The following is a 72,089-nucleotide window of genomic DNA, read 5'->3' on the forward strand; positions in this document are numbered from 1 at the left end:
GGTTTTTCTTCTGGCGACCCCGCACAATTCTTTCTGCATGCTTTTTCTCCGCATGCTTCTTGGGGACAGTCTTCACTTCAAACTTTCCCAGAGCCCCAAGATTACCTGCGTTTAAACAATCATGCAATCAAATCACAAGGGTGAACTTCTTTACAAAACAAGGAGGCTATAAATTATACCTTTGCCTTGCGGCAGTGTCGCATTCAGCGCCCTGCGTTCAGGAACGCGAAAGTTGCCAACAATCTCCAGGTTAAAACCTTCACGTTCCACGCACGGAAGTAACTCAACCTGACCCTCGAAAGTCGGATCAAACATCCTCCACATGGGAGCGTCCTCTGATAGTACACATACAAAATCAGTAAAAAAACAAGGAAGCAAGGAAACCACACAAAAATAAAAATGCTTACCACCACTTTTTTCCCGCACAACGGGCCTTGCCTTCCTATCAGGCCTGAACAACATCATCCGCAACACCCACAACTGCGAGTTGTCCAGTTTCTTGAGCTCAATGGGTTTCAGCCTTGGGAACCAACTCACTGTACCAGCATTGGGAAGAGCAAGATCCTCCACAGGAATGGTCTCATTCACATTTCGAAAAGTCATCTTTGCGGCTACCGTGGCAGCCTTAACATAGAAGAACTTCCTCTTCCACTTTGTGAGACCCTTGGTAAGGGTCATCATCTTAGTGCTCCCATACCGTTGGTTGAAACAAAAGAACCCGGTGTTCACCGTCAACTGGTAGAACCGCCGGAAATTTTCAACAGTAATCTCCAAACCAAGAGCACGAAAAGTGTACTCAATATTCCTGATTCGAAACATTCCGAACGGACTCAGTTGAGAGATATGAATCTGATAGTACTCCAACACTTCAGCAACAAACACCGTCAATAGCAGTCGGAGGTTGTCATCATAAAAGAAGTCAGCCCACAGGGTGAGGCATCCCGCCGGAGCGTCGGCACCAGTGTCACCTTCTTGGGGGTATGTAGCCCTAAACTCTTTGGGCATTTGGATACTGGTCATCAGGGTCTCAAACTGACCCTTCGACCACTTTAGTACCGGTAGACCACCACCGGATGCACCACCATCATCTTCATCTTCTTCCGCCGGCGACGAATGTTCAGAGTTTTCACCCTCCACATTATGTGGATTCGATGTTTCAGCCATTGAAATGAAAAAAAATGGAGAAGAAAACGAGTACAAGAACTCAGCAACTCACCGGAATTTCAGAAAAGTTATCGGAGAAGACGAAGACAACACTTTTTTCTCTCGCCGGAAAATTTTGAAATTTTGAACAAGTGAGGGGAAACCACAAACGGTTTCCCCTTATATACTCATCGCAATTAATGCGGAGGGGTAACTGATTCATCATGATCAAAAAGAACGAGTTATGCGGCGACACGTGTCCAGCGACAGTCCCGCTGACGGTTACCACGCGCGCGTGGCCGCCCACGCGCCTGACAAAGGAGACGTTTACACTCCTGCTACAGTGCATTAATGACCTTAGGCAGTGCAAACGTCCTTTCCTATCAGCACATGCAGAAAATCCTACCAACTTTCACCAACTCACACGTGCGTTCAGCCACGTATGCAACAAAAAAGCGACAACATTATCCAAATATAAGCGGCATGCGGTTTCTCTGGTATAACCGCGCCATAACCTATACCGCATGTCGTTTTTTACATACCCCTCAAAAAAGGCAAAAAAAATATATATCTCTACATTATGTAAAGGGGTATAAATAATATCCTCATATTCCCACGAGCACACGTGGAATATGCGGAGATGGCACACACGAGCTCGCACAGGTGTGTCAGATGCTCAGAACCAGTGTCGCTATTTGGACTACGAAAACCGCTTCCCAGGACGAAGCAAACCGCACTTCTTCAGGCATCTTCAAGCTTCAAATCCCTCGTGTCCAGTTCACAACCACAGAGGGCACACAAACAACTTCTCCTTATGGAAAAGGATAAGTATGATGCGCGACCGCACATCAGCAACCCTGACTCCTGATCCTTCAAGAGCCGCATACGAGCAAAACACACTTTTAATGCAAGTATTTTGTCACAAAACCGCAGACACTCATGAGTCACTGCGGTCATATATCCAGCTACGCAAATGGTAGCTACGGAAGAGCCACGACTAAGTCATCACACAGATGAACGAAACTACTTCAAGGAAAACTGATTCCAATTGAAGCGTGAAGGAAAGTGGCTACAGAACGAGTGCGAACGAGATATCCAATCATCTCGAGAGCTCTCGTTGAGCAACAAGCGAACGAATAGTGGTAACAAGTCTGTTTATGACTTTGTTTGCCCGCTTGTGAGCTGGATAGAATAAACAATGGTGGGCATAACCATGCCTATGACCATGTTTATTTGACCATTATTCAGATTCAAATTGTTCGACCAAACACGACCAACAATGACGCAAGTACCCCACGTTGTTCGACCAAACATGGGCAACAATGCAAAGGAACGAGGTAACCGCAAAGGACGTACGGTTACTTGAGAGCTAATTGGAAGAACATGAACACCCCACAAAGTAGGGATCATCATTACATATCCACTTGCTGAACATAGAGCTTGAGCAAAGCCACTCAGAGCATTGCATCAGCTACCGCAAAGGTTACAACTAGAGTTGCGGTTGCGGATATCTTCCGTCACCGATACAAAGGTTGGTTCGAAGCCTACTCTCTTCTTCATTCACCACCTCAAAGGTTGGTTCGAAGTTTGTGGACATCTTCAGCCACGATCTCAGAGGTTGGTTCGACACACCAACAGGTGGCACCCAACCCTGATGACATCAGAAACAGGTAGCCCATGCTACCAGATCAAAACCCTAGGCTGAGAATTTCGTATCAGACGAAACTTGCTCACCGGTACGGAAAAGGCGTCACACGAATATACCGGATCCTCGGCTTGATTTTCTAGAAGCATGAGCCATCCACATGGCCCAGAATCTTCTACAACATACGCACTACCTTCTAGACACCATAGTCCAGTACTCCTCTCACATGCAACTTGCATACGGAAACAGCACTAGACTGGGGGGGCTTGAAGGGGTATGGTCCCAGATCTCACGTCAGCATGACTGCGAGTGACCATTACCCTTATCAAAACCCCCACTAGCTAAAGACCTATCTGTGTCCGTGCGGACACGCGCGAACACAGAAGTCGAATCCAATTTGCCCAGTGATGAAAGAGGACTTACCTGGAGTATGAGAACGGTACCGCATCTAGTGTATGAAAACGGTGTACGCATAGCGATGCGGCCTAGCACCGCATCCTGTGAACACTTCTATCAATACAAGGGATCTGGATAACAGCAACAGTCACCACAAGTGGCGATGCGGCCTGGCACCGCATCCCACAGTCTTTGCCAGAAAGACAACGCGGGAACAGCGGCAGTTACCGCAGGTAGCGATGCGGCGCGGCACCGCATCCTGCCCACAAGGCAAGTGGGATTGACAGTACAGAGCAAGTGGCACCAATGACAGTCGCCTGTCAGGCCATACGTAAGCGACAGACTGACACTGCAGTAGGACGTGGCTTCACCTCCACAACCGACAAGCCTGACACACCTGCATAAGGGCTGCACGTCGTCAGTTCGTCCATTCAACTCCTCCTTCACTCCTCGGCTATAAATACCAACCCCAAACTAGGTTTGAGGTATCTCTTCACAACTCTCTCACTACTACTACTATCACACTTTGCTTCCTCAAGCAAATTACTGATTCTCACGCCGGAGAGTGGTAACAAGGAGCACCCCCACCCTATCCTTCTTGTTACGAGTCACGTTTTGTTTCCTTGTGCAGGAGATCAACCGACGAACAATCCGGCCAATGATCCTCGAGAGGAAGGGATTAACCCTTCTTGACGAGACCAATGTGTTAATCCTGCCCAGTTAACCATTATTTCATCAACTGTCCTTAATGTATAAAAAGCCAAAAGGCTGATATGTCAAGAGAGGGAGAACGACCATATTTAATTCGTACTTGTTACGCATGTAAAGTCCAATTTTAAGTATTGATTCTAATTTTTCTACTAATATAACAATATAATAAATGAAATATTCTTTTAGATAAAGATTAAGGATTCACACTACACTATATCCAATATTTTATATTTATCAATATTCACAATAATATAAAAATGATTGTTACTCTGTTATACTTTACACCAATTATTATAAAATACTTTTTTTATTTAGATTTAAACAATTAAAATTCTACCCTCTTATTATTTAAAGACACTAGGTTTTTTCACGATCACCGCGTTGCGGTGATCTTATTTTGTTATTTAGTATGTGTTTACATGTGTTTTGAAATCACTACGAGTTCGTTGCGCACGAAACCGCTGACAAGAATAAAAAAAGATATAGAAAAATACTAAAAGATAACCGATAGAAAATCAACAAAAAAAAACTTTATAGTGATGATTTTTTTCGTATGAAACCCGTGGTCAGAGATAAGCAAATGGTACTGGGTATCGGTACTGAATTTCCCGAACCGAAAGATCTTAAGTACAAATTCGGTACCGGCTTTTGGCGCCTACCGGTTTTTACCTTCATATACCGGTACCATAACCGGTATTTTCGGTATCGATATCGGTTGGCACCGAGCTCATCCCTACCCCTTAAACTGAAAAAAAAATCATTAAAAGTTGAAGAAAATCAACAAAAAAAGTTGCACAATACCGTTGGTTTTCGTACGGTACCCATGATCAGAGGTGAGCAAATGGTACCGGGTAGAAGTACCAAATTTCCTGAACTAAAAGATTTTCAAAATCATTTCGGTACTAACTTTTGGGGTTTTCTGTACAAGGTTGTTGCCGGTTTTTACCTTCATGTACCGATAACGAACCAGACCATACATGTATTTTTGATATAAGGACCGGTTGACACAAAGCTTATTCAACTTGTAAGAAAATAATATTAAAAAACTATATTATTATACACATATTAATAATTGAAGTCTTTGAACAGTAATTGAAGTCTTTGAACAGTAACCAAGGGCAGTTTTGGGATTTCATACCAAACTCCACCACAGGGATTTAATACCAAACTCCACTGCTGCCCATCCCCTTTTCTTTGGCTATATGAACACAAATTAGGGTTTACAGAGAGGAATAAGAGAGAGAGAGAGAGTAGCGATGGACAGAGAGAGAGGAGCGGCTTTGATGGAAAAACCAGCCACGTCTCCGACCGGCAACCCATGGAGCCGTCGTCTCCAACTGGCCACCCTCTTGGCGGTGATGATGGTATGGTGGTTTTCATGCGGCAAACGGTAGAAGGCGGTGGTGGTTAAGGGTTCCGCTTCCCATTTTCCATTTTCCATTTTCCATTTTCTTTCGTAGTAAGAGAGAGAGAGAGAGAGCAACGATGGACAGAGAGAGAGGAACGACGGTGATGGAAAAACCGGCCACGTCTCCGACCGGCCACCCATGGTGGTGGTTGAAGGTGACCGTCACGACTGTTTTTTCCAGGATTCGCTCGACATTCTGGTGGATTCCCAAGCCTAAAATAACAGTGTGAGTCACAGAACCCGAAATATGGCCAGCCATAGGCGTGGAGGGAGAAGATGGAGGAGTTGCCAACGGGAGATTGGGAATTACGAAAATGCCTCTGCTGACCGTCTGTCGCGTTCTTTATAAGGTTCGATTTTTCGTTTAGGTATTAGAATTTGTGCTTGATTTGTGAATTAGTTTAGTATATATACTCATCTAACGAGTATGTGATGCTGCTCTAACTACTGTGACCGTTGCTTTGTTTTGTCAATTAGATGTATGTTTGCTTTTTGTTAGTGTCGCGTTGTGTTTGGATGATAAGTACCAAACAATTTAGGGATTTAATAACAAACATAATCCACCGCTTCCATCCCTTTTCTTTGGCTGTATAAACACAGAAACTAGGTTTTAGAGAAAGGAATAAGAGAGAGAGACAGATTAGCGGTGTAGAGAGAGCAGAGCCGTCGTCTCCTGCTGGCCACCCTCTTGGCGGTGATGATGGTCGGTGGTGGTTAAGGGTTCCGCTTCCCATTTTTTATAATGGGGTTTATTGATGTTGGTGTGTAAGAAAGTGAGGAACAATAATTGGGTCTGCAGGTAATGGACCGTTAGATGTTTCTCGCTCTTTGTTAATATAATTGATGGAATTTAGGTTTTCCTTTCTATTTACTCAATAAATATGATTTTCAATGTCAGTGACTGATTATAGCATTCTTCTTATACTTACATTGGTATACAACAAATTTTAGATCTTCAAGCATAAAGTTAACTCCATTTACTTCTAATATTATATGCTAGAGAATTATAGAAAGTACATATTTGTGACAGCATTTTAAGAAATCATGGTGGGTGGTTTGAAATTGTAAATGCATGTTGTCTGTTTATGAGAATGTGGTTACTTTTTCGAGTGTCTTTCAGGTGTTTGTGATTATGCTTGAATGACATTTATTGGCAAATTGAAATTTATCTTTCTACATCTTTCTGTCTACACATATTTGTAGTATGGTTACATATAGTAATATATTTGCATCACCATGGTTATCAGTAGAAGTTAATTAAATCTTTATTCTTTGAACCGTATTTTCAGGCGTATTGGACTATTGCGTAAGCCATGAACGGGATCGAATATATAGGCACTTCTATGTTACAGAGGTATGAATGTTTTTGGCTTAACTGGTCTTTGACCAGTAATGGTTGCAACTTGAATGCCCCCTTTTAGTATTTTACCTCTAAATTCATTAATTTTTTTTATTCGTTTCAGGGCTATTGAATTGTTGCATAAATTAACAACTACACCAAATAATTATGGAGTTGCAAAATGAAATTGATGGGAAAGAGTGCCTCATGTCAGCCTTTGGGATACTCATTAAGGTTAACTTAAATAATTCTTTAGTGTTTAAGTTTGAAGGTAAAATAATTTAAATGAGGCAGAATTTATGTGTTAGAACTTAACCATTTTTTATCAAAAGTATTGATTTTGGACGGTACAGGTTTGATGTTGCAGGTTTCATATTGTTGGACATGCAGGTATGATATGTTTTGTCTTTCTAGGATCACCAATATATTAATTACCTAAAGATCTGTTGAAAACATGAAGATCTATTCAACAATGGTTAGCACACAGATGCCATCATTTATCATTATGCTTGAGAAGTATTTTTAAAATCTTTTATTTATAAAAGATGTTATATGATAATTGTAGTTCTGGGACGTATGTGAAAGCTTATGGTAACAATTGTTGCAGAGGTGGACCACAAGTATAGTTATACCTTAAGCCCATCGCCACTTTGTGACCACCAACAACGACCGCCACCAGGGCCTATAGTTAAATTGGGTTTTCTTGAGCGATTTCGTTAGTCGCTGTGTACTTTACGGATCTGTGTTAGCCGGATGTTGATCTGATTGAAGAAGACGCAATGGTTGTCATGGAAAAGCCGACCCTCGAGCTGTTGAGCGATAAGTGATATCCGCTTTAGTTTTTGTTTAGTTTGGATAAGTTTTTAATTATTTATAAATATGAGCTGAATATGACATGGACAAGCTCTAATTGCTAGGTAATACGACTCTCTCTTTACTTATGCATAATGTGACAGTCGCAACTAACCGACACCTGTATGGTCGTATTACAACATTGTTTTTTGGTTATTTTACTTTTCTTACTATAGTGTGTGATGGTAGCGTAACAAAAGAACGGATGCCGATCAGATTCCTATCGCATACCCGCCGCAACGCGCGGGTGGAAACCTACTAGTTACTATAATATTATAAAGAAAGTTACTGTTCAATTCGTTGGATAATTAATAATTAATTAATTAATAATAATAATAATAATAATATATGGATAATATATGGATAATGTGCCTTTAACTAGGTGTTCAGATAAAACCGTAACTAAATAAAAACCGTAAACCGAACCATAACCGTAACCAAATAAACCGATCTAAATAAAGAATTCAGTTTTTGGTTTGGTTTCTAACCGAAACTGAATTGTGAATATGGTTTTTGGATCCACATTTTTTTATTTGATTTATTCGGATAATCGAATAAACCGTTACTTTAATTAATTATTAAATAAAAATAATAATGTTTAATAAATTATATGCAATTTATTAGCCAAAAATACTAAATCTAATATCTAAGTATATGTATCCCCATGGTTTGAAGATTATTTATATTTGGGTTATTGGATTTTAATAATCCTAAGTTTCACCAGTTGGCCGATAATAATCCAAACTTTAAAAATTCTCTCCAACAATCCCAACTTATAAAACTTTGGCCGCCATTGATCATTTTCAAACATATAAGAATTTGGTCTCCTCAATAGATTCGATTACACCTAGAGACTCCTTATTTGATTTAAGTGCATCTATGTTAGAAAAGGATCAATGACGGCCAAACTTTTACAAGTTGGGATTATTGAAGGGAATTTTAAAGTTGAGATTATTATCGGCCAACTAGTGAAACTTAGGATTATTAAAACCCAATAACACTTTATATTTTGTGTCATTAGACTTGTTGACTATTTATAGTTTCTATGATCTATGTTTTGAAGTTTTAACTTTGTGGTTGTGTGTAGACTATTTTATGGATAAGTTTGTTTTATTTTGCTATGTCTTTTATTTATATATTGTTAGGTTTAAATTAGTTGCTGATTTGATGTTCGGAAGTTAGACACAAACATAGATATAAATTAGTAAAAAAAAGTACTTAAGTACAATTTCGTTAAATTTTGTTTATTTGGTTTCTAACCGAAACCAAACCGAATTGTATTTGGTTTGGTTCGGTTTGCATATTCCTAATTTGGTTTGATTTGGTTTTTAGTTTGGGGCATAAAATTTTGAAAACTGGATAAACCAAATAAACGATAAACTGAACTGATGAACACCCCTGCCTTTAACAAGTAGATTAGCTTCACTCTAGCTCATCCCAACCATTAGGGATGACAATGGGTCGGGTTTGGGACGAGTTTAAGTAATCCCAACTCCAAACCGGATCAGATAAGTTTGTCCCAAACCCGTTGGGTTTCTATCGGGTAAATACCCGTCAGGTATCGAGTTTACTTATGGGTTTCGAGTAAGCCAGTTAATTTGAAAAAGAAATTACCTGATGTGTATACCCGACCAAAACTCATTGGGTATCATTATGAAGATATATTAGATAACTAGAATTTATATAAATAATTTATGAAAACGTTTATGAAAAAATATACCAAAATGCATAGATGACAAAAATAGCAGGGGCGGATATAGCATATAGTAAGGGGTGGCGTCCGCTACGGCTTGGCGTTACGGCGGTAGTGTAAAATTAGTGTAAATTTTGGAAAAAAATTGACGTTTTTTCGATTTCGTTACCGCTTATTTCTAAAACGTTACGGCTTGGCGCGAATCCTAGATCAAGCACTGAAAAATAGTCTATGCCAATAATTGATATATCATATGAAAACATACTTAAAAAAAGAAACTATACCGGGCATACAATCGGATAAACAAGTACAGTTTATCGGGTAATTGAATCAGGTAAACGGGTATATCACCTTATCCCAAACCCGCGAAAAATATAATAACAAATCCCAAACCCAGTCCCATACCCGATTACCTGACCCAAACTCATCCCAAATATGCCAGGTTTCACGTTTACCTGTCGAGTTCATATTCGATTTCCATCCCTACCAATCAACCAACCATTCATCCACCATCAGTGGTTATACACATTAAATTCTCAGTTAACACTCCAACTACTTTAATACCCATTTTCACGTCAGAGTCCGGTTATAAACAACAGACCCAAAGCATTTTGTTATTTTTATTTTAGCTTTAAATTTATTATTATCATTTTAAAAAACTCGATTGAGCATTTTATTGACTTGTTTATGTGTATATGGTAAAAAGATTCCAATCTCAATGTGTTTTGGCAAACGGGGGATGTAGTGACAAAAGGGCTGGTGAGATGGCAGGCAGAATCCCCTTCTTCTTGGTCACGAGCAACTACTTTAATTAATTCTTAAAGTTTATATGACTAATAAATATAAACAAAAATCGTTTCACGCTTTTATACATGTGTATGAGTGTTTGTGATAATCAATTAAAAATATTCAACAACGGTTTGATAGTTTTGATTCAATTTTTTATTTTGTTAAAGCCTAATTTTAAAAAATGTTAATAATGGTTAATGAGTATAACTAATATCCAATATCCCTAAAAGTTATGACCTTAAATCATGTGCATGGCGTTACAAGATATACGCACAGAGGGTCATATTCAGATTTAACAAAACAACACTCAGCTGTCATCAGAGCATGCACGCAAGCTCTTATCGGCGCACGCAACACAGTGACAGCTAATACAAGTATAAATAGTACAGATGATAGGTGTTGCAGGCAATCAGTGTGCGCCAGGCTTTGCCCAGACAACTCCCACAATGATCAATTGTGCAGGAGACAAGAAGTACAAAAGAACAGTGACGTGTAACCAATTAGGTTGTGGCTCCATGATCTCCACTCACAGCTGATGACAGACTTGACAACAAGGACAACCGTTATGCCACATGGCTCCAATCACCGTGCGCCAACGTCCCAATCCTCTGCAAACACTAACGGTCATGTTAGAGGAGACAAACTGGAAATTCCTTGATGACAACGTCTGGCCCAAGGCCCATCAGCCCATCTTCTTCTCCCTACTCTTCAGCTATAAATACCAAGTTACCAACCTTCAACCACAGGTTTAAAGCTTGGCTCTCTCGCTCTCTCACTCTTAACACACACTCATTTTTTGTTCTTAAACGATACTTATTCTCACACCGGAGGGTGGTTACAAGGAGAACCCCTAACCTCTCCTTATAACGCGTCATTGTTTTGCAAATTATACTTCAACCATTAATCGAGGAAAGATAAAGGATTGACCTATTGTGACAAGACCATTCCCATAAGGATAAACCCGACAGTTTAGACTTGGTGTTTCTTCAATCCCTAAAACAAAACAAAAAAGAAATATTTTTAAATGGCCGATTTGGTTATAAACTCAAAATAGTATACATTTTAAACCGGCTTTTACATAAATCTTGCAAGAATCAGGCATTTTAATTGCTCTTAAATATCATATCTATTACATCTAGATCCACTTTTATCATTCTGCTTCAGCATTACGTTCAAAAAATTCGTTTCAACTTTCACCCTGCGATTTCCGACTTGATTCAAACCAAAGACCTTCATGAAAGCAAATATAATTTCATTCATTTTGCTCTTATTCTTTGAAGCTGTACTGAGTTTAGTCTAAAGCTTGTTTGTACATGTCCACCACAAACTTCTAATGATGGGCCAACCGCCAACTTCAATATCAAGAGCGACAAGAAACACTGCCTTTTGAAATATTGTGATTCATTTTTTATTTTCTACTATGTTCAGTTTTGTATGCTTCTGTTACACATCTTTACCTATACAATCAGTAATTTGTAACATTCATTCACCATACTAAAGTAAGTTCTTTTTCATGTTTCTTTTTTCGCGTTGCTCGAGTTTGAAATTTGAGCTCATGTTTGCATCGACTTTGGCATGTTAGGACTTTAGGCCCTCGATATCGGTCTTCATGCTATATTGCTACAGAAGAGCACATAAAACCGGTCAAACATTGTAACTTATGGTAAAATTGTTGTAGTAAATCAGAATCAAATTCATCACGGTTTCAGTGTCTCTGGTGTTTTTGTTAGTCGTTCATCATGGATCATAACGTTTTATACACCCTATACAAACGTTGTGCCGCAGAGTACTTCCCCCTTACCATTATTGAAGTTTAGATATATAAAAAGCAGATACACGACCAAAAGTTGATTTACGTATCTTTGTTCTAACAAAACTATACATGTATAACACGTTCGAACATACAGGTACAAATGCTACTCAAGTTATTATCTCTTACAAGATCTGTAGGGGTCTTGTAAACATTACCAGCAAAGGTGAAAATAATTATTTGTTTTCTAAATATAATCATACAAGTAGAATTCGAATACGAGAACCAAAAAAGCCGCGTCACGTTTGTTGGGTATCATACATGTGATGAAAGTATGAAACTGAGTTCTTGACCATAAAATAAATAGTTACCAACAAATGTGGAGAAAATGTGCAAAAATAATTATCCAGTATACAATAAAAGAGGTGAATTTATTATAAATGAGAGCTAGAGCTTGGTCTAAAACCTACTGGAAGAGCGTAGCCATAGGCCAAGGTATCATCACCACCAAAGAATTGATCATGTCTGCAACTCAACAGACACCACCACAGAGACAGGATAGTCCACCAAGACCGCTGCTCTTCTAGTCGGCTCGGGACTGACCCGCACGAGAAGAAAGGATGATGCCAACGATTAGACCATAGAGAGCCAGAGCTTCCGCAAAAATGAGAATCAGGATCATCCCAACAAATAGTTTTGGTTGTTGTGCATTGGCCCTGTAACACAAATCAGAATCATCAACATTTCATAGCTAACTTGATAACAATGAAATACTCATAAGCAGATTTCAAGAGATTAAATTAATTTACCTGACACCAGCATCACCAACGATTCCAATGGCCATGCCAGCCGAAAGACCAGCAAGGCCACAAGCAAGACCGGAAGAAAGATGAGCGTATCCATCAAAGAGATAATAAGATTTGGCCTTGGGGTTAATCCCGGTACTGATAATAACTGCTATGATCAACCCGTAGATACCTAACACTCCAGCCATAACCACGGGCACAATCGACTTCATCACCAATTCCGGCCTCATCACTCCCATTGACGCCACTCCAACACCACTCTTGGCCGTCCCATATGCCGCCCCCATGCCTACATAAATAATAGGCTTGCAATTGTAAACACACCAAACGACCCAACACAAACAATTAAACAAACAAGGTCTCTTATTTTTATTTGTTCGTTAAAAAAGCAAGTGTGTTCGTGTTAGTGTTCGTTTATGTTCGTTTGTTAATAGTATAAACGAACTGTTCATGAACGTAAACAAACTAACATAAATGAACAAACATAACCGAGCAATAACCAATTAAAAACAAAACAAACATAAACGAGCGTAAACCAACGTACGTAAGCAGACGTTCACAAACACGACATGTGTAATATGTTTGTTCATTTAACTATACACACAAAAATAAATTGTGCTCTAAATGAACATTCAGCCGAACGTGCACAAACAGTTCACTAAACGATTAACTAAACGATCTGATCGTTTACAAGCCTAAAAAATAATGACTAACGAGTAGAATTCAACAAATCACAGTCTCATAGATCGTGTTTCTCTGTTAGGTTTTCCAAATCCAAATCTATCCTAAAACAGAACAATCAAATAACTTTCAAACCTACGCTACAAGATCGATGTAAGAAAAAAGATCTTTCCAAATCGATCTCGATTTTAGATCGATGAATTGACGAATTGAATGCATCGAAATGATTGGATGAACTTACAGGAGAAAACTAGAGCAGCTGCGGCACCGAGAAAGCCAAAGAACGGAGCCGTCTCATCGCCGGAGAATGTTGAAGACATGATGATTGCAGATCTGACGAAAAGTTGATCGGATCTGATGAGGGTTATGCTTTCTGGATGTATGTATCTAAACTCATCAACAGAGAAGAAGAAGAGATGGTGGTATTTATAGGGGACGTGGATATCTGATGGAAAAATACCCCTGGACTATTCTTTATTTAAACTTTAGTCCCTCAACTTGTAGACTTTGTTCGAAAATCATCATTTATGAACCTAAGCACATCCACAACTCACACGGACCTCCCCTTCACATGTCACATGAGATTTCAAACATCCTTCAAAAAACTTATATTTTTCCCACAACACCAAACATCCAAAAACATCCCTCTCACAATCCACTTTTTATATGCATATAATATCGTTTGCATAATACACGTATATCTACCATGATGGCAATGAGATGTACATTGATAATCTCAATCTCATAATCATCATCATCATCATACTCACTAAATCCCACCAATAGCAAAGCTAAGGTAAGGTCTGAGAAGGGTAAGATGTAGACAGTCTTACCTCTACCCCGTTGGAATAGATAGACTGCTTCCAGTGAGACCTCCAGCTCGATAGTAGTTTTGCATCAAGCCTTGTACATAAGACACATAACACTCAGCAATTGAGATAACTGCCGATTAGTGCATGTACCCCTTTGTCTTTCGGCTATCAACGCCACCACATGGTGTATGATTAACCACCCCCCTCTTTTAACGTTATTTTCACAAAATTAGTAAAATAACGTTAAAATTAGTGCACTTTCACTTTTTCCCCCCGAGCACCCATACATATATACATTATATGCGCATACAACCGTGTCCCACAATTAGCTCAATACTTGTTGGGTACCAGCGTACCTGTGAGTATCCGGTATACCAGTTAGTTTGTTAAATTATAGCCGTTAGGATTTCCAAAAAAAATACCATTCTAAATTTTTGTTTTTAACTACATAAAAATTAAATGATAAATTACATATATTTCATTATTATTATACAATGTTAAAGTACGTAAAATATATAAATTTCAGGATGATATAAATCAAAAAATAAGTCCAACTATATAGCATACAAAATATAAATAATTCATCAAATATTATGTTAAAAGAATAAGTTTATTTTCCACTTAATGAGACTATTCAAATGAAACATTACCAAAAAAAATTCAATTAACTTTTTTATTCAATGTAGTGATGATTCAAATAAATAGTATATCAAGGGATAGCCCAATTGATTATTAAACAACGGTCCGTTATATAAAGCTATCAAGGAATGGCCTAATTGCTTATTAGACGACGCTTCTTTATATAAATCTATCAAGGTATGGCCCAATTGACTATTATCTTACTGATTCACATCAATTTCTCTCTTAAAAAAACTAATAGAAAAATTAGCAAAGCTGTTATATGTTAAAAAATTTAAAATAAACAAAATAATGTACTAATGTATAACTATTTTTCGATATGTTTAAACTATTTGTTTCTTAATGTCTTGGTTTAAAAAAGCGGAAAGCACACAAAAGCGACGAGGTCTAAAACCAAGACGCAAACACAAAAGCAGTGAGCTTTTCATACGGAAGGCACAAACTGATTATATAATTTATTTAATATATCACATAGGTTTTTAGAATCCTCTACCTATGATTTACCTATAATTAAGCTTTATGTACGTCTTAAAATGAAAAAAGAAAACATAAATGTACAACATAATAAAGCCTAACATAATAAAGCTTGTTGAACAACACTCGGCTGCACAAAAACAAGCCATGTACAAAAGGCGCACACCTCAGGTGAATTTTTACCCTAAAAAGTGTCTCACCTACGCCTTTTGTACACTGTTCGTCAGAAGGTCACATGAGGCGCAAAGGTTTGAGCCTTAGGTCGCGCTCCAATTAGACAACCTGTTATGATATGACAGTGCAATGATCCCTAGTTATCCCAACACCCAAACACACCCTCAAACATGATATTATGGTATAGCTTAATTTAAATTAAGTGAATATAAAAATTTGAGGCATGTAAGCTTAGGCTCCAATTGAGAACCTTAAACCCATGCTCCCAAACACACTCAAACGATTAAACCAAAGGATACGGTCATACATAAACCAAACTGAAGGCCGAGTTCCATACGACTTCCATGTTTCATGTTTCTCCTCCTGCCAAAACTCATTAAACCAGCAAGTAAGCACATGAAAACATAACCTCAAACACCGGTACCACATTTCTAGCAATTTCATCATGAACGCAAACAAACCTCCGCAGCAACTTTCTGATATTTCTATGTACCACTTCCTTGGACAGTCAAGAACAGCTTCTTGGTACTCAAACACCGATACATTTATGCAGAAGCGAACGGAAAGGAAGAAACAAATAGACAGAAACAAGGGTGACCCAAAAAGGTTTCAAGTCTCGTGCTTTTAGCAAACTCGCAAACTTGAAAAAATGAACCACTAAAAAAAAAGAAAAGAAAGAAACGAAATGGGAATTTGTTTCGAAAGAAAACTGTCTTGTATAATCTTTGTTGCCACAAGGTCTAACCTAACCTGTACAGATTTCAAGAAAGGACAGAAATGGGTTTTCACTTCCTAACTAAATTACAATTCTCAATTGTAAAAAAAAAAAAAAAAAAAAAAAAAAAAAAAAAAAAAAACAAAACCCATACCAAAAGTCAAGGAAGACTTCCATAATTGATGGTCTCTTGTGGTCATCTTCTTCATCTATTTTTTTATTTTTATTTTTTTTGTTTTAAATTTTTTTAAGCAATTGAATCCAGGTCTTCAGGAACATCCAGATTTCGCATCTGTCTTCATAGCCAAGTGCCTGTCGATTAACATGTCCACGAAGGCTCGTATCTGCACAAAGATATTAGTCCTTTTAAGTAACTGTACATAAAAAAATGTACGCTAGGAAACCGAATATATGACAATATTATAATGTATCTAAACTCGAGTAAGTTAAACGAAAAACATACAAACGCACACCTTGTTTTTGCGCTTATAATCAAGAAATTCATATACGGCCATCGCTTTCTCTGCGTCAGTAGTCTGCTCCATAACCTGAAATCACCAATTTTGTGGGCATTTTTTCAATACCGTTTTCGGTTTAACAGTAAATTCCCAATTGTTCTCGTATTTTATATTCCAATTTACAAAAAAAAAAAAAAAAAAAAAAAAAGATAAAAGAGAGATACAACTGACCTTGGTGGCTGTTTTCTTCATTATCGACTTATAACTTTCTTTATCAACTTTTCTCGCTTTATAAAGAGGCATAAGAAGTGACGCCACATAATCAACAACAGCTTGTTTAATTTTGTCTACACCTCGAGGCTGGTTACCGATCAACTCCCGGTTCACCGTAACTTGCGAAGCAGAGCTCTCGTTTGCCAACGCGTCATGCCTGCGATTTGACGGCTTTAGATTCATATTCGAATACTCTTCGTCCATCGCATGCATACTCCTATGATAGAATTCGGAATCAGCCGCTGCAGCTTGAGACTGCCATCGTTCAATAGCACTATGGTCTTTTATCCCTTCACTACCGGCACTATCAACCCATGCTTTTGTAAATATGCTCTTGTCAACACCCGTACTTTCACCCGAATGCTCTTTGTAACTCACTGGGCCTGCGTTTTCATTCGAGTTGCTTCGTTGTGAATGGTTATCGACGGATATTTTGGAACTCTCGATGTTGACTCCGGCAGCGGAAAAGTCTACTGACCAGTCTCTTACTCTGCAGTTTCTAGAATCTATTTCAGATAAGCAATCTTGCCGCCCTGTAACGCCGCCAGCCCACTTCTTCCGGAACTCGGATTCGTCCATTTGTGCGTATTGCTCCCGTCTGGCAAATTTGTGAAAAGACGGTATCTTTGGAAGCTGCAACGGTGTGCTGCATTTGGCACCAGATGATGCGTACGCCTGTATATTTATAAACAAATTGCCAATTTCAGCTAGGCCTGTAAATGAACCGAACGAACACGAACAAAGGCATGTTCGTGTTCGTTCATTTAACTTTAACCGAACACCAACACCAACACATAATCGGACACATTTTTTTGTTCATGTTCGTTTATTAAGAAGATGGGCATGTTCGTGTTCGTTTATGTTCGTTCCTTTAAAACCTAAACGAACAGTTCACGAACGTAAACGAACATAATTTAACAAACAATAAACACCACAAATGAACATAATTGAAGAAACATAAAAGACATAAAGTATGTTTTTTATATAAATTAGTAATTAATTACGATAAATTACATTGAAAAAACTTACTTTTATTTCCAGAAAGCCCAATTACCAATTAGTTATATATATAGGCAAAAGATCAAAGAGAAAGTATAATGTACTTCAAGGCTTAACCTACATTAACATACATGACAAAAAATATAACGTGCGTTATTATCATAGAACGTGCGTGATTATAGTCTCATGCGTGATTATGTGGTCCCATGCGTGATTATGTGGTCCCATGCGTGATTATACCCCTGATCCAACGGTTACCATTGTCTCCTACGTGATGTATGATAAGGCTTTTTGTATGTTAACCTTACTCAAAGATCAAATACAAATAATCTTAACATACTAAACATACAAATTGAAGGAAAACCCAAAAAGACAAGGTGGCATTTTTGTAATTACCACCAACTATCAAAGTTACAACCAAAAATACCTAAAAAAACACAATTTTTTTTTTAACATTTTTATTAAAAAATCGCTACATTTCGTTAGCAAAAAAAAATATATATATATATATATTTTTTTTGGCTGCTACTAAAAGTAGCGATTTTTTAATAAAAAATGTTAAAAAAATAAAATAAAATAATTTGTGTGTTTTTTTTTATTTTTTTAGTTTTTTTTTAGGTTTTTTGGGGCGTTTAGTTTTTAGCATTTTAGCTTGGGTGGTGGGGGGGGGGGGGGGGGTTAGGTTTTTTTAGGTTTTTGGGGGGTGGGGGGGGGGGGTTAGGTTTTTTTTGGGGGTGGGGGGAGTGGTTAGGTTTTTTTAGGTATATTTGTAGAGTAACTTTGATAGTTATTGATAATTACAAAAATGCCACCTTGTCTTTTTGAGTTTTCCTTCAATTTGTATGTTTAGTATGTTAAGATTATTTGTACAAGAACTTTACCCTATATATATAAGTAGTTAGAAAGTTCCTTACTTCCTTTTATGTGTAATATTTATGTATTTAAATTAAAACGAACATAAACGAATGAACATAAACAAAGGTAAATCAACAAACATAAATGAACGAATGTCGTTCACGAACATAAACGAACAAAACGTGTGTTCATGTTCGTTCGTTTATTAAATAATCGAACTTCCCGCCGAACAAGTTCACGAACAGTGAACGTTCGGTTCGTTTACAGGCCTAATTTCAGCATTTAGTCTTCGATTATTTTAAGAGAAAAATGAAATTACAAAGAATAACATACCTCAGCAGCTGCAATAGCAGCAGCACGCGCGGCTTCTGCAGCATCAATAGCAGCTTGTTCCTCTTCAGAAAGCGGTATGTCTTTAAAATCTTCCTCCCTATAGTTTTGTTTTCCCGCTGAACCCTGAGAGCTAGACGGTTTATGTTCAGGCTTCGTTACAGATTTTCGATTGTGTGTATTTACAGATACGCCCTTCACGGCTCGGTTATCCGATGAAGCATGATGCGCACGGAGTGGCGGTTTCCCGGAAGCTAAATGAGATTTACTTTTGGAAGCATCTGCAGCACTCGATTGCCGTAATAATTTCGACCCGCCGTTAGCAGCCTTCTCCTTTCTAAATATCTCAACCCATACGCTAACAAGCTGGCTTGCTATAGCGCGTATATCTCGACTAGTATGCACACAAACCTTCTCTTTCACAGTTTTCCCAATACCTACATTCATATTTAACAGCATAATTTGATCATGTATACACCAATTTATATAATCTTAATGAGGACTGTCAGTGGACATTCCTCTTTTACCCCCCCAACTTTTTCAAATTTCATGTTTACCTCCTTGCTTTGTTACCAACTTTCAAAAAGTCCCTAGGCTACTACTACATTTTACAAATTAACCCCTCCAGTTTCTATTGTTCCAACTTTACCCCTATACCATACATAGTTGTCATTTGTCAATAGCGGCTGTAGCGACCGCTATAGCGCGCTATGTAGCGAGGCGACCAAGTGTCGCTATCTGGGACATAGCGACCAATAGCGTGAATAGCGACAGTTAGGTTTTTTTTTTTTTTTTTTTTGATGTAAGCGACCAATAGCGTGAATAGCGACAGTTAGGCTTTTTTTTTTTTGATGTAAATAGAAATTAGATATAGCTATAAAATAGCTGGATTTATAGGTTTTTGTTAAATATACATGTAAAATAGCATATATACCAATGTATTTTGATATAATATACATATAATAATTTTCAAAATTCTTTTTCTAGTGTATCGCCATTTATAAAATAGTGGTCTCTATTTGTCGCTATTCGCTATGTAGCATATAGGTCCCTTGTCGCTGTTTGTCGCTATTCGCTATTAACAACTATGATACCATACGTTTTTAACCTATTAAACTTTTTACTAATTTTAATATAACCCAAGGTCATATATAATACGTTTTCGTGCTTATTTTATGTATATTTCGTAAATTTTGTTCCGAATCCAGTGGAGTCAAATTGAAGTTTCTTTTTTTTTCCTTTTTTAAAAGCTCTAATTAATCCCTTTTGACTACACGTGTCAGTTTTTCCTTTATACTCGTTACGTTTTCTATGTATGAGTCGGGGCACATATAATACGTTATCATTGTACGATATAAATTCGATTAACTTTACATTTTGATCCAATCGCAATGCTTATATAGGTTACACTGAGTTCAATTAGATACGTCGAAACACGCGTTTTCATACGGTTAACACATCACATAACGCTTGGACTAATCCATTCGTTGTTTTAATTAATAATAAAATATCAAATATTTGATCAAGTCATATGAAATATACCTGAGAGACGAACTGCAAGTAGATCGGTAGATACAAGCACAAGAAGACGAACACATTGACGCAACAGTTGAGTCCCGTTCTTCCCCATTGAATCCTGTTACAAAGTGACCTAATGAGTTTCTAAAATACGAATATACGAAAGCAGGATAGTTTTCATTTTAGATTTTTTTTTTTTTTTAATTTAGGGCTTACCAATATCCATGAGTTGAGAATGCCGAGCCCTTCTTTAGTTCCGGCAAACGATTTAAGAACATCCGGAGGAAGATTCAATAGCTCTTTAGCAAGATGCAACCGTCCGGCTCTACTCTTTGCGTTAATAAACATATTCTGTAACAACGTGTGTTTAAGACCATCTGTGAGTTCGATTCCGTCAAGTCTTCTAATAATGTCCCGAACTTCACTCCGTTCAGTGTCAGAATGTCTCTTTGCAGCAGCAATTGCTTCTACTTCTGCTGTAAAATCGTTTCCTGTAGTTAATATATCGACTATACGAACCGCTTCCCGTAACCCGCTCATCATTGCCCCACCGACCGTATCGGGATGCTCTTTACACGTGGCTTCACCCGCAAAGAATAGACAGTTATTAACGGGCCGACCCAATGCGTCATAATCTTCACCAGATGCCCCAACCGCAACGTAAGAATAAGCACCGTAGCTAAACGGGTCACGTCCCCAGTCTGTCACCACCGATGCAACCGGATCATGTACTGCAGCCTCACCGAAAAGCTTCCGAAGCACCACTAACGCGTGGTTTACATGATCAGACGGGGATAAATCTTGGCCGTTGATTGCCGCTTTCCCGACCACTAACGCTATAAGCACGGGTGCGTTAACTGTTTTTTTCACGTTCCAAAACATAAAACACCACCCCCGTTGATCGGTTTCTTCTGCCGTAGCTCCAAAGTAATCAATAGACTCATCCCAAAACACTTCGGAGAATTCCAAGACAACTTTGTTAAGAACACCAAAACCGAGACGTTCAATAGAAGAATTCTTCCATTCGGGTAATGACGGAGAAAACTTTATCGTTTCGGCTTTTAAACACCCAAGTGGGACCGTGATTAAAACCGCATCTCCCGTGAAAACCTTACCGTTTTTCGTAAAAACTTTAACTTTCTTTTGTGATTCATCTTCTTGCTGATAGCAAACATCGGTAACCATATGATTGAGGTGGGTATGTAGTCCTTCTTTAAGCGAATCAACAACCGCACTATAACCACCTTTGATCATACAGTGGGCTCCACCGAATCCGCCATAAACGTCATCTTGATTCCAATACGGAAGAGATACGTGCTGTAGTGAAGCAGCACAACCGTATTCCAAATGAGCGAGATGCCAATCCATGACTCTCCGTTCAAGGGGACTTAATATCTCATTTCCGGAATCCGTTTTAGCGGTTCCGACCCGCCGGATCGTAAGCCCGTATTCTAAACCCTCTTCAAGGGACATTTGCATTGCACGATCGCCCTTTTGGGCTACAACCAACTGCATGTCATCAAGTAAGCTATTGTATTCAGCCTCCAACGCTTCATCCAAATCTGGAGAAACTTTTTGACCCGTGACAGTATCGTAAAGAGGACAGTCACTGTCCAAAACGGTCAACTCAAGGCCCAATTGTGCGCAAATTAACGAAGACGGGTCGGGCCTTCGTTGAGACGTGACATCAGCCTCAACACCGGTGATGATGCTAGCCCCGAGATCTACCGGCACCGAAAGAGACGAATGGTCGGTATAAACCCGACCCCCGATTCTATCACGAGCCTCTAACACGGTCACATGGAAACCCTGACGGTTCAAGTGTCGGGCAGCGGTTAATCCAGCGGGACCCGCTCCAATTATTATGATTTTCTTTCGTGTTTCTGAATCGTCACACTGCATACAAACAGTCGGCTCCTTTTGATCAACCGAATCTTCTACCTGACGGTTTGGTGATTTTCCACTATCGCAATTATTTTCTGGGCATTCGTGTGGTAAATCCAACGCCTCAGCATCCTTATCTTTTTTAACAATCGCATCTAAAGCTTCTTTAGCTGTATCAATGTCATCTGTCAAGTTATCGTAATTTTTCGTTTTACCGAGAATAAAGGAAACCCCGTCATCCAAATCGGTAACCGGGGCTCCAGATTTTCTTCCATCGTTCTCGTCTCCGGAAAGCCTGAAATTGGGCTTCGCACCACCGTCTGATATCTTCTTGTTAGAAGCAACTCCAAAGTTTATGTAACTCTGTTAAAATTACTTGTTAGAAACTGAACCATACGTAAAATTTTAAGGAAAAATTACAAGTTTTGTCCTTTATCTTTATACCACTTTTCAGGCGGTGTCCTTTTTAACGAATGTTGACAGACGGTGTCCTTTACTAGGTATTTTGTTGCAAGTTTAGTCCTTTACAGCCAACCCAGTTAAAAAACCCTGTTAATTGTTGACAGGCGGTGTCCTTTACTAGGTATTTTGTTGCAAGTTTAGTCCTTTACCTAGGTATTTTATTGCAAGTTTAGTCCTTTACACCCGACAATTAACAGGGTTTTTTAACTGGGTTGGGTGTAAAGGACTAAACTTGCAACAAAATACCTAGTAAAGGACACCGCCTGTCAACATTCGTTAAAAAGGACACCGCCTGAAAAGTGGTATAAAGATAAAGGACAAAACTTGTAATTTTTCCAAATTTTAATGAGTAAAGTAATTTACAAAACTCACGTATTGATCCAGAAACGCGTAGACGTCCCTAATCAAAGAAGCCTGTGGGTGCTCGTCTTCAACGTTAGCATCAGATATTCCACATTCCGACAGCGGTAATATGCGCGTTACATCCGTATTCCAAAGATGTAAAATATGATTCCTGAAGCGAGCGTAACGTAATTACTAAAAGCATGAACTGCAAAAGAATTTAAATACCAGATTTATAGATACGCACCTGCACTCGATGTACTCTTGTAGCCCGCCTTTACGTTTCAGTAACTCCTTAAACTTCATCTTCTCAACGGGGCCCGCAGAACGAGCTTTCAGTCCGACCGAAACAGCTGCCACCCCTCCACTTTCTGTCTCCATAGCAATCGTTTGCAAGAAATCTAGTTTTCCCTTTGTTTTAACTGACTGGACCTTATCACTATCTTGATGGTTTACCAGAAAATTCTGTTCGTAAATCAGTGTCTCCCAGTCAGCATCACCCTCGTACGCCATGTCATCATGCCTGTGTCGTTTAGCCTGTCTCGCGATCCGCTTGCCAGCTGACGTTTTATTGGATTTTGGTTCGCGATGATCGAGCATAGATCCGGTTTCACTTGCGTAAGCTTCGTTTTCATCTGCAGATTTATTGCATTCGCCGTCTGATGTTGATGCGTTCTCCTTTTGTGAAGCAACCGAAACAATTTCGTGATTTGGACTGTCGCAGTCGCTGGAAGTGACTTCCTTATGTGAATGCGGTTGCGTACTACGTGAACCGTTTTGAAACTGGTCCGAGACAACCCCACCAACGGGGTTCGAACCCTGGTCCATAGTCTCGTTTTGAACTAACAAGCTTGAGGAAATTTTCTGGTCTGCGGTTGATACGGGGCTAGTTATGAACCCTACAATTGGTGCGCTCTCGGGTATAGGGCAGGTGGGGTCCATCTTTTCTTCATGAACTTCAATCTCAGAAACATCATGGGTCAACTTTGCTATTTCAGAGGATGAATGATCTAAATCATCCTTAACAACATCATTTCTAATCGAATCTTTACTCGGGTGTTCTGTTAATCTTTCATCTTCGACAACCTCAACAGTGACTCGATCATTCGGCTTTCGTTCCACTCCATCAATACAACCTTGAGCCGTTTTAACTTGCTTAAGTTTCGACGCCTTTTTAGCTTTCTGAACCGAGCCAGATTGTGCCTTGAGCAGAAACGCCGATAGGGAATCTTCTAGATGATCATCCGAAGACGGTTCATGATTGTTTTGCGTCAAATTCTCACCCGATGTCTTCTTCTTCATTGACTTACTTTTGGACCTCTTGTTTTTCTCTTTACCGCTGTTTTTTAACCCTTTAAGCTCCAAATCACCCTCTTTATCGTTATTTGTCAAACTCTCGTCGATCACCTTCTTCTTCACCGACTTTTTGCGTTTCGGTTTACCACTGTTTTTCGACTCTTTCTTGACGCTCTCATCAACTCCACCTTCAAACGCACACGGTTCTTTCGCCACATCAGCATCTAAATCCGCCCCTTTTCTTGTACCAACCCTCGATTCCTTCTTCGGCCCCTTCAACTTCTTCCTAAACGCAGCCAACGTATCGTCCAACCCACCCAACTCCTGATCTTGTAAACCGCCATCACTTTCCACTTTAACCTTCTTCGGGTTCCGTCTACTCTTAACCTTAAACAACGATCCAATCGGCTCATCGTCATCCACCTCAAACCCGATTTTAACTTCCGCAGATCTTTTCTTTTTCACCACTTTCTCCACATCCATCTTCTCAACCCTAGTTTTCCCAACACCACAATTCACATCAAACCCTAACCCAATTTGCACCAATTCTTGATTTGATCCAAAATCTTTACCCTCACATTCCATTTATCAAACACCAATCAAACCAAAACACACCCACATATCCAAACACAAAAACCTCAAAATCCCACAACCCAATTCACAAAATTAAAACTTGCTTCCAAATTCCCAATCAAAACCCCTATCAATTCAACAATTCTGCATTATGTAACATACAAATGACCTATACATACATATATAAAACAACATAAAGCAAATGAATTTACGATTGTTAACTAAAGAAGCAGCAATCAGACCTGTTTTAAAGAGCTATAATGGCTGTAGAGAAGTGACCCAAGATTGACAATCATCAACGCCCCAAGCAGAAAAGCACTGAAATTTATACAATTTATGTAAAAAGCTGAAATGGGTGTTTCGTAGAAATAGAGTTGAGGATCGGTGGTGCATATATATGCCCGACTCGAAGAAAAGAATTGTTGTTTTCGGGATGGTGGGGTGTTAGGGTAATTTTAGCCTAAATGGGGTGTGGTTTTGAACTTTTTTTGGTGAATAAATAAATTTATATTATGTGATTTAGGCCGAAAATAATTGTTATTCTTTTGTAGATTTGTTTCTTGATTTTCAAAAATAAGTTTTTGTTATATGTAGAAAGATTGTTATTCTTCTTTTTTAACTAATTTTGTGGCGCGGTTTTTAAATATCCGTTAACGATGACTGATAATATTTTTGTGCGGCTGAATTGTTGTTAACAATGATACATGATGTTACAAAGTAAATGATATGTCGTCGGTGTGTGTGAAAGATACCTTTTTTCTGTTTTACTGTTTTCGTATCGCAGTTACGTATATGTTAATGATGATGAATGGTATAACAAAGTAATAATATATTTTTTGGTGTTGTAAATAAAAATTGTACTTGCTGATGATTATTTTTGTTCGGTTGTATTAAAGTTACTGTTAACGATGATACATGATATAACGAAGCGATCGGTCTGGGTTTTTATGTCGGTTTGAATGAACAAGAATCTTCTTTTTCCTTTTTAAGGGTTTTTGTCGCAGGATTTTTTAAATATCCGTTAACGGTGACGATTGGTTATTAATGACGAATGATTTAAAAGAAAATATAATATAAAATATAAATGTCGGTATTTAACAAAATTGGAATATTGCATTTAAAAAAAGTGTGAAATTAAGTATCCTTGTTGGTAATTTTCTTGGGTTACAACTATTGAAAATTGAATATATCTTGTATGTACATTCTTTTACTAGGAAATCAAAAAAATGGGTAACGAATATTGACGTGTCAAAGTTACGAGCAGTACCCGAAAGGAAGTGTACTGGATTGAACCCGGACCGTATAAAGAGAAAGAGATGTTGATTAAACCCTAAGTTGCGAAATCAGCAGTCAAGAACAGCGAAAAAAAGGGTTGGAACAAGGAGGAAGATTCAACAGAACATCAACGGGAAGAGGATTCAAGGAAGAGTAGCGTACAGAAGGGCGAGATATCGATCCTTACTGAGTTAGACTCTTGGTATTATCATTTTCTTCTAGATCTGATTATGTATTCGATGAATTTTTGTGTTAAAGTTATTTCTGTGAGTAGCTAACCGCTCTATAGCCAGTTAGGTTAGGATGAATCTTAATACTATGTGAAGATTGGATGATTTTGTTATGAAAGTATGTTTTTAGTAAGATTTGTTGACGAACTTGTGATTGTGTAATATATATGATATGTATTGATCATTGAATGAGTTTGTGTGTATGATTTAGGTCTTTCTATGAAGTTATGCATGCTAGATCTGTCTTGTCCATCTTTGGGCTATATATTGATCGTTAGTGTAGTGGTGGAAACTTAGTAGGCAAAAGACAAACTTGTTTAAGGGTTAGTAAGTCATATGGGTCACATATGGGAAGAATCCAATTAAAAGGATTTAAAAGTTAGTTAGGGTTTACTTTAATGATGGAATTTCTCATCTAACAAATGCTAAGAATCTAAAATAAGTCAATAACTAAGAATCTAATGACGGAATTTGTATCCCTCCTCCTTGTCATTGTCGGTCGTTTGTTCCCCTAGGATCGAGTTATGTCGATCCAATAATTTAGGTTGGTGATTTAAATCACCCACCTCCACTTAAGGCCCTCCATTTGCCCACCATTGCACCTTGTTCCTAAACCTACCTAATCTAACGTTAAAAAAGTTGCAATCGGGTCCCCAAGATTCTTTAGGAACAAGTTGCAATGGTGGGCAAATGGAGGGCCTTAAGTGGAGGTGGGTGATTTAAATCACCAACCTAAATTATTGGATCGACATAACTCGATCCTAGGGGAACAAACGACCGACAATGACAAGGAGGAGGGATATAAATGCTAATCTATTTTCTCATCCAAATCTTCGCTGTCATCAGCCTCTTCTTCTTGAATTTGTTTTGGCGTTTTGAACCTTTGAATACCTTAGCTAGATGTCAATTTTCCTACATAACGCCCGTCTTTAGACGAAGCTGATTAGTGGCATCCTGTATTTTGGTGTGATATATTCTTGTTTGGTGACATGTCATTGAAGATCAACTCTTGCTTGGATGCTATTATAATAATGGAGTCCAAAATAGCATTTACACTGGTATCGATCCCTTCATGTCATGCCTATATTCATCAAGAACAAAGCTCACATGATGACATATCACTGTCATCAGTCACTTTTTCTTGAATATTTGTCCATCTCATTCAGCAAAAGCTTATAGAGATACCCACCTCAGAGAAGAATCTATTCGGTGAAACTTCATGCAGAACAATACTGGATATAGAAGAAACGAGCTTTGTCATCTGTGGTTTTTTTAACTATTTTTTGGCGTTTTAAAGTGAGTGGTTTCTAGGAAACATGGCGTTTGTTTTTTGGGTGTGATCAATTGATTGTGCAGAGACGTCTCTCTTATAGGATGTTTTTGGCGTGTAGTTTAGGCGAGATTTTATTATAATAAATGATAGTAATAATGTAACCTTCTTTTCAGTTACTGATTGTATTTATTGTTTTGTTCAGCTTTGTCAGTTTAGGGTGATAGATGTCCCATCTTCCAAGCTTAGTGTTTTTTTAATGGCGTTATGTAGACCAAGATGACATAATACAATAACAGAAAAAATATTAAACAGGAAAAATGTTTTTAATTATTTTTGACGTTTTGTATGTAATGACTTTTTGTAGTATTTTTTGGCGTTTTGAAACTAAATGGAGAAATATAGCATTTTATTATCTTAATAAAAAGATTGCACAGAAGAAAACCAAAAAAATAAATAAATAAATAAAATTCCTCGTTAGAAGGTACTTTATCTAAGAGGTATCAATCAATTCCTTCGTCTTCTTATTCGGGGTCTTCTTCTAGTTTTTCATCTAATTCATCACTTTCATTTTCATTGGCTTCTTGTTGTTGAAGATTCTGAAGCCTCCATTTGAACATGTCCTGCATCAATGCCATTTTTAAGTCCATGTATGTGTTCAAACACGTGGCGTTGTGTAACTCTTCCATGAACCCAACCCCCTGCTTTGTCATGATATCTTTAAGCAGGTAGTCTTCCTGCTCTCTGTTGTCACATATAACGGTCTCCATGTCTGTTTCCTCATCAAAACGCCATGATGTTGTAATTGGGTCCGTTTTTTCATCTGCTTTGTTTGGTTCAAATTTCCTTGTTAATGTTCTCATAAGCTTATGTGTTTCATGACATTCGTTATCCAAGCGATGCCAAGCGATAGGATACCCCTCTGTACCTATTCTTCCACCTTCAAAATTGCTTTGATTGTCCTAACATACACCCTCCTTCTGTTGTCAAAACGTATGATGAATCTGTTAATTCTCAGAGTGTATCTCCAGGAAACGATGGTTGTCATTTTTTACGTTTTGGTTAAACTTGGCATTTTTGGTGAAAGATGTTTTTTTTTAGAATGATGGATTGAAGTGATTATGGAAGCGATGTTTAACGTTGTTTATATAATGACGTTTTTGGCGCGTAATTTAGGAGGGAATTTCTTCTAATAAATGTTAATAATTGAATTTCAGTTACTGTGTTGTTTCATCTTCATGTAATCTCCAACGCGTTTTATCACTAATTTTTGGCGTTTTGTATTAATGGCGTTTTATTTATTTTGAATGGCGTGTTATCATTTTTGTTGGCGTTTTGAATTTGAGCGGTAAAAGACCATTTTACCCTTAATGAAGCGTGTTCACTTAATAGAGTTGTTGTTATTTATGAAAACGCCACCGCGCCAGTCTAGTCCATAGATTGTTTTGATCGGACGATCCACAACTGTTCTCATTGTTCTCACACTTTTCATCGTTTTATCTAAATCCTGACCCTATATATATATATATATATATATATATATATATATATATATAGGGTTAAGTTCATTAGTGAAAAACCCCCTTAATAGTGAACTGTGTGAACTAATCCTAGCCCTTGATTATCAATACACAAGTGTAAACCAATGACCATGATTTGATCAGGATTTGATGATGAAATACACTCAGGGCCGACTCTTAGGTCGGCCAACCAGTGTCGTCGCCCGAGGTGTAACAACTGTCACTAAAATCAATAATTAGGACGATAATTAGTCAATAAGAAAATCCTAATTAAGACACCCAAATAATTCTGCATTTGCCCTAAAATTACAGAACAATCGGAATCAGGATCAGGGCCCCTAAAACTCAAGGGGGGCAAACCCTAGTTGAATAGTTATCTAAAATAAACGTTGCAAAGTTCTGATTGGCCCAATTGTTGAATCACCAAAGCTAGTCCCGAGCCTAGGCAGCCTATGAATTAGACTGCTTAGCTTACGGACCGCAAGGGAAAAGGCTTACGGTCCGTAAGCATGTCCCAAAAATCACTATAAATAGCCGACCTTGGGACTTGAACTGAGAAATGAAAACGACGTAAAGTTGCTGTCTGTACGTCGAGTTAAGGCTGTAATACTACAATAAACACACACGATCACGAGGTGCTGCCACAATCAGGGTAATAACTCGATCGCTATTACGATTCAACGTCCGATCGATTATAACTATCCAACGATTGTCTGAGTGCTGCTCAAATTGAGCTGATACTTTGTTATTCATTGTGATTTCGACTTGAATGTTTGAGTGCTGTTCAAATTCGGACTATGCTCTGTCATTCGTTGTGAATCCATTGAATTATTGAGTATTGCACTTATTAATTGTTGTGAGGGTTTAATCTCGTGAATTGACGTAACTGCTGAATTAGTTACTAACCCATTTGTGTGTACATTGTTAATTAAATTAGGTTAATCACAAGCAAATCAGTAAGGCTTAAACTCTGCTCGTAAAATCTGCAATGTGAGTCATTCTCTTTTTATCAACTGTTTTACAAAACTCCAAATTATTTTCAAAGTTATAATTACAAGGATTAAGTCTTTGTAATCACCAAGTTACAGCCGGTATGTGGGGTTTTGTATACATGACTTGATAATCTTCAACATTGGGGCAACCAATGGGTGATATGACCATAATCACAGACACCACTGGACAGGTGGGCCAGTGGGTCGAGTGATAAAGTACCGTGGGTAGTTGGTTTGATATCAGAAACATTGTAATCGCTCTTAATATTGTGAATTATAACTAATGGGTCGTTTTAGTAAAATGAATGATTCACTCAGTATTTCCCCGCTGACAAAACCTTTTTCAAACATGTTTCAGGTGATATGTTGTGAGCAAAGAAAGAAAAGTGCCGTGAAGCACTCCCAGCTTAGAAAAGTGGCTCAGTGTAAATAAATAAAAGAAACATGTTTTGAAAAATAAAGATTTCCCTGGGAAATCACGTTGTTGTAAATATCGGGAGTTTATCCCTAAAGTTATAAAGCGAGCAGTTTAAATTACTGAAAGATCCTGTTTTAAAACGACTTCCGCTGTCGCCTTAAATTTAAATACCGCAGGATTTCTGTCCCGCGGCTCCTGAAACGGGTCAAACCGGGTCGGGGGCCGTGACAGAAATAAGGTGGTATCAGAGCCACTGTTTTAAGCTTACTGATAAAGCTCACTATTTTAAGCCTATTGAAGTAATTGAAAAATACTTAGGAATTTTAATTTCCATTCTGTGAATATATGCTTATTAACTGATTAATTGTTAAAATTACAGTATGGGTAAACAAAAGATTTCTGCTATATACCGCAAATTAGATAGTACACCTAAAGAACAGGGAACCTCTTCCTCCAAATCTCCCACCGAGTTAGAGGAAGGAATCTTTGTCCGTAAGGCAAATTATGAAAACCCACTTACCCCGGAGAAAAGGAATTTGATTATTAGGAAGGGTCAATAGAAAAAGAAACCCCAAACCAAGAGAGTGAGGTTTAACCCGGAGATTCAGGAAATTAGCAATAATCCACCAGGGGAAAATAACCTAGATGAAAAATGGGCAAATTTGTATCTACTCGCTATCGTAGCAGAAAATGCAAATCTTTAAACTTTAAATCTAGAAATAAGTACTTCCCAGTAAATAAATAAATAAATCTGAGTGTGTTCTGTTTGCTGTTATGTTGTACAAATTAGTGTGCAATAAAAATGTTTATTTGTTAAGCTTTGTTCCAAAGTTTTAACTTAGCATTTTTGTGCATTTTGCATATATGCTACACAGCATGAGTGAGCTATCCGAGGCGTTTCAGAACCTCAACCTCTATCCTGTGCCAATTGAAGTCTCCCACAACTTCACTGGTTACATTGCCGACATAGAGGAACCTCTGGAATTCCAAGCTCCACCGCTGGAAAAAGCAAAACCTAAAAAGAGGAGAAGATATGTAGGGTGGAGAAAAGTGCGTAGAAGGAAACCCGCAACTAGGAGACTCCCTAAAATAGAAAATCCTGTAAGTGTGAGCAAGGGAAAGGAAATAGAAACCAGAGAAAGTTCCAAACCAGCAGGGACAGAAATAGGGAAAGACCTAAAGCAAAAGGGAATAGAGATCGGAGAAAGCTCTAAACAGCCGGAGGAGATCACATTCCAGGACGAAATAGACCGTCTACTGGCCAATTGTGATATCATAGAGCCTGTCAACAATAATCTCTTCTCTTACCCTGCTACAGCCCAACTCCCAATAAACCTAGAACCAGTTATTCCAGACCCACTAGTCCACACACGACCATTAGGCCAAATGGAAGAATGGTGGACCAATGACTGGCAATTCCAAAATATAGTCAATAGTCCCTATAGTTTTCTCCCACAGTTTGATCCAGAACCTATCCCTAATCCGCCAATGAGCTATGAAAATTTAGTTGAACTGCATCAGTTTGGTGAAGAACTGATAGGCACTGGGAATAGGATCAGGGAAATTGGGGAGCAGATTTCCTGGAAGTATGACGAAAGGGAAAGTCACTACTGAACTGCCAGTTGATCCAAGAATAGTGGGGAGGGTTTGGAAAAGCTTGTTTGTATCATAACTAATACAGTAAAACTAACTCTATAAAATGGGCAATAAAACAATGTAAGATAAAAAGTGTGTATTGAAGCAGATATAATATATAAAACAAAACAGAAGTCGAGGCATCGACAATTTTGGTTATATCTATATGTTGTAATAATCTATATGTTTATCTGTGATGATTTTATTACCAATAATTAGATACTAATAATTCCTATCAATATAAATTAGCAGATAGAAAACGCTAGTAATGAACCAGTTAATGAAGAGAATCAATCTGAGCAAAATCAGGAAAACCAATACATGACTAGACAAGATATTGAAAATATCATCACTCAAGGGATAGCCAATGCTATTCCAGAAATCATGGCTGCTGCTAGGAAACCTGTTGAATCACAACAAATCATTCCTAGTAAACGTACTCAGGAAGATAATTTTAGCCATAGTGTAAATGGAGGCGGCAATCATGATAATCATGATAACAATCCGCAACAGGCCCTACTCCCCAAGAAAATGAAAGCTGCAACGCCTGGTTGCACTTACAAGGAATTTCTTGCCTGTAAACCAGCAGAATTTGCAGGTAATGAAGGGCAACTGCAACACTGCGATGGTTAGAGAAAACCGAAGCAGTAATTGCAATAAGTAAATGTGCTGAAAAAGATCAAGTGATGTATGCATCAAACCTGTTCAAAGAAGGGGCGCTAGAATGGTGGAACACAGTGCTACAAGCAAAAGGAAGAAGGGTGGCCTATGCAATGAATTGGGAAGAATTTAAGAGTCTTGTCGAAAGAAAATTCTGCCCCGAATACGAAAAGGAACAAATGGCAAACAAGTTCCTGAGTCATCGTATGATAGGCGTCGACTGTCGGGGATACACTTCGACATTCTTCGAATATGCGAGAGTGGTACCTACCCTGGCTTCGCCAGAACCGGTGCTCATATCCCGTTATATTTGGGGATTAATTAGAGAAATCCGTAACATCGTTAAAGCTGCAAGGCCACGCACTATTGACGATGTTGTAGAGTTAGCCAACACCTTAACCGATGAACTGGTGCGCACAAGAGAAGAAGATCGAAAGAAAGAATTGGCTCAGAAGATTACCCAGGGATTTCGTACGGGTAATAATAACCGCTTTAAAAGAAGAGGAACAGGGCAATCCTCAACCCCGCCATTCTGCAGAAATTGCAAGAGAAAGCATTTTGGAAGATGCTATATAACCTGCAATTTTTGCAAATCAGTAGGACATAGTGAAGATAACTGCAAAAAGAAAGCCACAGTCTGCTATAACTGTGGAGAAACCGGACATTACAAAACAGAATGCCCTAAATTGGTTAAAACCGCAGATAATAAAGGCAAACAAGCTGAAGGGACAACTAAGAAAAATGCTCGCGCATTCCAACTGACCACTCAAGAAGCCGAACTCATTCCAGATGTGATAGCGGGTACGTTCTTAGTACATAACGTCTATGCAAAAGTATTATTTGACTCTGGTGCAAACCAAAGTTTCATTAATACTTAATTCTGCCAAGCTCTTAACTTACCTTTAACTACCCTTAGGCAGATTTTTACAGTCGAAACGGCAGATGAAAATTCTGTCAACATTGATAAAGTATTGCAAGAAGGAAAGATAGAACTGTTAGGCCATAAGTTTTATGCAAACTTGTTACCTATGAATTTAGCCGGATTCGATGTAGTATTAGGAATGGATTGGTTAGTCGCCAACCATGCTCGAATCCTGTGTGATAAGAATTCCGTAGAAATCCGTACCCCCACAGGAGAAGTAATCTTAATTACAGGAGATAGACCTCGGAAGCCACTGAAGTTCATTTCAGTAATGAAATTGGCTTGTTATTCAAGGAAACAAGAAATGGTGTATATGATTTCTGTAATCATTAATACTAAAAGTAAGGAACTCCAGGACATCCCTATAGTTTCAGAATACCCAGATGTCTTTCCAGAAGAATTACCTGGGTTACCACCGGATAGGGAAGTAGAGTTTAGAATTCATCTAATTCCAGGTACTACACCAATAGCTAAGGCACCTTATCGATTAGCACCTACTGAAATGCTAGAATTGAAAAAGCAGTTAGATGAATTACTAAGCAAAGGATTTATACAACCTAGTTCATCCCCTTGGGGTGCACCAATGTTGTTTGTGAAAAAGAAAGATGGGTCAATGAGAATGTGTATCGATTATAGGGAATTGAACAAGGTTACAATTAAGAATCGATACCCACTACCTAGGATTGATGATCTTTTTGATCAATTACAAGGAGCTAGGTATTTCTCTAAGATAGATTTAAGATCCGGATACCACCAGTTGAAAGTACAAGAGGATGACATACCTAAAACTGCTTTCAGAACTAGGTATGGCCATTATGAGTTTACAGTCATGCCCTTCGGATTAACAAATGCTCCAGCCGCATTTATGGACATGATGAATAGAATCTGTAAACCATACTTGGATAAATTTGTAATCGTGTTCATTGACGATATACTAATTTATTCCAAAAGTCAGGAAGAACATTGTGAGCACCTGCATGCACTCTTAACTTTGTTAAGAAAGGAAAAACTCTATGCCAAATTCTCGAAGTGTGAATTCTGGCTGCAGGAAGTACAATTTTTAGGTCATATGGTGAATCACGAAGGAATTCACGTAGATCCTGCTAAAATAGAAGCAATTACTAACTGGAAGGTTCCACGAACGACTATTGAAGTTAGAAGTTTTCTAGGATTAGCTGGATACTATAGACGATTTATTAAAGACTTCTCTAAGATAGTTGTACCTTTGACTAAGCTAACCTGTAAAGCAGTTAAGTTTGAATGGGGACCTAGACAAGAGGAAGCTTTTAGGATTCTAAAGCACAAATTGACGAACGCTCCAATCTTAGCTTTACCCGAAGGAACCGAAGATTTTGAAGTATACTGTGATGCTTCAAAATTAGGATATGGATGTGTATTGATGCAACGCAAAAAAAGTAATTGCGTATGCCTCTAGACAGTTGAAAAAGCACGAGGAAAATTATACAACTCATGACCTAGAGTTAGGAGCCATAATTTTTGCCCTTAAGATTTGGAGACATTATCTGTACGGAAGTAAGTTTACTATCTATACAGATCATAAAAGTTTAAGGTATATATTTGGGAAAAAAGAGTTAAACATGAGGCAAAGAAGGTGGATGGAAATCCTAAGTGATTACGACTGTAATATTCAATATCACGAAGGAAGGGCAAACGTAGTCGCAGATGCCTTAAGTCATAAGTATCATGAAAAGCAAAAACGAGTCCATGCTCTTAGGTTAAATCTACAATTAGATTTAATGGAACAATTGAAGAAAGTTCAGGGAACGACAATCAAGGATGATGCTGAAGGAATGAAAGGTTACCTAAAGGAACTAGAACAAGGAAAAGATGGAATTTGGAGATTCCACAAGAAACGAATTTGGGTACCTAAGCAGGGAGAATTAAGAAATAAAATTTTAGAAGAAGCTCATAAATCTAGGTATACTGTACATCCAGGAAACATGTGCCAAGATTTAAGAAATAATTTCTGGTGGATAGGAATGATAAAGGACATAGCTGAATATGTAACCAAGTGTCTTACTTGTTCGCAAGTTAAGGCCGAACACCAAAAACCTTCAGGACTACTACAACAGTTAGAAATGCCGGTATGGAAATGGGAACTCATAACAATGGACTTTGTTACTAAGTTACCCAAAACCAGAAAAGGTAATGATACTATTTGGGTAATTATGGATCGATTAACCAAATCAGCTCATTTTCTACCAATGAAGGAAACCTTTAGCATGGAAAGGTTAGCCAAGTTGTACGTAGACGAAGTAGTATCCTTACATGGAGTCCCACTCTCTATTGTATCGGATAGAGATAGTCGTTTCACTTCCCGTTTCTGGACAAGTTTCCAGGAGGCAATGGGAACTCGACTCAATTTAAGTACTGCATATTATCCTCAAACGGACGGACAAAGTGAAAGGACGATAGGAACCCTAGAAGACATGCTCCGAGCATGTGTAATTGATTTTGGTGGTAATTGGGATAGCCATTTACCATTAATTGAATTCTCCTATAACAATAGTTATCATTCGAGCATCGAAGCTGCTCCATTCGAAGCACTGTATGGACGCAAGTGCAGAACTCCCGTTTGTTGGGCAGAAATAGGAGAAAGTCAATTATCAGGACCAGAGATTGTGCAAGAAACCACTGACAAGATATCGCAAATCAAGGAAAGACTGAAGACTGCTAGAGATCGTCAGAAGAGTTATGCAGACAATCGCCGCAAGCCACTAGAATTCAGGTAGGAGACAAAGTACTTTTGAAAGTTTCTCCTTGGAAAGGAGTGGTACGATTCGGTAAGAAAGGAAAACTGAGTCCGAGATATGTTGGACCATTCCCAGTGATCCAACGAATAGGACCAGTAGCTTATCGTTTACAACTACCAGAAGAATTAGCTGGAGTACATGATGTGTTTCATGTATCCAATCTCAAGAAATGTCTATCAGACGAATCCCTGGTAGTACCTCTTCAAGATATAGAGGTAAATAAAAAGCTGTAATTCGTAGAGAAACCCCTACAAATAGAAGACCGGAAGATCAAGTTTCTCAAACACAAACGACTAGTGCTAGTGAAAGTCAAATGGGAATCCAGGAGAGGACCAGAGTACACCTGGGAACTGGAATCAGAAATGAAACAAAAGTACCCTCATCTATTTCAGTAAATCTCGAGGACGAGATTTTTCTCAAGGTGGGGAGGATGTAACAACTGTCACTAAAATCAATAATTAGGACGATAATTAGTCAATAAGAAAATCCTAATTAAGACACCCAAATAATTCTGCATTTGCCCTAAAATTTACAGAACAATCAGAATCAGGATCAGGGCCCCTAAAACTCAAGGGGGGCAAACCCTAGTTGAATAATTATCTAAAATAAACGTTGCAAAGTTCTGATTGGCCCAATTGTTGAATCACCAAAGCTAGTCCCGAGCCTAGGCAGCCTATGAATTAGACTGCTTAGCTTACGGACCGCAAGGGAAAAGGCTTACGGACCGCAAGGGAAAAGGCTTACGGTCCGTAAGCATGTCCCAAAAATCACTATAAATAGTCGACCTTGGGACTTGAACTGAGAAATGAAAACGACGTAAAGTTGCTGTCTGTACATCGAGTTAAGGCTGTAATACTACAATAAACACACACGATCACGAGGTGCTGCCACAGTCAGGGTAATAACTCGATCGCTATTACGATTCAACGTCCGATCGATTATAACTATCCAACGATTGTCTGAGTGCTGCTCAAATTGAGCTGATACTTTGTTATTCATTGTGATTTCGACTTGAATGTTTGAGTGCTGTTCGAATTCGGACTATGCTCTGTCATTCGTTGTGAATCCATTGAATTATTGAGTATTGCACTTATTAATTGTTGTGAGGGTTTAATCTCGTGAATTGACGTAACTGCTGAATTAGTTACTAACCCATTTGTGTGTACATTGTTAATTAAATTAGGTTAATCACAGGCAAATCAGTAAGGCTTAAACTCTGCTCGTAAAATCTGCAATGTGAGTCATTCTCTTTTTATCAACTGTTTTACAAAACTCCAAATTATTTTCAAAGTTATAATTACAGGGATTAAGTCTTTGTAATCACCAAGTTACAGCCGGTATGTGGGGTTTTGTATACATGACTTGATAATCTTCAACATTGGGGCAGCCAATGGGTGATATGACCATAATCACAGACACCACTGGACAGGTGGGCCAGTGGGTCGAGTGATAAAGTACCGTGGGTAGTTGGTTTGATATCAGAAACATTGTAATCGCTCTTAATACTGTGAATTATAACTAATGGGTCGTTTTAGTAAAATGAATGATTCACTCAGTATTTCCCCACTGACAAAACCTTTTTCAAACATGTTTCAGGTGAAATGTTGTGAGCAAAGAAAGAAAAGTGCCGTGAAGCACTCCCAGCTTAGAAAAGTGGCTCAGTGTAAATAAATAAAAGAAACATGTTTTGAAAAATAAAGATTTCCCTGGGAAATCACATTGTTACAAATATCGGGAGTTTATCCCTAAAGTTATAAAGCGAGCAGTTTAAATTACTGAAAGATCCTGTTTTAAAAAGACTTCCGCTGTCGCCTTAAATTTAAATACCGCAGGATTTCTGTCCCGCGGCTCCCTAAACGGGTCAAACCGAGTCGGGGGCCGTGACACGAGGCCTAAATTTTCAAAGGGCCCGAAAAGTTTTTATAAGCTTTTATATATATGTTAAATTATATATTTAGTATATGCATTCATTTATTATATAAAAAAGTGTTGTTAGTTCAGTGGAAAAAACCATATCGGTTTAATGTAGAGTTCTCAAGTTCAAGTCTTGGTTCCATCACCGAAGTTTTATTTTTTTAATTTATTTCCCTTGAACCACGATTCTGGGCCCAATTATCTTTGTCGCCCGGGGTCAATTTTTTTTAGAGTTATCGGGGACGGCTCTGAATACACTAGTGTATTTTACGATTTGATGATGTAAATCAATGACCAGAATTTGTTCATTTAGTTCACAAATACACTAGTGTTCACTTTAGAACCCCACCATATATTGTAAATCAATGACCCTGATTATTATTTAATCATCTTTTTCTTAGGCGAAGGCTTCACGGTTCTGCTATTGGGCTGCAAATGTTAACTGGGCTACACTTATAGAGGGTGTGTCATGGGGCTTGGTCCAATGGAGTCATGATCGAAAGGCCCCCAACCTATATCTAACACTAGATTTGAATAGTTGGGCTGATTGTTCAAGTTGACCCGATTTGTTAAACTTCTTTTTAACTCATTTATTATTATTTAAATAAAATCTTTTATTTGATAGCTTTATTTAATTTAGAGTTAAATGCCATTTTAATCCCTGTGGTTTGGATCATTTTGCCAGTTTAGTCCAAAGGTTTGAAACATTGCCATTTTAGTCCAAATAGTTTCAAACATTGCCATTTTAGTCCACATGGTTAACTCCATCTATTTTTTTCTGTTAACTAGAAGAGCAATTCGGTCATTTTATATGCAATTCTGTTAACTAGAAGGGCAATTCAGCCATATAAAATGACTGAATTGCTCTTCTAGTTAACAGAAAAAATGGATGGAGTTAACACAATGGACTAAAATAGCAACGTTTGAAACTATTTGGACTAAAATGGGAACATTTCAAACCTTTGAACTAAACTGACAAAATGACCCAAACCACAGGGACTAAAATGGCATTTAACTCTTTAGTTTATTTTCCAGTCTCTTTTAGTTCCCTTTGTAATGATTTCTTTACATGTTTTATTATTATGATTCTTTAAGAATCAATTTAAATAATATTAATTTAAATTAGTTAATCTATTTTTTTTTAATTTCACCTTAAATAGAAAATCTTTTATTTTTGAAATAATTACAAATGTTATTTTAATAAGAAGTGAGTAGTTTAGTAATATAAAATGGCCGATTCAAAGTTTGTAATAGAACGATATGGTGAATGGCTATGTATCATGGGGTGATTTGCTACATGAAAATGGATTATTGGTTCTAGTGTGATCGGCAAATTTCCTCCATCTTGAGAAGACTTAAAGTACATGTTAAATATTAAAATAATTGTGAATGGTTCAACTTGGCAGCCATATTCGACAGGGCCGGTTTTGAGCCTGTGCGGGAGGTGCCACCGCACAGGGCCCAAAATATCTAGAGGCCCAAAATTGTTTAAAATATATAAATATAAATATATAATTAGTGTAGAAAAGCATAAACAAATTCTCTTTGTGGTTCAGTGGATACGGCTGCCTTCTATTGAATCAGCCATCCCGGGTTCGAATCCCATAGTGGTCACTTTTTTATTCTTATTTTCTTTATCTAATGTTATGTTTTTTTTGGGCCTCAAGGGCTACGGCTGATTATAAAACAAGGGGAAAGACCCCATATAGTTGGATTTAAATTTGGGCCTTAATAAATTTGTAAACCTCTTCAATTTTTTCTTCTCATTTAACCATTTACATAATAAACTTTACATGTTTTCTTGTTTAAATTTGTAGGTTTCTAATTTCTCATTTAACCATCTACAATATAAATTTAGAAGAACTCAATATCTATTGTTCATTTTGCTACACTACTTTTGTTTTGTTTATCTTACAATAATTATCATTGTATTGTGGTTTTTTTATATATAATTAATTAGTTTATACTATAGGAAAGGGGCCCAAAGTTTTTGTCTCACACGGGGCCCAAAATTTTTTTATCATTTTCGAAGACGGCCCTGATATTCGAATTAAGGGGGTGTTAAAGGCTCAAGAAGATTACAAAATGTAACAGTCTAACCCGGGTATAAGCCGACATGTCACATTCCATGTTGATTTTCATCATAAGTATTTGAAAGGGATCACAAAAAAAAAAAAAAAAAAAAAAAAAAAAAAAAAAAAAGCCCTTATAATTTAAATACATTACTAAATGTTAAAAGTTATACCACCATCCATGTTGATTTTCATCTATTTTCACAATTCTTTTGTTATCCCACATTCAAAACTTGTAACATGTAAGTTCTTATTGCTAAATCCGATTCCACCTTTCTTAACAATCGTATAAAGTTATTTGTTCTTAGTGTGAGAACTAATCCATCACAAATCGTGAGAAATCAAAATGTAAATAAGAGAAGGGGGGGGGGGGTCAAAGGGTATTTATACAATTTTGACATTTATTGCGGATTTTGAGTTTCGGATATTCTCGTCGGATTTCAAGCAACATCGTGCTCATCACGTGACACATGGTACCACCAGTACGCAGGGCCGATTCAACGTTTTTAGAGGTCCTAAGCAAACTACAAAGGTGGGGCCCTTTGAATCGGTATAAATAAAACATCGGTTCTGCTTTCTGCCTTCCAAGTCTTAATCGCAAACACAATATCAAAACTCAAAGATTCAATCTATCAACTAGGAATTTAGGGCAAACAGTGATTGAGTTGCACCCCACTAATTTATTCTAATTTCGCCTCTAAGGCTCTAATCTCTCCCCAACCGGCGACTCCATTGAGCAGAATGAGACTGTGCAACGTTAGAGTTAGCGAGAATAACGAAATCGACCTAAATTAAATACGAATTGCATATTGTTTAGCGTTGGAAGTGGGCCTCTTTATTTTAAAATCGGTTCTTGAGTTCCGCCTTGCAATAAATATAGTTTTTGTTTTGTTCATTTGGGTCTAATCGATAAAACACATATGCTTTGTAAAGATTCTTTAAAGATTTAAGGCCTCTATTTTTTGGAGGCCCTAGGCCATTGCCTATATTGAAAGCCTCTAGTGTCACACCCCAATCGATGGCAGAAACATCGAGGCAGGATGAACGAGATTACTTAAAGACAACATAACACTAAATTGCGACAATAGATTAAGATTTAAATTTCTTTTCATTTCATCAAATTCAAATATTACATTGTCTCAAAGGAAATACAACAATTTCAAATTACATGACTAAAACATAAGAATACATAAATAAAGTTTGGTGAGTTTCTAAATCCACCCTAAGTAGGTTTTTTGCGTCGCCAATTATTTCCTGCAACATGTATAAAATATCAACACAAATTATGTGAGTGCACATACTAGGTTGTCTACATAGCATAAGTATGAATAAAAGTCTCAAATATGCATGTTAATTGTATACTAAATCATATAATGATACTAACATGCAATAGCGTAATCTTGTCACCGAAGTAAGCAAGACCGTAAAGATCGAATACTTAACAATGACCCAACAAATGGGGCGGTGTGCTAATCCTATAGCGTTATACATATTAAGGGAGGCTTTTTAGAGTTAATGATAGATAACATGACATAAGATTGTTCTAGCATGTATGACGATTTAGCATAACAAGTAAACATGTTTAAGGATTGAGTTTATGCATAAGACTGATGGTATGTGTGTGATTGTGTATTTAATTACGGATACATGTTGCAACCCAAATAGTGTTTAAAGCGTAAAATTGGTCAAGTATGAACTCGCGGTTTGCGAAGATTTTCCATAAAGTGTGAACAAGCGGTTTTGAAGGATGGAACACCGAAGTTACCCTAAAAAGGTAAACAAATGTGTATAAGTATTTGGACTTGGAGATTGGAAATGTAAACGAAAGTTACAAGTATGAAATTACATAAAAATATATCATGTCTTAGACACTTATTCGGACACTATTATGTGTTTGTGTTTTTCATGAGTCCGATTACTCATTAGAAATCCAAGCTAAGGAACCAAGACTTTGGATATTCTCCACCTCAACATAATGTTCAACTATGGTTTGATTAATATCATAGTTGGGTTTTTGGAGCATGTATTATATATGTATATATATGTTATTAGATATATTGTCAAGTATCTCAAGCATCGTTAAGTATTAGAGGTAGGATAAATCCAATAACCTCAAGAATTCACCATTGCACAAAATCACCACAAGGATGATTCGGATGGTCATGAATAATATGAAGAACATAAACTAATTCTTCTAATTCACCATGTAACCAAGTGAGTTCAACTAGTAGAGTGCATTCCAAACATGATTATGGTTGGAGACTTGGTGTAGTTTGTTCATTTTGTTTACTTGAAAGTTACTTGGTGTCTTAGATTATATGAAAATGGAGGTATATGACCTCAGAGTTCCCGAATTCATACCCCAACATAAGTCTCCCAACAATAGATCTTGTTGGTAACTTGGTTTGGTACAAAGAAATCAAAAAAACAAAAAAACAAAAAACAAAGTACAAGATGAACAAGTATGAAAGTTTTAAGAAAAACACCCAACTTGGACCTCAAAATGGTGATGTACTATTTTTGTTTACCTTGGTAAACATGTGGTAACACTCCCAGAGGTTATCCAAGGAAGGAAAAACAAGAAAACAAGAAAACATGAAGAAAAGTTGAAGAAAATATTTAGAAGGTGGTAAGGGGTTGTATTTATAGTTGGGATTAGGGTTTGGGTGTTAAATGTCACACCCTGGCTTTGCGGAAACGTGGGTTTATTTGGTGTGACTTCTTAATATCATAGCATAATCACAACAATGCTATATGAAAATAAAACCATGATGTTCATCCATTATTTCAAGTTTAAAAAGTAAAATAAGACAACATTGTTTAGAAAGTCGACACATGCAATGGATTACAACATGACATAATAAAAATCTTGTTCATACGACACAACCATAAGACATGAATTAAAAACACAGTTTAAGACTTGTGACTCGTCCAGGCAAAAGTCACAATCCCTAAACTCGGATGACATCATTTCTCCTACGCAGCTTGACGACATAGCATACCTTGCCAGATCCCTAATTTCCTGAAATACATGTAATTTGAAAAATCAACAAAAAGTTGAGCGAGTACATGTAAAAGTGAGTATGAATAAACCTTTAAAGTATGTATAAAAGTCCCTGGTATGTAGCAATAAGGAAAAAGAGATCACCAATGGGTTGCAAAGTCACTGGTATGTGTGAGAAAGTGCAGGGAAACTCAAACCTAGCAAATTTGTACCGGGCTTCGGCTGTAAGACACAGTCACCTCTATGGGCCTCCCCGGCCTCATGGGTGTGGGCTCGCTACACCCAAATAGATCTATCACTCTTGTGTCCCTCGGTCCTACAACGAGGATTAATGGCCTCGAGTGTTGTACCCACCCCTCACATGATCTAGTAGTATAAACCCTCCCTACGCCAACCATACCATGTAATAAATGTTTGTAATAATTGTCGCATGTATTTCACCCCCGAAGTATAAAACTGAAACAGTAAAGAGAAAAGGGGGACATGAACTCACTGAAGTACGTCTCGTGAAATAGTCGATCCCAAATCAACCTGCTGCGTGACGACCTACATGTACTAATTCCTATTAGACGGACGACCGTGCCTTGGCTTAAGGTTTAACGTTTTTGGGAAATAGTTAGACAACTATTTCGTATTTACACTTCTTAATTATTTTATAAGTATATTCCTTCCCAAGGATGGGGGGTAATAATACATGTGTGTTTTATAATTCCGAAAATATATTTTAAGTCTCACTTGAAAATATATTTAATCACTTTGTCTAAAATGTTTTAGTTTTCCAAAATATATATATTTTTCCAAAAATATTATATTTTATTTCCTAAATTTTCCAAAATAATATTCTACCAAAAATATACAAATAGGAGTATTTTTCTTAAAAAAAAATACATAAGTTGCGTTTTTAAAGTTCGCGTTGTATTACGATACTTGTATAATAAATATTTTTTTTGTGAGAGCGTTGATATTATTTTGGGAGTCGTAATTTCATGATATTTCAAGTTATATTATTTTTACCCTAAAAATAATATATATAGTTCACAAAATAAACACATAATCACACAAGCGTTTTATTATAAAATATATATTCTAAATATATATTTAACAAGTTTTATTTGCGAAAATCCACCTCCGGTACTTGGTATTTTGAAATAAAAATCATGGCGAAATTTATTTTGAAAACCAAGTTAAAAATACATTTGTAACCATTTGTTATAAAAAATATTTCTAAGTGTTATATTTCTAGAAAAATTTCGCCAGAGTTTCCTCTGTAAATGGAGGTGTCCATGCTTTTAGCATATCATTTTCTTTTGAAAAAATCAATCAACAATCATCAAACAACAATATATACAATATTTAATCACTAATCTTGACAAAATAAGATTAAATCATAAACTCATGAACTTGAAAGTTTGTAAAAAAGAAATATGTAGTAAGTTACCAACATGTTTAGTGGGTCTTGTTATCTTTAAAAATAAGATTAGTTTCTTAAAAACTTTATTTTTAAAGAATTTGAAGTTTAACAACTTCTAGTCATGATTTACAAAAAAAATATTTCTTTGTTAAATTTTCTTGTTACACAAGTGTTTACACACTTGTTTATTTACCAAAAATGCTTCTAGTTCATAAAATATCCGGGTTTTAACAACATTAGTATCTTCCGTTTGGTTCTTCCGAAAACCCACTTGTAGATCTTTAGATCCACAAGTTTACAACTTCATTTTACAAGAAAACTTATGTTTATTCAAGTTCAAAGCTTATGAATGGATGGATCCATCATCTTTCAACTTTCTAACTTTTACATCCTACTAGTTCATGTTCTTAAACATGAACTAGTATGTCTAGATGATGATTCATCATATTTCTACTAACAAACAACATCAAATAATCACAACTACACAAGATTCACATGATTTACACACATAACTTCTCTTTATCCACCCTTTATCACTTTATGTTCAAGATTAATGTAAGTTCTTTAGAGTTTCTTAAGTTTTAACCATTCAATCAACTATTAACCACCAAAAACAAGATCAAGATGATGTTTAGAAGCACTTACTACTAGCACAAGGCTAGGGAAGAAACAAGGCGTAAAAGTGGTGGATAACAGGAATCTAGAGTGGTTCTTGAACTTCCGAGTGCACCGAGCTTGTTTGTAGGACTCCTTGCTCCTTTGTATGTATGAGAAATGGTTGTATGGAGGTTGGATGGTGGTTGATGGTGGCGGCCGTGAGGTGGTGAAGAGGGAGGAGTGAAAGTTGTTTGTTAAAGTGTTGTGATGAAAGAGATGGGATGTCTTGTGTGTATATTTATAATCCAATTACAAGATTAACCATCATGTATTATGTCTTCTAGATACCCCACAAACAACAATTAAATAATCAAAGAAAACAAGGGGGTGTACCACCCCTTATGACCGTCAACATGAGGGGGGGGGGTTGGGTGGTGATGGAACTTAGTTACTTATTTAGTTAGGATGTAATGGGTTTAGTTAAGTTATTAGTGTGTTAACTAATATAAAGGGTGTTAGGGTGTTCGGGGACCCTAACTAGCTCAAAGTGAAAACTATGTGTTTGGCAATATTTTTATGTTCCGGGTAAAGTCCGGTTGTTAGGTTGGATGTTGATCCGTTAAAGTGCTAAGTAAAGCTTTTAAGTGTCTTTTATATTGTTTTAGTGACACATTAAATTTCCCAACACTTTGGAAAGTGTCTAGGACTATTTTACCAAGTTTTTGTACTTTACTAGCTTTGTTAAAAGCTGAATTTTGGTATTTAGTGCAGAATTCTGCACTTTAAGTATGTTTTAGGCACTTCCGGTCACTATAACTATCACCTAGTGACACAGTTCTATGGTCCTCACCTCCCTACACTCCCTACTAGTGTAGTGATCTATTCCCGGCTCATACTGGCCTCAGAAACAATATCTGTCTAGTGCTGGCAATGTCAGCATGTTTACTGGGTTATCCGCTCACTGTGCTAACTGTGCTTTTGTGCATCAAGTTTGTCACTATTGTTTGTGTGTAATAAATGGAGTGACAGTAATAAAGTATGATGCATGAGTATGTATGTATTAGAAAACAGAAAGCAGTTTATTCATAATTGTAATCAAGCACAGTAATTAAGCACCAATTAAATATTAATTAATTTGTACGGATACCTGGATTTGTGAGGGTTGTCATATTAAATGAGGTGGTTGGGGGTTGAAAGGAGGAAAATGGAGCCAAAATTTGTGAGTTTTAAAACATTCTGCCAGACCTAGTGATTTTGCACGATCGTGCGGATCAGGTACACAGTCGTGCGGATCACGAAACGCATGGTCATGCGTATCAGGTGCATGGTCGTGCGGGTCACGAAACGCATGGTCATGCGCATGTGCACCACCTGCAGAATTTACCAAACTTTCTAGAATTTACAGTTTGACCTCTAGAGTTTGATAATTCCATTATTTTATGCTAGAAACTCATAATTAAGCATGTTTTTGGGTATTTAGGTGTATGCAAGCATGTATAATAATAAAATACATATGATTAACATTCCAAAGAAAACTATAATCTCGATGTATGGCTCAGTTTTTAGTTAAAAACACGTATTTCGTGATTGTTTATGTATTATGCAAGTTTGATTACACAAAAGTATACAAAATATGATTTATGTTATGATCAAGTCTCGGAATTACAAGGATTGATATTGAAATACGAATTATAGATAAAATGAAAAAAATTGAAAAATACAGAATGTTACATCTAGGTTCGGCCCTGCTAGTACTAAGGTGACAGGCGAATGCCTACCAAGCGTGGTGGTACATCAGTCTAGTAAACCAGTCATCATGCTTCTTTTCCATGACACACATAACACATTATCTACCGTAAGCATGCCCAACTTTTCACTTGTTTTTTTAAATAAACATTAAAATTAAAAAAATGATTCCACATGAGTCCACCATCCTCTCTTGTAAACCAATCATCATGCTGGATTAGGGACATGAAGGGATAACATCCTTATTCCACTATGACCCGACCTCGGTCCGACTTGGGAACCAAACTGAAAGGTCTACATACAAATTAATCGTACTTTCATTAGTGAAGAACACTTATGAGCTATAAAGTGATGCTCATTAATGACCATTCAAGTTGTGGAAACATTGTTAGGCCAAAAGTTGGCCGTGGTTATGTGACATGGCTCATTAGTTACTCTATAAATACTAGAAAATCCACGTCACTGACTAAATATAAAATATAAGTATAAGTACTCATCTTCACCAAGTGAAAAATGTTAAACTGCTTTACTTTATTCTTACTTTCTCTTTATAAACAAATACTTATTCTCATGATGAAACTTGGTCATAGGGAGAAATCCACTCTCAGTATTACAAGGGTAACAGTTTGCGTTCCTACATTGTAACGCCTCGCTTTTTTTGTAACTTTCCTTGTTTAGCAAGTTTGTTGTACTTTCCATTTATGGAAACTTGTGTTATATTCATATTTCATTTCAAATGTTGTAATCCAAGACCCGAGTCATAATGAAAATTCTATCTTTTATATATTTGTGTTATTCATTACTCATAAATACTTGTTAAACATTCGTGATACATACATACTTGATACGATTTATATGCAAATCCATACTTATCATACGTGCAAAATACATTTATACATTCCTTTATTTATGCACAACATTTATACATTGCACTTGTACGCTTAAAACACTTAAAACCGTCAAAACACACAAAATTTGAAATTCATGCCCATGGGTCTGGCCCATTCGCACGAAAGAGCGGCCCAGTCATCCGAAGTGGCCCACTCGTCCCAAATGTGCACCTCGGCCTATAAATATCAGCTCACTCCCTTCATTCCAAATCTTCAAACTTCCGAAATTCTCTCTTAATCTAACTTCAGGCATTTATCCTAGACTTGTCTCAGCTGCTCCTAAATGAGTTTACACTCACTAAACAACCGATTTCTTCCATTCTTCTACTTTTCTTCTGTTTTATTAAACTTTTTACAAGATTCTTCATAAATCTTCACTTAGTTAACCAGATCTGCAATGACAACTGGTATAAACTCTCAAATCAGTTGAGGACAAAGCTGAAGGTGAAGTAAATCCTTCAAAACTATTTTAAACAATCTTTCTAACTTCAAACTTAGCCGGAATCAAGGTTCTCTGAGCTCACAAGATAATTCAATAGCTGTGGATTCAAGTTTGAACCAATTCCAGCCGAGTAGGTAATCAGTTCAAACAAAACCGAACTGATTTTACCTATGAACCTTATGAATATTCTGGACTATTAATATACTGATATAATAACTAACAAACTTAATAGAAATCACGAACATAACTGTTTGATAGTTAAAACGTTCAAACGAGACTCAGTTCCCAGATAGTCCCTTTCACGCGACAGGGTGATCCCATTCGAGCGAATGGCCCTTTCGTCCGAGATAGTCTCTCATTCGAACGGTTAGTATTTCGTTCTCCCGTTATTCTGTTTTTCCGCGTTCCTTGTCGCTGATTCTGTTGGGCGAACTAGGACCCGTAAAACCATAGAAAAATCAGTGTCGGGACAAGTGCACGGACAGAATATAATTTCTGTTTTATTATACTTTCGTATCATACTAAGTACTTTAAATTCTGTAGCTTAATCCTGCAACTCCAACTCACGCCTCCGTTTGCCCTGTAGGGTAACCTTGGTGTTCCTGTACTACTACCACCATCCCTTTGCTCGCCGGGTAGAAAGCAACTCTACGCTCGAGGGATTACTAAAGAAGATTTAGCAAAACCTTGAGTATACTCGAACACCCTTTTTCAATTTCACACTTTGGGTGCAGTATGTTAATTATTAAACCTACACAGTTACACTTAGACTTTTATACAAAATGCAAAACGATCCAATACATGCATGTTAAATTCGTTATACTCGATTCGTTATTCTGGATGATTCTTTTGTGTGATAACTTGTCATTAACTTCGTACAAGCCTCCTGTTAACATGTATAGAGCTATAGGAGTAACGCACCGCCCGTAAACTTGTGGTCATGTTAAATACTTATTTTGCGGTAATCAGAGGGTTGACTCGAACATTCACATGTCAGTTTTAATGTTAATCTGGATAACTAGTTTGCCATGTGGATTTGTTAAACTCTTTATACTATGCTATGTATCAAAACTTGTATACTCGCCAATACGTTGTATTGAACCATGTACTTTTAACATATTGCGGGATGATGATGATATTAAAATGGGCGTAGCGACGATGCTTTAGATACACATCTAGAAATATTTAGAGTATGTTGTTGTATCAAATTTTGTACTATGTTGTATTTTGTTTCGTTGTTGTATTTGAATTTCCAAGTACTGTAATGTAACAAGTTGTTATGAAATGAAATCAGTTTATTTAAATTATTGTCGCTTTTAGTGTTATGTTCCAATGAGCAATCTCGTTCGTCTTACTCCCACGTTTCCGCCATCGGTTGGGGTGTGACATGCGTAAATATTCATTGCTTACCATGGGAGGATCTAGCATACCCCGAGGGGTTGCCCGTGCAACCCCATTAACTTTGTTGGCGTATTACATTTTTGGTGTAATTTTTTTTATTTCTCCTTCGTTTTATGTATCGGCTACCCCTGAACAATTTTTTTAGCCCAGATTACCCCTCAACTTTTCGTCAAGATCCACCACTATTGCTTACCCGAAGTGTTTAACCCGATACTTATGGATCAATTGTTCAAAACTAAAGTGTGACAAATTCTTGCTTCAATAATAAATGTGAACAACAAACTTCTAAGGCCATAGGGTATGGGGCTTGGGGCTTGGGTTGCGGCGTGGGTTGGGGGAAAACGCTCAAGCCACCATCCCGGGTGGGTTTGGGTTGGGGCGTGGCCCTTAAGGCTTGGGTTTCAAGCTGGGCGTGGGGCGGGGGAGCAAGGTGACATGGCGGGTTGTGAATGACCCATTCAAACTAGCCGTTGGGGGCTATATTTAAAAAAAATAAAAATTCTTTTTTCCTTTATAAATACTTACCACATTTAACATTTTTCTCACACAATATTAAACACATAAAACAGAATATTGCCATGAGTTCTTCAAGTTATAGTGAATCGTCATCATCATCTGACGATGGTGCGGAAATATTTCTACAAACGATCACGACGGTGGTAAAAGCTATCGTGGAACACGAAGACGATGAGGAAGAGATATTTGAGAAAGCCCTCCTTCAGTGACATGCAACAAATATTGGAACATCACGCAGATTATCATGGGCTACCCGGGATGCTAGGTAGTTTAGATTGTATGAAATGGCCTTGGGAACTTTGTCCTACCCAATGGCAAGGCGCTCACACTAGTGGATTTCACGGGGTGCCAGCCATCATGCTTGAATCGGTTGCGTCCCAAGATCTTTGGATATGGCATGCGTTCTTCGGTATGCCAGGTTCACATAATGATATTACCATCATAAACCACTCGCCTCTTTTCAATGATCGGGTAAATGGTATAGATTGTATGAAATGGCCTTGGGAACTTTGTCCTACCCAATGGTAAGACGCTCACACTAATGGATTTCACAGGGTGCCAGCCATCATTCTTCACAACATGATTTTGGAGGATGAAGGTAGCGCGGTCGTTACCTACTATGATCAACCAGGTAACGTAACAGACGAAGATAAAGCGGCAAATGAATTTATGATCAAGTCAAGGGATATACATCACAACCTTCGATCTGATTTGGTGAAACATGTTTCAACGATTCCTGGGTTCGAAACCGACGAAGAATGATAGGTTTTTATTTTGATAATTATTTTGTATGTTTATTTTAATAATTATGTTGTATGTTTATGTAGTTTTTGGTTATAAATCTATATATATATATATATATATATATTAAAAAAAACTGATGTGGCTTGGCCATGCCAGCCAAGCCACGCCCACCATACCCCCTTCAAAAGTGGGTTGAATACTTGGGTTTTGAAATTCCACGTGTCAACCAATGCCCAACCAAAGCCCCAACCCAAACCCCACCATACCCCATGATCTAAACTTAACTATCAACCTATTCTTACTTCAAAATAAAGGAACTGTTACGTAATAAATGCCAACGTTCTACCAGAAAAAGGTTGTTATCGACCAACGTATTCTCGTACCTACAAATCATTTTCGTTATTACCTAGTAAATTTAACCAACGAAGACATACCGTTAGTTCAATAACTGGTCCAGTTATTAAAACACTAGTCCAACGACAACAAGCATGAGGAGGATGACACTTTTAATTTGTAAATAAATGTTAAGTCCAATGGCGGCTATGGGGATTTAGGTGCCCTGTCCGATCCGTTTAAAAATATGCTCCTTAAGCCTTGCGGCTATGGGGATTTAGGTGCCTTGTCCGATCCGTTTAAAAATATGCTCCTTAAGCCTTACCAAATTAAATAATGCAAACTATTTATTTAAACAATGATTAAAGTTATAGGCTTATAACAATTAGTAAAATCCTAGTATTCGACTAAATGAAATTACATACCATAATAGGCTAAGTATGAGATTCTAGGTTTTTAATAGGCCTACATGTTATAAGTTTTAAATAAGCCATATATTTTATAAAACACACACATATGTATATGAATTTTATTAAAAAAAAATTGTGTCCTCGAAGAAAATATGCCCTGACCGGAGGTCCTATCCGATCACCCTAAGAACCGCCTTTGGTTAAGTCGACTCTTATTTTCTACATGAATATTTCATAATGGCTCTTGGTTTAAATTTGAGGAGGACGTCTTCTTTGTCTTTGGTAGTCCGCTCCACCGACGATCTACGGAATTTTTGTCACAAATGTTAGAGTAAATTGCTATTTTAGTCTCTGAGTTTTGTCCAAATTTGCCATTTTAGTCCAAATAGTTTTTTTTGCCTCTGAGTCTCTGACTTCTCCCTTTTGTTGCCATTTTGATCACAGCACTAACTCCATCCAAAAACTCCATCATTAACCAGGGGTATTTTGGGAATTTTCATTTTAAATGTTTTCAGTTGCCATTTTGATCCAATTCCAAAAAATCAAAAAAATTCCAAAAAATCAAAAAAATTCCAAAAAATCAAAAGAATCATAAAAATTCTAAAAAATCATAAAAATTCTAAAAAAAATACAAAAAATCCGTTTCGGCGCGAACCGTTTCGACCCGAAAAATCTAAAAAATTCCAAAAAATTTCGAGCTGAACCGTTTCAACGCGAACCGTTTCGACCCGATCAGTTTCGAGCTGAACCGTTTCGACGCGAACCGTTTCGAGCTGAACCGTTTCGACGCGAACCCTTTCGAGCTGAACCGTTTCAAGTCGAACCGTTTCGAGCTGAACCGTTTCGACGTGAACCGTTTCGAGCTGAAACGTTTCGACGCGAACCGTTTCGAGCTGAACCGTTTCGACGCGAACCGTTTCGAGCCGAACCGTTTCGAGCCGAACCGTTTCAACATGAACCGTTTCGACCCGTACCGTTTCGACCCGAACCGTTTCGAGCTGAACCGTTTCGACGCGAACCGTTTCGACGCGAACCGTTTCGAGCCGAATCGTTTCGAGCCGAACCGTTTCGAGCTGAACCGTTTCAACGCGAACCGTTTCGACGCGAACCGTTTCGACCCGAACCGTTTCGACCCGTACCGTTTCGAGCTGAACCGTTTCGACGCGAACCGTTTCGAGCTGAACCGTTTCGAGCTGAACAGCTCGAAACGGTTCAGCTCGAAATGGTTAGCGTCGAAACGGTTCAGCTCGAAACGGTACGGGTCGAAACGGTTCGCGTCGAAACGGTTCAGCTCGAAACGGTTCGGGTCGAAACAGTACGCGCCGAAACGGATTTTTTGTATTTTTTTAGAATTTTTTAGAATTTTTATTATTTTTTAGAATTTTTTGGAATTTTTTTGATTTTTTTGAATTGGATCAAAATGGCAATTGAAAACATTTAAAATGAAAATCCACAAAATACCCCTGATTAAAGATGGAGTTTTTGGATGGAGTTAGTGTATGTGATCAAAATGGCAACAAAAGGGAAAAGTCAAGGACCTAGAGGAAAAAAAAAAAACTATTTGGACTAAAATGACAAATTTAGACAAAACTCAAAGACTAAAATGGCAATTTAGTGTTATGTCACTTTAGGGTATCCATCGTTAGATGCAACTTGTGATTCCATCTTTATCCATTAATTTCTCATTGTGTGTGCTCTAAGTTATGCCAATCATGTGGAATTTAAAAACTTTCTGAAACGTTATTAAAGTCCTTTTCTTGAATTAAAGTCTTTTAAATAAAGTAGAATATAAATTCTCATTGTGTGCGCTCGAGTTTACTTATTGGTACAAATTCAATTTTATTTATGCTTCGGCGTAGTTTTTTTTAATAAGTCATATCAAATATAATACGTTTTTGTGTTAATTTTTATGTACGTTTTTAGTTGCTCTACATTTTTAATTGATAAGTAATCACAAAAAAATCGATACACTCAAATTACGTTAAACAACCGATGCCGCAATGCGGAGAATCAATTCTTGAATTTTTATTTTTTTGTCATTTTGTGAACTTCACCTCATCAACTTTCAACATTAACAATTAAAACCTTTGAGTTTTCTAAAAACTTTGTAAAATGTCATTTTGATCACCTCGAGTTTTACGCACTTATTTTGAATTACGAGTCGGTATAAATTCAAGTTGCTTTATGTTTCGACGTAATTTTTCTTCGAAAATGAACCATGTCAAATATAACATGTTTTCGCCCCTTTTATGGATGTTTTCAGTTGGGCTACGTTTTAACGCAAGTTTTGTTTGAAAATGAATCGAGTCAAATATAATAAGTTTTCATTGAACGGTAAAAATTTGAGTTACTTTAGGTTTCGAGAGTCATGCCAAATATAACACATTTTCGTGCTTATTTTTATGGACGTTTTCAGTTGATCTACGTTTTGACGTTTATGTACGTGTTGGTATAGATTAAACTTGGTTTACACTTCGACGTAATTTTTTTTAAATGAGTCATGTCAAATGTAATATATTTTCGTGTTTTATGGACGTTTTCAACTGGTCTATGTTTTAATGTATATTTTGTTTGGAAACGAACTGGTTCAAATATAATACGGTTTCATGGTATAAATTCGAGTTACTTCACGTTTCATGAGTCATATCAATTATAATCCGTTTCATGCTTATTTTTTTGGACTTTTTTAGTTGGTATACATTTTGATCGACAAGCAATTACAAAAAAAATATTCGGTACACTCAAAATACGTTAAAAAAATTAAGCCCCGTAACACGGGGAATCAATTCGGGCCTATTTTCTTTTTTGTTAGTATACTAGGTTAGAAACATAGGGTGAAGATACAATAGGAAGTTTATTTGGCTAGGAAGGCTAGGAAGTAATCTTGACCATCCATTTAGTTAATCAAGGGTTAAGATTAAATGATGGAAATTGAAGGGAAGAAAAGAGGCGCGTGAGTTTGTTTAGGGGCATTCTAGTCAATCGAAGACAATAGTTTCTCTCTCCTCCAATTCCCCCCATTTTTTAAACGTTAATAACTCTTTCATACGACATTAATTTTTTATTAAAAATTGCACCAGAAAAACGAGCGTTTTTTTATCTTTAAAACGAGTATACTATTGCTATATTTTCAAAAAAAAATTAAAAACCCAGTTGTGTAAAACGCAATAGAAAAACCCCCAGTTACGTAAAACGCAATGAAAAAAAAAAACCTAAAAAATGACATTTTTCTAAAACGCAATGCACCAAAAACACAAAAAAATGTCTCATTTGTAAAACTCAATGGTCAGAAAACACAAAGAAATGTCTTATTTCTAAAACGCAATAGCCTAAAAATTCAAAAGAAAATGTACTTTCTAAAACGCAATGGACTAAAAACACATAAAAATGTGTTTTACCTAAAACGCAATGCACCAAAAACACAAACAAATGTCTTATTTCTAAAACGCAATGGACCAAAAACACAAAAAAAATGTGTTTTACCTAAAACGTAATGGACCAAAAACACAAAAAATGTGTTTTTCCTAAAACGCAATGGACAAAAAACACAAAAAATATGTTTTTCATTCTTTTGTAAAAAGCAATGGACTAAAAACACATTAAAATGTGTTTTACATAAAACGCAATGGACCAAAAAACACATAAAAATGTGTTTTTTCATTCTTTTGTAAAACGCTATAGATAAAAAATTGTGTTTTTTCATTCTTTTAAAAAACGCAATGGATAAAAAACACATAACAATGTGGTTTTTCATTTTTTTTGTAAAATGCAATAGACAAAAAACACAAAAATTTGTGTTTTTTCATTCTTTTGTAAAACGCAATAGATAAAAAAACTGTGTTTTTTCATTTTTTTTTTGTAAAACGCAATGGACAAAAAAATACCAAAAAACTTATGTTATGTGTCATCTGTTAGGATGTTAGAACCAAAAAAATAATAAATGACCTACACTATGAGTTCTGTTTCATCAAACTCTAACATAAATGAAAAAACTACATAAAACGCAATCAAAGTGAAAACTTTAAAAATCACAAAAACATCAATAAAAAATGTGTAGTGTCATTTGGTGGAGGTATGAGAAACAAAAAGAATATTCAAACCAAATTCATTTCTAATTCATCAAACCCAAAAACATAAACAGACAAAAAATATGTAAAACGTAATATAAGTCAAAACCTTAAAATCATTACACAACATCAATTAAATAGCTTACCTGTCATTTCCAATACCAATGTTAAAAGAACTACTGCAAAAGTCCATACAAAATCATCTTTTCGTGTAAAACCATTTCACTCAACAAACAATTTTTTAATAAAAACTGGGAGACATTATCTTCACACTCCAATGCTTAATCATCTGCAACATCATTCAATCGAACTGCAGTCTCTTCATCACCAAAGCCCAAGCACATGCCGACGTCACGCACATGTTCGTCGTCGGATTCAATGGTGTTGCGAGTGAGAGTGGAGAGAAGAACGACGGGGAGGGTTGTGGTGGCGGCGAGCGATAGAGTGGTGGTGGTAGGTGAAGGGGTATGGTCCCAGATCTCGCGTCAGCATCGACCGCGAGTGACCATTACCCTTATCAAAACCCCCACCAGCTAACAACCTACTTGTGCCCATGCGAGAACGCGTCGGCACAAGGGTTGAATCAAATCTATCTAGTAACGAAGGAGGACTTACATGGAACATGAGAACGGTAGAGTGATGCGACATAGCATCACATCTGGTGTATGAAAACGGAAGTATTCACAACGATGCGGCCTCGCACCGCGTCCAGTGAACACTTCTATCAATACAAGAAAGCCTTACCTTAGGCATAGAAGAAGATGAACATAACGGTGCGGCTGGCACCGCACCATATAGGCATTTTCGTCACGACAAGGGATGCAGGCAAATAGTCTCCGCGGACGACGATGCGGCAGCACCGCATCTCGCGTATTTCTTGATCACAAGTAGGAGACGCGGTAACCTCAGACGTTACCGCATGCAGCGATGCGGCTTGCACCGCATCCTATGCACTCAACAAGTGGGACTGACACCACAGTGCAAGTGGCACCAATGGCAGTTACCTGTCAGAGCTACGTAAGCAATGGACTGACGTGGCGTAACCTCCACAACCGACAAGCCTGACACACCTACAAAGGTGCAACACGTCGTCAGTCCATCCATCATCCTCCTCCTTCACTCCTCGGCTATAAATACCAACCCCAAACCAGGTTTGAGGTATCTCTTCACAACTCTCTCACTACTACTATCTTACTTTGCTTCCCAAGCAAACTACTAATTCTCACGCCGGAGAGTGGTAATAAGGAGCACCCCCCACCCCATCCTCCTTGTTACGAGTCACGGCTTGTTTCCTTGTGCAGGAGATCGACCACCGGTGATCCAGCCAGCGATCCTCGAGAGGAAGGGATTAACCCTTCTTGACGAGACCAGTGTGTTAACCCTGCCCGGTTAACCATTGTTTCATCATTGGCGCCCACCGCTACTCTTAGCATTTTCTCATCTATCCTTTTCCCTCTCTCAAGATCATGACTGATCACCAAAACAACACTGCGGATAACCCAAATCCCCCAATCCCACCTCCGGTAGGGGTCAATGCCTCAACCTCCCAACCCGGACACATCGGCACGTCCACACAAAGGGGTCCCTCCTTTACGTTTGGACATTACTTATCACAGTTCGCATCTGTGATCCCACCAGGCATGGACGTTCATACCTGGTACGAGCAGCAGGCAGCCCTGCTGACAGCAACATACAACCGCGCTTGTGCGGAAGCGCATATACAAGTTGGGCCTACCCCAGCACCGCACACCCCTGCTGACCGTATTTTACAATACGACCGCAGGGTACATTCACGTCCGGCTTCAAGAAGCCGACGTGAAGACCGCGAATCGTCTTACTGTTCGGTCCGCACCCTCAACGAGGACGATTCCTCGTATGGGTCCCACACCAGAGGACCAGTGCATACCCGCCTTGGCCCCCATGGCGAGGACAGGAGGCGATCAACCTCCCGACGCGGCCCAGGCATTCAGAGCCGATTGGGCCCACTACCGTACACCGAAGGGTATGGTCATACCGACCCTGACGACCATACCTACCGCGGGGATTCACATGACACCAGCAGCAGACCGGGAGGACGCAACTATGTTCCTCCCAGTCACCCCCGCAACACATACCTCAGGGCGGCTAAGCGCCCTGCGAATGAACCATACAGGCCAAAGGCAGCGGCCGAAAATTCCAAGTTCGGCCCGCGGATCGCCAACGCCTAGGTCACCACGACAAAGTTCCCATTCAACGTTGGGAAATACAGTGGTTCGACCGACCCGGACGACCACATGAACATCTTCATGGGCGCGGGCATCAACGGCCAGTGGGATGAACCCACTTGGTGTAATTTTTTCCCCCAGACCCTTACGGGCCTGGCCAGGGCATGGTTCGATTCTTTGCCAGTGGGATCACTGGATTCATTCGAGGACTTGCGTACCAAGTTCCTCGCCCATTTTAGCCAGCAGCGACGCCACGAACGTGATTCGTTGGACGTCATGAACATCTGGCGAAGGGACGACGAATCCCTCGAGGCATTCGTCGTCCGTTACAATAAAGAGTGCCTGGAGATAGGTGACGTGGCAGACCAGATGGCACGAAACCACTTCATCCGGGCCGTCAAAGACAGAGAGATGATCATGACTATCTCTGGCAAGGAGGGCTTGCCCAAAAAATGGGAGGATGTCATGACCGCGGTCAAGACATACGCTCAGACACATCGGTCACTCGAACCGCACGTGGCAAAGGTAAAGCCCCAAGCCGAAACATCCCACCAAGGGTCCAAGCGTAACAATAAACGCAACCGGGACGTTGGAAATCGTGATATTTCCAAACCGTATTTCCCACGAACCAACCCGTTCGACCCAAGGAACTACAACCCCGCCCGAGACGCTCGGGCGTCAAAAAAAGATTCTCGGGACCGCAACTGGACCGAGATCACCATGTCGCCAAGTGAGGTCCTCCTTGCGGACCCACAGTTCTTGCGACCGGCCCAACCAATGAAGTCCAAGAAAAATCAGGACCTCACACTCTACTGTGAGTACCACAAGAACTCGGGCCACACCACCAACAACTGCATCAGTCTCCGGCTGGAGATTGAGCGGGCCTTAAAGGAGGGGAAGCTGCAACACCTTTTGCCAGGTGGGCAAAAACCCACCAAGCGCATCACCCCTCATGGCGAAGGTACCTCCTCCGGGAAGAAAACCATGTACGTGGCTTCCACCCACATGATCCATGGAGGGAAAGGTAGGCCACGCAAAGCGGCGAGAAGGCCGGACAATGACTGGAAAGACGAGCAAGTCGTCTTTCCAAAAGTCCGAGGCGGACCGCGCGATAGGCGCGCCGTCGTTATTTCAGGCCAACTGGCACACTACTGCACCGAGCGTCTATTCATCGACCCGGGCAGTACATCTGATATAATCTACGAACAATGCTTCAACCAGTTCGACCAGGAGGAAAAAGATCGGTTGCAAGCGGTAGATTACCCGTTGGCCGGGTTCGCAGGGGAAACTGTCTTTCCCCTGGGCCAGATTACTTTTCCTGTGCGTCTTTCCAACGGAAGACACACAAGGACAGAAGAGGTAAACTTCATGGTTTTACCTCACACCTCCACATATGACGTACTCCTCGGGAGAGAATCCCAAAGAGATTTCAATATGATTACATCCGTCCCCCACTCTGCGGTCGGTTTTCCAACCGAATCGGGGGTCGCGATAATCTATGCCCGCAGGGACGTCATGATGTCGGACGAAATACGTCCGACCAAGGTCGCAAGGCCCACTCCCAACGACCAACCAGAAAAAAGGGTTCTCAACGCGAGATACCCAGAACAAAAGGTCACATTGGGTCACGCCTTGTCCCCAGCCACCAAAGCGCACCTGAAGCAACTTCTCTTCAGGAACCAAGACATCTTCGCGTGGACACCCGCAGACATGACCGGAGCCCACGTGATATTGCGCAACATCACTTGAATACCTTGCCAGGTATTAAGCCAGTGATCCAAGGCCAACGCCACCTTGAGTCAGCTAAAAATCAGGCGATGCAAGAGCAGATCGAAGAACTGCTCTCCGCAGGCATCCTGCGGGAAGTCAAATACCAGACTTGGTTATCCAACCCAGTCATGGTAGAGAAACCTTCCGGGGGCTGGCGCATGTGCGTCGATTACAAAGACCTTAACAAAGCCTGCCCCAAGGATTGTTACGCGCTTCTAGAAATCGACGAAAAAGTCGATAATCTCGCACCATTCAGGTGGAAGTGTTTCCTCGATTGCTACAAAGGGTACCATCAAGTACAAATGGCAATCGAGGATGAAGACAAAACGGCATTCCGGACTCCCACCGGAAATTACTGTTATACAAAGATGCCGTTTAGGTTGCGCAACGCGGGTTCAACATATCAAAAGCTGATGAACGACACTTTCCGCGGCCAAATAAGCAAAAGTGTCGAAATCTACATGGACGACCTAGTCGTCATGAGCATGGAGGAAGATACCATGCTCACAGACATTGAAAGAACATTCCAGACTCTGCGAAGCGTTAACATAAAGCTCAATCCAGGGAAATACTCGTTTGGGATGGAAGAAGGCAAATTCCTTGGGTTCATCGTGACTAAAGATGGATTCAAGGTAAACCCGGAGAAAGTCCAGGCGATCGAGCGCATGCCATCGCCTTCATCGATGAAAGATATGCAACGGCTAGCCGGCAGACTAGCGGCACTCAACAGATTCTTAGCCAACCATGCAGCTAAGTCTTATCCTTTCATCAAGACCCTGCGGAGCTGTTCAAAGAAAGAACAATTCCAGTGGACCGCAGAGGCTGAAAAGGCCTTCCGGGAAATGAAGGAGTGTTTGATACAACTCCCAACTCTAACCGCACCACGCAAGGATGAGCCACTCATATTATACCTATCCGCCGCGGATAACGCGGTGGGTGCGGTATTGATAGTGGAGCGAGAGGGGGTTCAAACACCCATCTATTACATCAGCAAGATGCTCAACGACCCAGAGACGAGATACTCAATAATGGAGAAGTTGGTGCTAGCATTAGTGCATGCTTCAAGACGGTTGCGACGCTACTTCGTAAACCACGTCATCACAGTGCTAACCAATTACAGGATCGGCCCGATCCTATCCAAACCTGACATCTCTGGTAGATTAGCAAAATGGGCAATCGAGCTGGGCGCGCACACGATACACTATAAACCGCGCCCCGCGATTAAAGGCCAGATCTTAGCTGATTTCGCCGCCGAAGTACCGGTGAATCGCATCCAAGAATGCGAAGAAGCACAAACTCCTGCACCAACGCCATCCTCCTCAGAAACATGGGCACTATTCACCGATGGTGCCTCCAACGAGGAAGGTGCGGGTGCAGGTCTGCGACTCGTCAGCCCTAACGGCCAAGAGCTTACATATGCAATCCGCCTCGATTTCAAAAGCACAAACAACGAGGCAGAATATGAGGCCCTGTTAGCGGGGCTACGTTTAGCAGTCAACATCGGCGTGCAACATCTGGAAGCACACGTCGACTCTTTGTTAGTTGCAGGCCAAATACGCGGCGACTATGCCGCAAAAGGGGATATCATGATCCTCTACCTCGAGCAAGCCCTGCAACTAATATCTAAATTCGCTTCGTTCAATATTCGCCATATTAATCGAAGCGAAAACAAGTCCGCAGATGCACTATCAAAACTTGAATCTACCAGCTTCCAATACTTGGCAAAGGAGATACGTATCGAAATTCTGCAAAATCCCTCGGTACCCCTACGCCAAGTCAATGTCATTCAGTACGGTACAAAATCATGGATGACACCTATTATCGCATATCTACAATCAGGTGTGACTCCCGAAAGCAAGTCAGAGGCACGCAAGTTGCAACACAAAGCGTGCCACTATCAAATGGGAGACGATATCTTATACCGAAAGTCATACCTCGGGCCACTCCTGCGATGCGTCAACCCACAGGATGCCACATACCTCATCCGAGAGATACACGAGGGCATATGTGGCATACATGCTGGACCGCGCATGGTAGTGGCCAAAATCATGAATGTCGGGTATTACTGGCCCGGCATGCACCTGGACGCCGTCAAAGAGTTGCGCAAATGCATTGACTGTCAACATCATGCTCCAAAAACCTTGCGGCCAAAGAACAACTTAGTCCCCGTCACAACCGCATGGCCCTTTCAGAAATGGGCAATTGACGTTGTGGGACCCTTCCCTGACGCTCCGGGTGCGGTTAAATTTATCATAGTAGCGGTCGATTACTTCACAAAATGGGTAGAAGCAAAACCGCTCGCCTCAACCACTGCTATGATAACAAGAAAGTTCATTTGGGAACACATCATCTGCCGTTTCGGTTTACCAATGTGCATTGTCACCGATAACGGCACCAACTTCGCTGCCGACGAATTTCAAAAATGGCTAGAAGAACTACATATTGAGCACATATTCTCATCAGTCGCACACCCGCAAGGGAACAGCCAAGTTGAGAGTATCAATAAAAGCCTAGTCGAAGGGATCAAGGCACGGTTGGGAACGGCCAGGCGTGGCTGGGTCGATGAACTCCCAAGTATCTTATGGGCTCACCGTACAAGCCCAAAAACAAGCAACGGGGAGACACCTTTCAGCCTAGTCTACGGTTCAGAAGCGGTGATCCCCGCGGAAGTAGGTCTCCCATCTCCTAGAATGTTGGCTATTGAAAAACTAGATAACAACACGGAACGCATGATCGATTTGGACCTCTTGGAAGAAAGGCGCGAAAACGCTGCCATCAACGAGGCCAAATATAAATCCAAACTTGAAAAGTACTACAACACGCGCGTCCGCGTTTGTATTTTCAACCCAGGAGACTACGTCCTACGCGACAATGAGGCATCTAATGCCGAGCGCCCAGGCAAACTTGCCCCCAAGTGGGAAGGACCCTACCTCATCAAAGAGGTCTTAGGGAAAGGCGCATACAAATTACAAACGCTAGAAGGCGAACCTATCGCATGAACATGGAATGCACAACAGCTTCGACGCTGTTATATGTAAGCCATGTTCTTACATTTCTCTATGTAACCTATCGGGCCGCAGGCCATTGGCAAATAAATAAATAAGCAATTTTATACATTATTGTTTGTTACTACTATTACAAATGCGTGTTCCACTTTGCAGTATCCCAAAAACAGATTGGCAAAATCTTCATTCGCGATACCCATACAAAGTGGTAACCACACACAAATATTGTAATAGGCCAGCAGAAGGCAAACAGACTTGCATATTTATCCGGCCGGATAAACAAGTTTTTTTGTTAACACTTAACACAATTCCTGAGCCCAAAAAGGCAAACAATGGAATTGACGCGTACTCATACGACAAAGGTATGGAGTATACTTGACCCCATTCACAAATGGGTAGAGTTCCGGATATATAAGCTTTTACAAAGCTTACACAATTCTAAAACCCTAACGGGGTAAATAACAGAATTGACGCGTACTCATACGACAAAAGTATGGAGTATACTTGACCCCATTCACAAATGGGTAAAGTTCCGCATACATACGTTCAAACATGCAAGAAGTAAAAACACTTGTACAAATTGAACAAAAAACTTTATATTCAAAAAATTCAAGCACCCACGCGATGCTTAATGGATTTACATAAAGTTCCTATTCTATACAAGAGGGAAACAAAAAGGAGGCACACTAGCCAACCTAAGCCCTATTTTGTACCGCTGGTTCCCGCACCTCCTTCGGCACCACCAGCGGGATCTTCCTCTTCCGCATCAGGATAAAGCATCCGCAGGCGATCAACATAGTCCGCAGCCTCTAAACAATTGTCCAGTTCCTCTACACAAGAGAGGGACGTATCATAAAAGGAGGCTACGGCCGCGTTCAGGTGAGCTTCGGTATCCACGTCCCAAAAGCCGGATCGCTCTTCGATAACACCGCCTATAGACATGACGTTCATATGGGAAATACAGCGGTTATAACCAGCTTTAAAACCAGCGTCACGAGCACGCTGCTTGACCAAGTCCAAGCCAGCTGCGGTCTCAGGGGCATCCATGATAGCCTCAACAATCTGCAATAAAAGGATCATAAGTCTCGGATGCTAATCCAAGCAAATATAAAGGCAACGGATACTTACACGCGCGATACCGTGAGTCCGCAACCACTAACGGTCAGCCTTCAGCTGGTCCATAGAGGACGCCAAGGCATCCTTGGCCTCAACAGTGGCATCAGCCCGCTCTTCCGCAACCGACACGCGGGCAGTAAGGTCTTCAACCGTGACCTCCCGGGCCTGAACCTCAGCCTGTCAAAAAACAGAAAACAGTTTACTCGATAAACATTTTCAAAACAATGAAGGAAATATACAACAGAGGTAACGAAACATACCTGCAGGCTGGCAACAACTTTATCCAAACGAATGCGCTCAGCATTCGTGTAACAACCCTCACTAAAATTAATATTTAGTATGATAATTATGCAATAAGGAAACCCTAATTAAGTTTAGTATGATTAATTAATCAGTTAATCAATATTAATTAAGCTAACAAGATTAATTAAGCCAAGTAAGGTTTATTAAAAATAGATATATATGTGGTCGTATAAGAATGTTTAATATTAATAATAAAATATATTATTTTTTCCCTTACTCCGTTTTTAATGAAACTTAGGTTAAAACGTAGATAAAAATATGCTCGTTCTAAAGACATATTCGTCGTTTTATAAAACGTTATATTTTAAAAGTTATACGAGAAAAACGAGTGAAGCAGCTGAATTAATATATATAAGCAAACTAGCTAGCATGTCAAGCAGGTAGGCAGGCACGTCACTATCCCACATCGACAGAAATATGTTGAGGTGCTTGCTTGCTTGCTTGCTATAAATAGGAAGCTTAGGATTCATTTTTCTTTGCTCATTTCTCTTCTTCTCTCTATACGTTGGTGTTCTAACCAATAATCACCGATACGATATTCTGTTCGGTCGATTCAGGAACCAACTAACGGAATCCAAAGTATTATACTTTGTGAGTTCGTTAAACGGAATCCAAAGTACTATACTTTGTGAGTTCGTTAAACGGATGCCAAAGTACTGTCTGAATAAGACTACACTTTGTGAAGTTCGTTAAGGTTCGAATCTCGTAACTATCGTTGAGGTTTGATTTGGGTTTTACACAAATACGTATTCCATTCTGTTAAGCTATATGTTTAACTACCGAAAATACTCCCCACCACACACACATGCGAATCACTAATTAGTATAGCAGGGTGCTGCTACGATACAGGGTATTAACTCGATCGCTATTACGATTCATTTTCCGACCGATCAATATATCCAATGGATGTTTAAGTGCCACCCACAGTAGGGTTATACTTTGTCGTTCGTCGTTAAATCGATGGATGTTTAAGTATCGCACTTTGTCGTTTGTTGTGAGAATTTGATCTCGTGAGTTATCGTAATTGTTGTATTAAGTTACCTACCTAGTTCGTGTGCACTCGGTTACAAGGCTAAACCAATAGGCTAAGCTTTGCCTGTATAAATCTGCAATATATCAAGGCTTATCTGTAAACTAAACTTTGGCCGTATGAATCTGCATGTTTATAATGTGAGTCATTCTTCTTTTTAATTGTTTTCTCACAGTTTGTGAGTAAGTATTACAAAACTCCAAGTTATTTTCAAAGGTTATAATTACAGGGATTAAGTCTTTGTATTCACCAAATTACAGCTGGTATGTGGGGTATCGTGCACATTACTATTTTTATCACTCTATGTGAGTGAGTATTACTCTATGTGAGTGATTATTACTCTGTGTGAGTAAACCGTCACTATTGGGGCGACGGGACCCAATAGTGGCATGACCACAGTCACAGATCCGGTCGAGTGACAAATACCCATTCTTGATAATTGGTTGATAGAAACATTGTAATCGCCCTTAATACTGTAATTTATAACTAACGGGTCGTTTTAGAAAACTGAATGATTCACTCAGTATTTCCCGCTGACAAAACCTTTTTAAAACGCGTTTCAGGTAATTACAGTAGATTGGAGTAAGGATTAGATCCAGCACTGAAGGACTTCAAGAAGTGGCTTATTTCATTAATTAAATCAAATTAAGAAATATCGTTTTTATATTAAAAGCTACCTTTGTAAAACGTGGGTTTATCCCATCTATTTAATAAATAAAATCCGGTGTTTTTAAACTCTGATATTTTTCCTAACTCACGGTCCTGATGAAATTTCCGCTGCAATGTTTTTAAAAATAAAAATAATCACCGGTACCACTGGACTGCTCACGGCACCCGATTCCGTCCAGGGTGGGTCGGGGGTCGTGACAGAAGGTGGTATCAGAGCCACTGCTTTAAGCCTATAAGTGTTGTGATAATAATACTTAAGCTTAAATAAAAAGAGTTAGGAGATTTCTATTAAATGGTAGCACAGCTGATAGCAGTTAGACTTGAACATAAGAAAAGATGCCTTAGTATAAGCTAAACCACTGGTTTACACAATTAGGTGTTATAATAATACCTAAGTGAAACGGAGAATTAGAAACTTAATATTATCTGATAGCACTCCGGATGGTATTTAGACTTGAACTTAAGAATTTTGCCTTAAAATAAACTTTAAGGTAAATTACTTATATAAGTATAATGTAATGGATACTGGTATAACGGTTAGCAGGCAATAACACTTACTTGCTATTTATTCTTGCTTATTGATATTATTTGGTCTAAAATAAGATATGTTATGGGAATACAAATTTCCTTGATTCTGGATAAAAGCCCTAATAAAAGAGGCACTTTTTTAAAAAAATACTATTTATGGGAAATAGAAAATTTTCTCCGGCAAAACTGGGTATAGAGTAGCAGACTCTCCAGCTTGTCCGGACATATTGAGATTACCGCTCCGGCGCGAACTGGATAAGACGGGGTAAATGATATGTCAAATCAGTGACAAGATTTCCCTAAATAGTATCATGACCAAATACCTGAGTGGTTCTTGGAAATATGAATCTGTTAAATACATTGACCTGATAAATGGTATGTTTATCTCAGCATGTGAAATATGTGATTATATAGATAGGTATATCTATAAGGAAATTCCAAAAAACCATAAGGATTGATAAATTGAAATAAAGCACAAGCATCCGTGTCTAGAATTCTTTATCAGGAATCTCTTTTCCAATATCAAACATTATTTTGTTTGATCATTTACCTCGTAACTCATACAATGAGAACTCTTTAAAGATGGGATATCATCGAAAGTATAAAAATTTACAATGCACAAGTAAGAAACATATAAAGTTGTGCTAATGCACAAGAAAACACATGAAACTTAAAATATACGTCCACAGACGTTGAAATATATCACACACGACTTTCCAAGGCAAGAACTTTGAAAAGTATAAATTGGGCACGATGACACCAATACTAATTCTGGCAGTAGAAAACTATTAATCAAAAAGAAGCACTTTGCCACGTGATCCTACAAACGATCTACATTTCGCTGAGGTACGTTGGAACAAGATTTCACAATCATCGGTGCACAGTCTAAACTAAGTCATAATTATTATCACTGAAAAAGGAGTCACATACCTTTGCAAATCCCCTATTCCATTTCAGTTCATTCGACATTCCTTGATAATGGCACTTAACAACGGTTATCACACAAAATTCCAGATAAAAGTTCTTATATTCCTTTCGTAGCAATTCTGACTTCTGCCTATAATAAGTTGACTTTCGTGTTCTTTTAATGGTCATCATACCATAAATAATTCTTTCATAATAGCAAATATTGATCCATTTCGTTTCTTGGTAAATCCATACAATACACATGCACTATTTGTTGCGCATGTGGTTCATTTGAGTTATAAGACCCTAGGAAGGCTTCATTCCAAATTATTGTTTTATCCAACCTCAAATATCATCTCGCTATACTTGATCTTTGCATTGTAAACCGCGTTTTGCAAAATGATTACTCTTTGATATTTGATCGATAAATTTTTTTTTTGAAAGACTCGATTTTCTTTTTGAAGGTTATACATGGTTTCTGTTGTGATCATGTCCGAACTTCCTTATTAAAACTCGTTTTATCCAAACCCAGTTAACTTGCTCTCAATACGTAATCAATTCGAAGTCCCATATGATGGATTGAAACCATCATATTCAAAATAGTCCCAACAAGCACTTCAATTCTCTTGAACCATAACATGCTTGTTTAGTCTTCGAATTCATCAAATCATTTCTTTGATCACGATCCCTTTGTGAAGACATTTTCAAATTTGAAGATTGCGCTAATCTAGGATTTAATTATTTATTTATTTATATTGAATCCGCTTTGTTGATTTATTTTATGAAAGCAATCTTAACACAATTGTGTGCTAAGATAATGATCCACCATTTCATGTCCTAATTCCTTAGTCCTTACAACCTAAATCGTGCCTTTCGTGATATTTCTTACCTTATCATCATTGATCGAAAAACATTATATAAACTTAATTATATATAGAAACTTACAATATAGTATTCCTACATTTAAAATTTTTGTTAAAACCATTAAGGTAAAGAATTTATATTTTTACGTATAAAATTTTGTTTGAAGTATATTCTCATTTAAGTTTATGCATTTATTATTGGTAATTAATATTAGTTTTATTAGTAATAATATATTAATAGTAATAGTGTTAGTATTATTTTTATATACTAGAGTTATTATCAAGGGCATGTATTGAATAGCCTAGCCTTAGTTAGGCATGGACTGGCCACCTATGCTTAAACAAGGCAGCACTAACCAATACCCAACCATGATAATAACCAGTTAAGGAGAAGACATATTTTCATAAAACAAATACAAGAATTAGATGAACGAATAAAATTATTTAAATAACTATCCAAGTAGTCGTGGACAAGACATTTTATAAACAATTGTTCATCTTGATTAATATTTCACAACCATTAAATACTTATAGAAATATTCTTTTATATTAAAATATCAAATGTTATTTACGCAAGCCAATACTTAAGTATGCTTGATATTAAAATAAACATTTATTATTCTACTTTTATGATTTAAAATACCATAATCTTATAGTTAAACACACTTGATTTTAAAAATAATAATCATAAGTTCTAGAATATTGGGTAAACCTATATCATTATTTTGTCAAAGTTACCACGGGTTTTGATATTTAAACCTATCTATATTTATTTATTATTCTACCTTATGATAACATAAAAGGAAAAAGGATTTTAATAAATCAAAATATCACCTATCTTTAATCAAACACTTTGATTAAAATCATCTGAATACAATTATAAGACAAAAATACACTAACTTTATTGTCTTTTCATGTATTCTTACAAATCACCCATCTCAGCACATTAGTTTTCTTATATCATAATTTAATATCTGACAAAACATTTTCATGTTTTCATTTTATTTTGACCCGGTCAATCTTAAGTCTTCCTTAGGTACCACTCAAGGTAAGTTTTTCTTCTGACAAAGAATTTTACTAATTCCAAAAAGTTCTTCACATTCATTTTAAGAATCTATAGATCATATATCTTTTGACTTGAACCCAATCACCTTGAAAAAAATATACCATTTCATCTTATTCGTTTGAACATTTCATCTTTTGAAATATCCAGATTCGCCTCCTTGAAACTCTCAAATTCGAAAACAATAAATTTATTCGGTCATCGTTGAATTCTTTCAATCATTACAAACACTTTGTAGCGTCTGAATAGATTTGTAGCTTGTGCTAAACCCTATTCATACGCCATTCGTTTGATTTGTCATATTCTTGGTACAATTATGTACTCAGATTACGATACACTAAATTCTATTGTCCAGTACCATTTAAGTAAACGATATTGACTTTCGGATAATCATTGACAAATCATTTTCCATACTTCCATTCACAAATAGATATTTATCAATTCAGAATCTCCCCTAATTGATCAAAGTAAGTTCATTTCGGATATTGAATCCAATTGTTTCTATAAATCATTTCTATTTTTAAAATTCATACCCCTCAAAATATCTTTTGATTCCATTCCACGATACATTATCTCTCTTAAATTAAAAGAAGAAACATAAAGAAAATATCATAGTCCAAATCTCGAGGACGAGATTTCTATTAAGGTGGGGAGGATGTAACAACCCTCACTAAAATTAATATTTAGTATGATAATTATGCAATAAGGAAACCCTAATTAAGTTTAGTATGATTAATTAATCAGTTAATCAATATTAATTAAGCTAACAAGATTAATTAAGCCAAGTAAGGTTTATTAAAAATAGATATATATGTGGTCGTATAAGAATGTTTAATATTAATAATAAAATATATTATTTTTTCCCTTACTCCGTTTTTAATGAAACTTAGGTTAAAACGTAGATAAAAATATGCTCGTTCTAAAGACATATTCGTCGTTTTATAAAACGTTATATTTTAAAAGTTATACGAGAAAAACGAGTGAAGCAGCTGAATTAATATATATAAGCAAACTAGCTAGCATGTCAAGCAGGTAGGCAGGCACGTCACTATCCCACATCGACAGAAATATGTTGAGGTGCTTGCTTGCTTGCTTGCTTGCTATAAATAGGAAGCTTAGGATTCATTTTTCTTTGCTCATTTCTCTTCTTCTCTCTATACGTTGGTGTTCTAACCAATAATCACCGATACGATATTCTGTTCGGTCGATTCAGGAACCAACTAACGGAATCCAAAGTATTATACTTTGTGAGTTCGTTAAACGGAATCCAAAGTACTATACTTTGTGAGTTCGTTAAACGGATGCCAAAGTACTGTCTGAATAAGACTACACTTTGTGAAGTTCGTTAAGGTTCGAATCTCGTAACTATCGTTGAGGTTTGATTTGGGTTTTACACAAATACGTATTCCATTCTGTTAAGCTATATGTTTAACTACCGAAAATACTCCCCACCACACACACATGCGAATCACTAATTAGTATAGCAGGGTGCTGCTACGATACAGGGTATTAACTCGATCGCTATTACGATTCATTTTCCGACCGATCAATATATCCAATGGATGTTTAAGTGCCACCCACAGTAGGGTTATACTTTGTCGTTCGTCGTTAAATCGATGGATGTTTAAGTATCGCACTTTGTCGTTTGTTGTGAGAATTTGATCTCGTGAGTTATCGTAATTGTTGTATTAAGTTACCTACCTAGTTCGTGTGCACTCGGTTACAAGGCTAAACCAATAGGCTAAGCTTTGCCTGTATAAATCTGCAATATATCAAGGCTTATCTGTAAACTAAACTTTGGCCGTATGAATCTGCATGTTTATAATGTGAGTCATTCTTCTTTTTAATTGTTTTCTCACAGTTTGTGAGTAAGTATTACAAAACTCCAAGTTATTTTCAAAGGTTATAATTACAGGGATTAAGTCTTTGTATTCACCAAATTACAGCTGGTATGTGGGGTATCGTGCACATTACTATTTTTATCACTCTATGTGAGTGAGTATTACTCTATGTGAGTGATTATTACTCTGTGTGAGTAAACCATCACTATTGGGGCGACGTGACCCAATAGTGGTATGACCACAGTCACAGATCCGGTCGAGTGACAAATACCCATTCTTGATAATTGGTTGATAGAAACATTGTAATCGCCCTTAATACTGTAATTTATAACTAACGGGTCGTTTTAGAAAACTGAATGATTCACTCAGTATTTCCCGCTGACAAAACCTTTTTAAAACGCGTTTCAGGTAATTACAGTAGATTGGAGTAAGGATTAGATCCAGCACTGAAGGACTTCAAGAAGTGGCTTATTTCATTAATTAAATCAAATTAAGAAATATCGTTTTTATATTAAAAGCTACCTTTGTAAA

General features: G+C 38.2%; 2 protein-coding genes and 1 long non-coding RNA gene across 7 annotated transcripts; 1 reads left to right on the forward strand and 2 right to left on the reverse strand.

Moving 5' to 3' along the window:
• Nucleotides 1-5,089: 5,089 nt before the first annotated feature.
• Nucleotides 5,090-7,650, forward strand: LOC110917170. 2 transcript variants are annotated; one of them, XR_002580397.2, is made up of 4 exons: nucleotides 5,117-5,653; nucleotides 6,593-6,657; nucleotides 6,767-7,117; nucleotides 7,208-7,636. It is a non-coding gene; the product is annotated as an uncharacterized LOC110917170 (long non-coding RNA). The 2 variants fall into 2 exon arrangements; XR_004884716.1 differs by having other exon boundaries at nucleotides 5,090-5,653; nucleotides 6,767-7,650.
• Nucleotides 7,651-12,003: 4,353 nt separating this feature from the next.
• On the reverse strand, nucleotides 12,004-16,152 carry LOC110920505 (V-type proton ATPase 16 kDa proteolipid subunit). The gene is made up of 3 exons (XM_022164728.2): nucleotides 13,455-16,152; nucleotides 12,536-12,821; nucleotides 12,004-12,442 (listed from the first exon to the last, which is right to left on the reverse strand). Exons 1-3 carry the CDS (start codon nucleotides 13,531-13,533, stop codon nucleotides 12,310-12,312), a joined length of 498 nt encoding a protein of 165 aa, XP_022020420.1. The 5' UTR covers nucleotides 13,534-16,152; the 3' UTR covers nucleotides 12,004-12,309.
• On the reverse strand, nucleotides 15,990-25,452 carry LOC110916353 (lysine-specific histone demethylase 1 homolog 3). Of its 4 annotated transcripts, XR_004884717.1 has the most exons (10): nucleotides 25,260-25,452; nucleotides 23,396-25,161; nucleotides 23,179-23,320; nucleotides 20,677-22,707; nucleotides 20,485-20,578; nucleotides 18,946-19,379; nucleotides 16,717-17,433; nucleotides 16,501-16,575; nucleotides 16,182-16,371; nucleotides 16,005-16,062 (listed from the first exon to the last, which is right to left on the reverse strand). XR_004884717.1 is itself a non-coding variant. In XM_035986027.1 (9 exons), the coding sequence occupies exons 2-9, from the start codon at nucleotides 24,925-24,927 to the stop codon at nucleotides 16,297-16,299; spliced, it is 5,100 nt and encodes a 1,699-aa protein (XP_035841920.1). In that variant the 5' UTR covers nucleotides 24,928-24,937; nucleotides 25,260-25,452; the 3' UTR covers nucleotides 15,990-16,296. The 4 variants fall into 4 exon arrangements, 3 of the variants coding, with proteins under 3 accessions (XP_035841920.1, XP_035841919.1, XP_035841918.1); XM_035986027.1 differs by having other exon boundaries at nucleotides 15,990-16,371; nucleotides 23,396-24,937; XM_035986026.1 differs by having other exon boundaries at nucleotides 15,990-16,371; nucleotides 23,396-25,144.
• Nucleotides 25,453-72,089: the final 46,637 nt, after the last annotated feature.

This window comes from Helianthus annuus, chromosome 16 (assembly GCF_002127325.2).
Source record: "Helianthus annuus cultivar XRQ/B chromosome 16, HanXRQr2.0-SUNRISE, whole genome shotgun sequence".
NCBI classification, from domain to species: Eukaryota; Viridiplantae; Streptophyta; class Magnoliopsida; order Asterales; family Asteraceae; genus Helianthus; species Helianthus annuus.

What these genes read in the sequence shown, in the direction of transcription:
- LOC110916353 (XM_035986026.1), bottom strand. Translation starts at nt 25,029, where the DNA reads ATGGAATGTGAGGGTAAAGATTTTGGATCAAATCAAGAATTGGTGCAA. An exon ending in ACGCGTTTCTGGATCAATAC is followed by an intron (nt 22,708 to 23,178) that starts GTGAGTTTTGTA and finishes TAATTTTAACAG; the next exon opens with AGTTACATAAACTTTGGAGT. An exon ending in CTGCTATTGCAGCTGCTGAG is followed by an intron (nt 17,434 to 18,945) that starts GTATGTTATTCT and finishes ATAAATATACAG; the next exon opens with GCGTACGCATCATCTGGTGC.
- LOC110920505 (XM_022164728.2), bottom strand. Translation starts at nt 13,533, where the DNA reads ATGTCTTCAACATTCTCCGGCGATGAGACGGCTCCGTTCTTTGGCTTT. An exon ending in AGCTGCTCTAGTTTTCTCCT is followed by an intron (nt 12,822 to 13,454) that starts GTAAGTTCATCC and finishes TTATTTATGTAG; the next exon opens with GCATGGGGGCGGCATATGGG. An exon ending in GTTGGTGATGCTGGTGTCAG is followed by an intron (nt 12,443 to 12,535) that starts GTAAATTAATTT and finishes TTTGTGTTACAG; the next exon opens with GGCCAATGCACAACAACCAA.